Source organism: Ranitomeya imitator, chromosome 1, assembly GCF_032444005.1.
Source record: "Ranitomeya imitator isolate aRanImi1 chromosome 1, aRanImi1.pri, whole genome shotgun sequence".
Taxonomy (NCBI): domain Eukaryota; kingdom Metazoa; phylum Chordata; class Amphibia; order Anura; family Dendrobatidae; genus Ranitomeya; species Ranitomeya imitator.
Window position 1 is genome coordinate 744,429,267 of NC_091282.1, and position 72,089 is coordinate 744,501,355.

A 72,089-nucleotide genomic window follows, 5' to 3' on the forward strand; every position below is an offset into this window, starting at 1 on the left:
GCAGGATCCAGAGGTCCGGAGCCCAGACTGGGCTCCTAGCGGAGAGCAGGCCACAGCGGAGGTGGGTGCAGAGCAGATCCGGAGAAGTAGAGACTTTCAGATGGGAAGCAGACCGGTAGCACATGGGGTATACCGATGAACAGAAGAGACAGGCGAGATACAAGTCCTTCTAGCTTGGCAGCAGGTGAAGTATGAGATACACAAGCAAGGTATAGTGTGCAGAGTCCCTTCATACATGCAGCAGACAGAAAACAAGGAATATCAGACAGGAAACAAAAACAAGAAAATCACATTGTATAAATTATATAAATTTATTTGCATTTTGCTGTGACAAATAAGTATTTGATCCCTGTGGCAAACAAGACTTAATACTTAGTGGCAAAATTCTTGTTGGCAAGCACAGCAGTAAGACTTTTTTGTAGCTGATGTTGAGGTTTGCGCACATGTCTGGAGAAATTTAGGTCCACTCCTCTTTGCAGATCATCTCTAAATCATTAAGATTTTGAGGCTGTCGCTTGGCAACTCGGAGCTTCAACTCCCTCCATATGTTTTCTATGGGATTAAGGTCTGGAGACTGGCTAGGCCACTCCATGACCTTAATGTACTTCTTTTTGAGCCACTCTGTTATGAACAGGTGATTCAGAACCACAATGGACCTAGTGGTTAAGAGCACACAAAGTGACCTGATAGTTACTAACATAGGACGAGCTCTGAGACGTGGGAACTCTGCTGACCGCAATCCCTAATCCTATCATACCACACTAAAGGTAGCCGTGGAGTGCTCCTGACCAGACCTAGGCGCCTCGGGCACAGCCTGAGAAACTAGCTAGCCCTGAAGATAGAAACATAAGCCTACCTTGCCTCAGAGAAATTTCCCAAAGGAAAAGGCAGCCCCCCACATATAATGACTGTGAGTAAAGATGAAAATACAAACACAGAGATGAAATAGATTTTAGCAAAGTGAGGCCCGACTTACTGAATAGACCGAGGATAGGAAAGATAGCTTTGCGGTCAGCACAAAAACCTACAAACAACCACGCAGAGGGGGCAAAAAGACCCTTCGCACCGACTAACGGTACGGAGGTACTCCCTCTGCGTCTCAGAGCTTCCAGCAAGCAAGAAAAACCAATATAGCAAGCTGGACAGAAAATATAGCAAACAAAAGTAACACAAGCAAAACTTAGCTTATGCAGGGCAGACAGGCCACAAGAACAATCCAGGAGAGAGCAAGACCAATACTGGAACATTGCCTGGAGGCCAGGAACAAAGAACTAGGTGGAGTTAAACAGAGCAGCACCTAACGACTTAACCTCGTCACCTGAGGAAGGAAACTCAGAAGCCGCAGCCCCACTCACATCCACCAGAGGAAGCTCATAGACAGAACCAGCCGAAGTACCACTCATGACCACAGGAGGGAGCTTGACCACAGAATTCACAACAGTACCCCCCCCTTGAGGAGGGGTCACCGAACCCTCACCAGAGCCCCCAGGCCGACCAGGATGAGCCAAATGAAAGGCACGAACCAGATCGGCAGCATGAACATCAGAGGCAAAGACCCAGGAATTATCTTCCTGACCATAACCCTTCCACTTAACCAGGTACTGGAGTTTCCGTCTCGAAATGCGAGAATCCAAAATCTTCTCCACTATATACTCCAACTCCCCCTCAACCAAAACCGGGGCAGGAGGATCAACGGATGAAACCACAGGTGCCACGTATCTCCGCAACAATGACCTATGGAATACGTTATGGATGGAAAAAGAAGCTGGAAGGGTCAAACGAAAAGACACAGGATTAAGAACCTCAGAAATCCTATACGGACCAATAAAACGAGGCTTAAACTTAGGAGAGGAAACTTTCATAGGAATATAACGAGATGATAACCAAACCAAATCCCCAACACGAAGTCGGGGACCCACACGGCGCCTGCGGTTAGCGAAACGTTGAGCCTTCTCCTGGGACAATGTCAAATTGTCCACTACATGAGTCCAAATCTGCTGCAACCTATCCACCACAGTATCCACACCAGGACAGTCTGAAGATTCAACCTGCCCTGAAGAAAAACGAGGATGGAAACCAGAATTGCAGAAAAATGGCGAAACCAAAGTAGCCGAGCTGGCCCGATTATTAAGGGCGAACTCAGCCAAAGGCAAAAAGGATACCCAATCATCCTGATCAGCAGAAACAAAACATCTCAGATATGTTTCCAAGGTCTGATTGGTTCGTTCAGTCTGGCCATTTGTCTGAGGATGGAAAGCCGAGGAAAAAGACAAATCAATGCCCATCCTAGCACAAAAGGCTCGCCAAAACCTCGAAACAAACTGGGAACCTCTGTCAGAAACGATGTTCTCCGGAATGCCATGTAAACGAACCACATGCTGGAAGAACAATGGCACCAAATCAGAGGAGGAAGGCAATTTAGACAAGGGTGCCAAATGGACCATCTTAGGCTGGTTTCACATTGGCGTTTTTTGGGGTGCGCTTTTGCGGTAAAAAACGCAAAAAACCGCATGGCGAAAAAACGCATGTAAACGCGTGTAAACGCTGCGTTTTTTTGACGCATGCGTTTTTGCATGTGGTGAAAAAAACGCGGCGTTTTGACGCGTTTACATGCGTTTTTACATGCGTTTGCGTTTTTTAAATGCATGCTTAGAAATGTGTGACAGCTGCCAATCAACAAAAAAAAGTAAAAAACCCACTATAAACAGAAACAGTTAGGGGTAGGGGTAGGGGTAGGGATCATAACCCTAACCCTAACCCTAAAGGGATCCTACCCCTAACCCTACCCCTAACCCTAACCCTAAGGGATCCTAACCCTAACTCTACCCCTAACCCTAACCCTAAGGGATCCTAACCCTAACCCTACCCCTAACCCTAACCCTAAGGGATCCTAACCCTACCCCTAACCCTACCCCTACCCCTAACCCTAACCATAAAGGGATTAGGGTTAGGGTTAGGGTTAGGATCCCTTAGGGTTAGAGGTAGGCTTAGGGGTAGGGTTAGGGTTAGGGTTAGGGGTAGGGTTAGGGTTAGGATCCCTTAGGGTTAGGGGTAGGGTTAGGGTTAGGGGTAGGGTTAGGATCCCTTAGGGTTAGGGTTAGGGGTAGGGGTAGGGGTAGGGTTAGGTTCCCTTTATCACCTTTATGTTGGGGGGTGGCATATCAGTGTGTTTTCTGGTTTTTTAATAAAAAAATGCATGCGTTTTTTACCGCAAAAAACGCATGCACCAAAAAACGCATGCGTCCCCATTGACTCCAATGTATTTTTTGACCCAAAAAAAACGCATGAAAACGCATGCGTTTTTTTTTGGTCCAAAAAACGCTTCTAAAAATACTACAAGTAGCATTTCAGAAAATGAACGCATGCAGTAAAAAAACGCATGCGTCAAAAAACGCGACCAAACGCGTACACAAAAAAACGCATGCGTTTTCAATGTTAAAGATAGGAAAAAAAAACGCATGCGTTTTTTTGAAAAAAAACGCTGCAGACAAAAACGCAAGTGTGAAACCACCCTTAGAAAAGCGATCACAAACCACCCAAATGACCAACATTTTTTGAGAGACGGGGAGATCCGAAATAAAATCCATAGAGATATGTGTCCAGGGCCTCTTCGGGACTGGCAAGGGCAAAAGCAACCCACTGGCATGAGAACAGCAGGGCTTAGCCCGAGCTCAAATCCCACAGGACTGCACAAACGAATGCACATCCCGCGACAGAGACGGCGACCAAAAGGATCTAGCCACCAAATCTCTGGTACCAAAGATTCCAGGATGACCAGCCAACACAGAACAATGAACCTCAGAGATAACTCTACTCGTCCATTTATCAGGGACAAACAGTTTCTCCGCTGGGCAACGGTCAGGTCTACTAGCCTGAAATTTTTGCAGCACCCGCCGCAAATCAGGGGAGATGGCAGACAAAATTACCCCCTCTTTGAGAATACCCGCCGGCTCAGGCAAACCCGGAGAGTCGGGCACAAAACTCCTAGACAGGGCATCCGCCTTCACATTTTTAGAGCCCGGAAGGTACGAAACCACAAAGTCAAAACGGGAGAAAAACAGCGACCAACGAGCCTGTCTAGGATTCAACCGTTTGGCAGACTCGAGATAAGTCAAGTTCTTGTGATCAGTCAAGACCACCACGCGATGCTTAGCTCCTTCAAGCCAATGACGCCACTCCTCGAATGCCCACTTCATGGCCAGCAACTCTCGATTTCCAACATCATAATTACGCTCAGCAGGTGAAAACTTCCTGGAAAAGAAGGTGCATGGTTTCATCACTGAGCCATCAGAACTTCTTTGCGACAAAACAGCCCCTGCTCCAATCTCAGAAGCATCAACCTCGACCTGGAACGGGAGCGAAACATCTGGCTGGCACAACACAGGGGCAGAAGAAAAACGGCGCTTCAACTCTTGAAAAGCTTCCACAGCAGCAGAAGACCAATTGACCACATCAGCACCCTTCTTGGTTAAATCAGTCAACGGTTTAGCAATACTAGAAAAATTATTGATGAAGCGACGATAAAAATTAGTAAAGCCCAGGAACTTTTGCAGACTCTTCAGAGATGTCGGCTGAGTCCAATCATAAATGGCCTGAACTTTAACAGGGTCCATCTCGATAGTAGAAGGGGAAAAAATGAAACCCAAAAATGAAACCTTCTGAACACCAAAGAGACACTTTGACCCCTTCACAAACAAAGAATTCGCACGCAGGACCTGGAACACCATTCTAACCTGCTTCACGTGAGACTCCCAATCATCCGAGAAGACCAAAATATCATCCAAGTATACAATCAGGAATTTATCCAGGTACTCTCGGAAGATGTCATGCATAAAGGACAGAAACACTGATGGAGCATTAGAAAGCCCGAATGGCATAACCAGGTACTCAAAATGGCCCTCGGGCGTATTAAATGCTGTTTTCCATTCATCGCCCTGTTTAATACGCACAAGATTAGACGCACCACGAAGATCTATCTTGGTGAACCAACTAGCTCCCTTAATCCGAGCAAACAAATCAGACAGCAGCGGCAAGGGGTACTGAAATTTGACCGTGATTTTATTTAGAAGGCGGTAATCAATACAAGGTCTCAGCGAACCATCCTTCTTGGCCACAAAAAAGAACCCTGCCCCCAATGGCGACGACGAGGGGCGAATATGACCCTTCTCCAAGGATTCCTTTACGTAACTCCGCATAGCGGCGTGCTCAGGTACAGACAAATTAAACAGTCGACCTTTAGGAAACTTACTACCAGGAATCAAATCGATAGCACAATCGCAATCCCTATGCGGAGGTAGGGCACTGGACTTGGGCTCATCAAATACATCCCGGTAATCTGACAAGAACTCTGGGACCTCAGAAGGGGTGGATGATGAAATAGACAGAAATGGAACATTACCATGTACCCCCTGACAACCCCAGCTGGACACAGACATTGATTTCCAATCCAATACTGGGTTATGGACTTGTAGCCATGGCAACCCCAACACGACCACATCATGCAGATTCTGCAACACCAAAAAGCGAATATCCTCCTGATGCGCAGGAGCCATGCACATGGTCAGTTGGGTCCAATACTGAGGCTTATTCTTGGCCAAAGGCGTAGCATCAATTCCTCTCAATGGAATAGGATGCTGCAAGGGCTCCAAGAAAAACCCACAGCGCCTAGCAAACTCCAAGTCCATCAAATTCAGGGCAGCGCCTGAATCCACAAATGCCATGACAGAAAAGGATGACAAAGAGCAGATCAAAGTAACGGACAAAAGAAATTTCGACTGTACCATACCAATGGTGGCAGACCTAGCGAAACGCTTAATGCGCTTAGGACAATCGGAGATAGCATGAGTGGAATCACCACAGTAAAAACACAGCCCATTCCGTCGTCTGTGTTCTTGCCGTTCAGCTCTGGTCAAAGTCCTATTACATTGCATAGGCTCAGATTTATGCTCAGATAATACCGCCAAATGGTGCACAGTTTTACGCTCACATAAGCGTCGATCGATCTGAATGGCCAAAGACATAGACTCATTCAGACCAGCAGGCATAGGAAATCCCACCATGACATCCTTAAGGGCTTCAGAGAGACCCTTTCTGAAAATTACTGCCAGAGCACATTCATTCCATTGAGTGAGCACAGACCACTTCCTAAATTTCTGACAATATATCTCTACCTCATCCTGACCCTGACACAGAGCCAGCAAGATTTTCTCTGCCTGATCCACTGAATTAGGTTCATCATAAAGCAACCCGAGCGCCAGAAAAAACGCATCAATATCACATAATGCAGGATCTCCTGGCGCAAGGGAAAATGCCCAGTCTTGAGGGTCGCCACGTAATAAAGAAATAATGATCTTTACTTGTTGAACTGGGTCACCAGAGGAGCGGGGTTTCAAAGCTAGAAATAGTTTACAATTATTTTTGAAATTCAGAAACTTAGCTCTATCTCCAGAAAACAACTCAGGAATAGGAATTTTAGGTTCTAACATAGGATTCTGAACCACTAAATCTTGAATGTTCTGTACACTTATAGCGAGATTATCCATCAAAGAGGACAGACTTTGAATGTCCATGTCTACACCTGTGTTCTGAACCACCCTGATGTAAAGGGGAAAAGAAAGACAAAACACAATGCAAAGAAAAAAAATTGTCTCAGAACTTCTCTTTTCCCTCTATTGAGAAGCATTAGTACTTTGGGCCTCCAGTACTGTTATGAACAGGTGATTCAGAACCACAATGGACCTAGTGGTTAGGAGCACACAAAGTGACCTGATAGTTACTAACATAGGACGAGCTCTGAGACGTGGGAACTCTGCTGACCGCAATCCCTAATCCTATCATACCACACTAAATGTAGCCGTGGAGCGCTCCTAACCAGACCTAGGCGCCTTGGGCACAGCCTGAGAAACTAGCTAGCCCTGAAGATAGAAACATAAGCCTACCTTGCCTCAGAGAAATTCCCCAAAGGAAAAGGCAGCCCCCCACATATAATGACTGTGAGTAAAGATGAAAATACAAACACAGAGATGAAATAGATTTTAGCAAAGTGAGGCCCGACTTACTGAATAGACCGAGGATAGGAAAGATAGCTTTGCGGTCAGCACAAAAACCTACAAACAACCACGCAGAGGGGGCAAAAAGACCCTCCGCACCGACTAACGGTACGGAGGTGCTCCCTCTGCGTCTCAGAGCTTCCAGCAAGCAAAAAAAACCAACATAGCAAGCTGGACAGAAAATATAGCAAACAAAAGTAACACAAGCAAAACTGAGCTTATGCAGGGCAGACAGGCCACAAGAACAATCCAGGAGAGAGCAAGACCAATACTGGAACATTGCCTGGAGGCCAGGAACAAAGAACTAGGTGGAGTTAAATAGAGCAGCACCTAACGACTTAACCTCGTCACCTGAGGAAGGAAACTCAGAAGCCGCAGCCCCACTCACATCCACCAGAGGAAGCTCATAGACAGAACCAGCCGAAGTACCACTCATGTCCACAGGAGGGAGCTTGACCACAGAATTCACATCACCACTCCTTTGTTGCCCTGACTGTATGTTTTGGGTCATTGTCTTGTTGGAAGACCCATCCATGACCCATTTTTAATGTCCTGGCAGAGGGAAGGAGGTTGTCACTCAGGATTTTACGGTACATGGCTCCAGCAATTCTCCCAGTAAGGCTACTTTCACACTTCCATTTTTTTTAATCCGTCACAATGCGTCGGCGCGACGTATCGACGAATGCGTCAAAAATAGTGAAAAACGTATGGAACACATCCAGTATTTCGACGGATCCGCCAGATGGTTCCGTCGAAAAACTGGATCTGTTGCATCCATTTTGTCCGTTTTTACCATCCGTTTAGTCCGTTTTTTTGATGGATCCGTTTTCCATGCCTAAAAATGGGAGTCTCCCAAATGTAATTGGCTACTGGAAAATAGGGAAACCAATATATTGACTGGCTGGCTGTCTTCAGGCTGGCAGGAGTCTTGCTGGCACATTTGGGCGTGATGCCCCAGGCCAGTTTTATATAGATTTGGGGCCTGTCTGGCCAATTGGCTACAAATTCCTAATTCTGAGCATGCTCAGTGTAAAAAAACGGATTCCAGCGCTGGATTCCATCATACGACGTGTCACGACGAATCCTGCGTCCATAGGCTTCTATTCTAGTCAACGACGTATGCCGCAGGATCCGTCGCGACACGTTTTCCCAAGCAGACAAAAAACGTTGCATTGAACATTTTTTCCAGACGACGGTCCGCCAAAACATGACGGATCCGTTGCACGACGGATGCAACGTGTGGCCATCTGTCGCGATCTGTCGCTAATACAAGTCTATGGGAAAAAACGGATCCTGTGGGCACATTTGCAGGATCATTTTCTTTCCCAAAACGACGCAGTGCAACGGATCTGAAAAGACGGAAGTGTGAAAGAGGCCTTATGCAGTGAAGTAGTCCTGTGCCCTTAGCAGAGAAACACCCCCAAACATAACATTTCCACCTCCATGCTTGACAGTGGGGATGGTGTTCTTTGGGTCATAGACAGCATTTCTCTTCCTCCAATCACGACAAGTTGAGTTAATGCCAAAGACCTCAATTTTTGTGCTGACCACAGCACCTTCTCCTAATCACTCACATAATCTTCCAGGTGTTCATTGGCAAACTTCAGTCGGGCCTGCACATGTGCCTTCTTGAGCAGGGGGGACCTTGTGGGCACTGCAGGATTTTAAACCTTTATGGCATAATGTGTTACCAAAGGTTTTCTTGGTGACTATAGTCCCAGCTGCCTTGAGATCATTAACAAGTTTCCCCGTGTAGTTTTAGGCTGATCTCCCACCTTCCTTATGATCAAGGATACCCCACGAGGTGAGATTTTGCATGGTGCCCCAGATCGATGTGGATTGAATAATTTTGTATTTCTTCCATTTTCTTACTATTGCACCAACAGTTGTCTCCTTCTCATCCAGCATCTTACTTATGGTTTTGTAGCCCATTCCAGCTTTGTGCAGATCTATGATCTTGTCCCTGACATCCTTTTAAAGCTCTTTGGTCTGAACCATGTTGTAGAGGTTAGAGTCTGACTGATTAATTGAGTCTGTGGACAGGAGTCTTTTATAAAGGTGACTATGTAAGACAGCCGTCTTTAAAGTAGGTTAGGAGGACTCATACTCACTTGCGTGAAATACAGCTGAGTCTCCCATGGTAACACCCGGCTCTGCCGCCGGCACTTGGGAGTGAGCGTGCAGCTCCATGTATTGCTGTGCGGCCGCACGCTCCGCTCTGGAGTGCCGGCGGCAGAGCCGGGTTTTAACCTGCGAGACTCGGCCGTATTTCACGCAAGTGAGTATGAGCCCTAAGGAGTTGATTAGGAGCATCTAACTGGTCTGTAGGAACCAGAACTCTTAATGGTTGGTAGGGGATCAAATACTTATTTCTCACTGAAAAATGCAAATAAATTTATATAATTTATACAATGTGATTTTCTGGACTTTATTTCTGATATTCTATCTATCAATGTTAAAATTAACCTACCCTTAAAATTATAGACTGTTCATGTCTTTGACAGTGGGCAAACTTTCATAATCAGCAAGGGATCAAATACTTATTTCCCCTACTATATGATGCTCCAGTGTATGATGGGCCCCATATATGATGCTTCAGTGTATGATGGGCACCATATATGATGCTCCAGTGTATGATGGGCCCCATATATCGTGCTGCAGTGTATGATGGGCTCATGTATGATGCTCCAGTGTATAATGGGCCTCATATATGATGTACCAATATATAATGGGCCCTATGTATGGTACGCCAGTGTATGATGGGCCCCAAATATGATTCTCCAGTGTATGATGGGCCCCATATATTGCTCCAAACATGAAAAAAAAGAAATACTCACCTATCCTCGCTAGCCCCTGCTTTGCTCTGGACTCCTCAGTGTTAGCGTCTTCCAGCTCTCTGAACTGTGACTGCTCAGGCAGAGGGAATACAGACATGACTTCATCGCTCCCTCTGACCTGAATGTCACAGTCAGGAGACACCAAAGACACCCCAGTAGAGGAACAGGGAGAGGTAAGTATCCCAAGTGCCAGGGGCCTGAGCAAGCAAGCGGGGGGCCCACTCGCGGGCGCCAGCACAGGTACTGAGCCTCAATAGCGTGCAGGTGTCCCTGACAGCATGTGGGCTCCCCCTCCTGCTCAGGGCCCCGACACTTGCCCAGGTGCTGATGCCGGCCCTGGCTGGATCTTCCTGTATGACAATGACACAAAACACACAGCCAGGGCAACTAGGGAGTGGCTCCATAAGAAGCATTTAGAGGTACTGGAGAGGCCTAGTCAGTTTCCAGACCTTCAGCCAATAGAAAATCTTTGGAGGGAACTGAAACTTATTGTTGCCCAGCGACAGCCCCAAAACTTAAAAGATCTGGAGGAGGAGTGGGCCGAAATCCCTGCTGCAGTGTTTTCAAATGGTCAAGAACTACAGGAAACGTCTCACCTCTAAATGCAAACAAAGGTTTTTGTGCCAAATATTAAGTTCTGTTTTTCTATTGTATCAAATACTTATTTCATGCAACAAAAATGCAAATTAATTATGTAAAAATCATGCAATTTGATTTTCTTTTTCTTTTTTTCTTAAACAGTTTTTATTGAATATTTTTATATATAACATACAAAAAGTAAAAAGTATCCATGCAAGGACAAGGAAAAGCAAAAAAATAGCATAATCGCCTTACATGAGTCGGATTCACTCAATAACCATTAATTGATTGTCCAGAGTGTTGCCATAATGCTATCTTAGGTATCATATTCCTTATCGTCATAAACATCCGATAAACAAAATAGAATTAAAAGAAGAAAAGAGTGTAGAGTAGGTAACAGAAAGTACAGAAAAAAAGAGAAAGGAGGAAGTAGGGGGAGTCTGATTAAGAGGAAGGAAGAAAGTGCGGATAGGGAGGAAGAGATGGGAACTGAGGGGTGAAGTATGTGAGTCGCCCACCATTGCAATGGGGATACTCGATACTGGGTCTTGTCGCACTTAAATGGGATGTCACGGTGGTTGCGACCCAGTTCATGGCCCTGGGCACTCAATTAAAGGGGAAAGGTCTTTAAGGGGTATTTTGGAATAAAGTCTATTTGTGACGCCACCTGTGGTTCTCTGTCAGAGGGGACCGACGCTGCTTATATGGGTCCTCTGGGGTGATGTAGTTGCAGCAAGATGGTGGCGCTTTCCACAGGTGAAGCGGGGTCACCAGGGTTCCCAAGGTGTATGGCAAGGATGGTGGGTTGCTGGTAAATAACGGAGGACACAGGGTTGCAGTCTTTACCTGGTTTACTGAAGTAGTAGTCAGCCTTAGTCCAGGGTATCGGCAACAGGCGCAGAAGGAGTCCAGGCAGTCGAAATTCCCTTGGCAGGTCAGGTTGGGAGCCTTCCACTATGAGCTGGTTTTCTGGTCCCTTGCTACCTGTAGCTTGCTGGCAAGGTACCCATTTCTCTCTCCTGTCCTGGGACAGTACCTGCACGGTAGGCAACTTGAGCTGTTCTCATGGGGTCTCTGACACGGTGACTCAAGGCTCTAATTTGTCTCCAAGAGTGTTAGGAATTCTGGCGATTCGCGAAACATAATCCATTCCTGCCATGTTTTGTAAAATGTATCCTCATAGCCTCTCCATCCTACATAGGAAATCCATTTCAATTATCCAATCCCAGATACTTGGGGCTCTCTTAGAACACCACTTCTATATATATTAGGAGTCCCACCTTGATGCTCCTGAAGGATCATTGACAGTAGGTCCAGCTATGGGTTACTTTAAACGATGTCACCCGAAAGCTTTGAATACATTTCAAAGACCTTATTCCAAAGTCTTTGAATTGGTGGACAATCCCACCAGATGTGGAGCATGGTACCCATAGATGCCTCACATCTCCAGCAAAGGTCAGATACCAGTGGATATATCTTATGAAGGTGGACTAAATAACGGAGGACACAGGGTTGCAGTCTTTACCTGGTTTACTGAAGTAGTAGTCAGCCTTAGTCCAGGGTACCGGCAACAGGCGCAGAAGGAGTCCAGGCAGCCTGAAAACAAGTCGAAATTCCCTTGGCAGGTCAGGTTGGGAGCCTTCCACTATGAGCTGGTTTTCTGGTCCCTTGCTACCTGTAGCTTGCTGGCAAGGTACCCATTTCTCTCTCCTGTCCTGGGACAGTACCTGCACGGTAGGCAACTTGAGCTGTTCTCATGGGGTCTCTGACAAGGTGACTCAAGGCTCTAACTGCTGCTGTATCTCAGGTTTAGTATGGGCAATTTACGTATAGTCCTATGCCCTCTGGTTCTACTGTGGACCTTGCAGTTATCCACAATCTCGGACTCCCGGTGCCCGGTTTCTGCGCTCTGGCTCACAGGAGGCCCAATCGCAGCCTCCCTGAGCTCTTAATCACTCCTCTGAGCGCCTTTTCTGTCTCTTGTCTCACACAGACTGAACTGACTCCTCCTCTAGACCAGGATCTTTATTGAGGGTAGTTCCCCTAAAACCAGGTTTTGAGCTCCCCCTTCTGGCCTGCATTCAGAATGTGTTGTGTGTAAGAATACCTGCCAAAGGGATCCCACTTGTCTCTAGGCATGTCACTACCGCCCCCAAGAGGGAGGTAGCACCACTGTGGTACCCGAACTCCTGGGGTGCCACATATGAGGAGAGTTGAATCTCTCTCGTTTGTGTTAACTGCCTCTCTGTTCTACCCTACTCCGCTAATTTGTCTCCAAGAGTGTTAGGAATTCTGGCGATTCGCGAAACATAATCCATTCCTGCCATGTTTTGTAAAATGTATCCTCATAGCCTCTCCATCCTACATAGGAAATCCATTTCAACTATCCAATCCCCGATACTTGGGGCTCTCTTAGAACGCCACTTCTATATATTAGGAGTCCCACCTTGATGCTCCTGAAGGATCATTGAGAGTAGGTCCAGCTGTGGGTTACTTTAAACGATGTCACCCGAAAGCTTTGAATACATTTCAAAGACCTTATTCCAAAGTCTTTGAATTGGTGGACAATCCCACCAGATGTGGAGCATGGTACCCATAGATGCCTCACATCTCCAGCAAAGGTCAGATACCAGTGGATATATCTTATGAAGGTGGACTAAATAATGGAGGACACAGGGTTGCAGTCTTTACCTGGTTTACTGAAGTAGTAGTCAGCCTTAGTCCAGGGTACCGGCAACAGGCGCAGAAGGAGTCCAGGCAGCCTGAAAACAAGTCGAAATTCCCTTGGCAGGTCAGGTTGGGAGCCTTCCACTATGAGCTGGTTTTCTGGTCCCTTGCTACCTGTAGCTTGCTGGCAAGGTACCCATTTCTCTCTCCTGTCCTGGGACAGTACCTGCACGGTAGGCAACTTGAGCTGTTCTCATGGGGTCTCTGACAAGGTGACTCAAGGCTCTAACTGGTGCTGTATCTCAGGTTTAGTATGGGCAATTTACGTATAGTCCTATGCCCTCTGGTTCTACTGTGGACCTTGCAGTTATCCACAATCTCGGACTCCCGGTGCCCGGTTTCTGCGCTCTGGCTCACAGGAGGCCCAATCGCAGCCTCCCTGAGCTCTTAATCACTCCTCTGAGCGCCTTTTCTGTCTCTTGTCTCACACAAACTGAACTGACTCCTCCTCTAGACCAGGATCTTTATTGAGGGTAGTTCCCCTAAAACCAGGTTTTGAGCTCCCCCTTCTGGCCTGCATTCAGAATGTGTTGTGTGTAAGAATACCTGCCAAAGGGATCCCACTTGTCTCTAGGCATGTCACTACTGCCCCCAAGAGGGAGGTAGCACCACTGTGGTACCCGAACTCCTGGGGTGCCACATATGAGGAGAGTTGAATCTCTCTCGTTTGTGTTAACTGCCTCTCTGTTCTACCCTACTCCGCTAATTTGTCTCCAAGAGTGTTAGGAATTCTGGCGATTCGCGAAACATAATCCATTCCTGCCATGTTTTGTAAAATGTATCCTCATAGCCTCTCCATCCTACATAGGAAATCCATTTCAACTATCCAATCCCCGATACTTGGGGCTCTCTTAGAACGCCACTTCTATATATTAGGAGTCCCACCTTGATGCTCCTGAAGGATCATTGACAGTAGGTCCAGCTGTGGGTTACTTTAAACGATGTCACCCGAAAGCTTTGAATACATTTCAAAGACCTTATTCCAAAGTCTTTTAATTGGTGGACAATCCCACCAGATGTGGAGCATGGTACCCATAGATGCCTCACATCTCCAGCAAAGGTCAGATACCAGTGGATATATCTTATGAAGGTGGACTGGACATCTGTTCCACCTAGTTAAAAGTTTAAAGTTTGTTTTCTGAGCCCTAAAAGCCAAAGGGAGCCTGTGTGCACAAAAGAAAGCTTTTTCCATTGCTCAAAATAAAACTCTAGCCCAATCTCCCGTTCCCAATCCAAGGCAAACCATGACTTATTCTCAGCTGTCTCTGACATAAGAACTGAGTATAATTTTGAGTATGCAGGGCTCGTCTCTTGCATCATCAGTGATTCCAGTGTTGTCAGATCTGTCTCGTTTACAGGAACAGGCTGGAGGGACAACACGAAGGAACGTAGTTGCAAATATGCAAACCATGAGACGTGGAGATCTGGAAATTCATCCTTCAGTTCTGCCAGTGATTGCCATCTCTCTAAAGTTCTAGAGATTTGCATCACTCGGTTCTTAGGTGTGTTGGACCACAAGAAAAACGACCCTACTCCAACACCCGGGGGAAACTCGGGATTGTCAAACACTGGGGTCATGGGACCGGGGCTGTTTGAGAAACTCTGTGCCAAAGTAGAGAAGTCCCATATTTTAAGTAGATCACGTGTCAGAAAAGCTAGGGAGTTAGTCCAGTTACGATGTATCTTAAGGGGTCTAAAGTAGCGAAGTTTCATTGGTGAAAGAGACCTTTCTTTCAAGACCCATTGTTTTCATTCCTGATCATGAAACCAGTCCAGGGCCCGTATCAATATAGCTGCCCGATCGTAGTTTCTCAAGTTCAGTATGCCCGTACCACCCTCTGATTTGTGTTTGTTAAGCAGTGAGGGATCAGGTCGAGGTCGCTTCAGTCCCCATATGAACTTACAACAGACTGTGTCTAGATGCTTCAAAAATGTATCTGTGAGTATCACTGGGACTGCCTGGAACAGGTACAACAGTCTGAGGAGAATATGCATTTTGTTGACATTTATTCTACCAAACCAGGACAACCAAGCTCTCCCATATCTTTGAAGATCAGCTGTAATACTTTTTAAAAGAGGTGCGAAATTGGCCTGATATAATTGGGAAGTCTCTGATGTCAACTGTACCCCCAGATATTGCATTGATGTGGAACATTACCGAAAGGGAAATGAGTTTTGTAGCACCACCCTCTCCCAACCCGTCACCGTAATATTAAGTATCTCAGAATTAGATGGATTGATTTTAAAGTTACTTACCCTGCTATACCTATCATTCTGCATTTCTTTTAAGATTTGGTCTCTCACAGTTGAAGTATACCTACAATAAAAAGTACAAACCTCTCGATTCTTTGTAGGTGACAAAACTTGTAAAATCATCAGTGTATCAAATACTTATTTTCTCCAATGCATGTGCAGTTCTCAATGCAGGGTCGTCTGGCCACCTTACCACATATCCTAAAAAAAAAATCTATGAAGCACAATTTTGTTATGTGAAGAAAAGACATCGCTATAAGGTTGCTGTAATACTGATTAAATTGATACCTTTGGTGAAGAAATCCACTTTATAGTTCTTCTCTAATGAAGTTTTTCTATAGTCACCATTTTACATTTTCTGCTAATTATATTTCAGTGCACAGGGTTGGGTCTGTGCACTCGGTCTCCTCCTCCCTGTCGATGATTCCCCAGCCCCTATGCCAGCCTCCTGTCTTTGAACGACAGGCCACTGCTTTTTCTGTGGCCTGCCTCCTCTGTTTGAAATCTTGCATCAGCATTTCCATAGGCGGCGCGCACCCAGATTGAGTTATCGCCTCAATGTCTGTTAGACATGACTGTGCGTGCACCGCCAAGGGCAATAACGACGCCCATTCAAGATTTCAAGAGGAGGAGTCAGGTCACTGAAAAAGCAATGACCTGTCATTCAAAGATTGGAGGCAGCAGAGGAGCTGTGGAACCACAGACAGGGACGAGAAGACCCGGTGCACAGTCCGACCCTGTGCACCAAAATCTAACTAGCAGCAAACTTTAGACAGTGATTAAAGAAGAACAAAAAATGTATTTCTTCACCAAAAGTATCCATGTAATCAGCATTACAGCGCCATTACAGCAATGTCTTTACATTGCAAAATTGAGCTGACAGGTTCTTTTTACGTAAGATCCACCAACTTTCTGCAGCTTCTCTCCTAGCTGCATCCCTCATATACTGTATGTACACACTGCCACTTAATATTCAAACTTTTCATCAGTGATGTATATGTATATATATTTCAAAACCTAATCATTTTTTTTAAACCCATAAATATGCTGTACTATTGGAAACAGTGGCATTCTGCAATTCTGTACTGTACAGTCAGTATAAGTAACAATACAAGGAATTTTGTTCACCACAGGGTTGGACATATCATTGGTGCAAGCTGTACAGCAGCACAGGGGTCCGAGAGCTAAGTGGGCCCATATTCAGCTCCAAAGCAGGGGGAATTGTGCATTATCCAGTCTTGGATTCCAGAGGGCCCAGATATTGTTCTTGCACAGGGGCCCTTTTTTGTCTGTATCCACCAATGGTTCACCATCCACAGGAATACAGATAAATAATAGTTTTGTTTCTATAATTAATGAATAAAAAAACAACATCTCTGATTTCTGCTACACTAATTTCAGTAACTGTAGCCAATTTCTGAAGATGCATAAACAAGGATGCACAATGTCAGCGCTTCAAAAGGAATAATGAGGCCTCAGGAGTGCAATGTACTGTACTTTTAAAAACATATCTGGCACAGGTGACGGGATCTGTGATAAATAGTGCATTTACATAACGCACTAGGCTGTACCCCATCCCCCACCTCGTGCGCTCTACTAATAAATACAAGTACTGTGCCAACAATATTTTTTTAGGTCTTTGACGGGATGAGGCAATTTGTCAACAAAAAGAGTTTCTTGAGCAATATATTTGTATAATTGTTGATTCTACAGTTTGGCAAACAAAGAAAAAGATTTTTGAAAATAATGTATATGGAAAGTAGGTGTCGTGACTTCACAAGCATCTATACAGAAAGGACGCACGCCCAAAATCAACAAACAGCCCTGCATAGAAATATGGTCATGTTCTGTGAGTGCACAAGGTCAGGCTGGGGGGTAAAAGCTACAGGCTCCAAATGGGTTAATGAGGATCGGATAGAAACAACTTGAATTCTTTATATCTGCATATTGCCATACATAGAAAGTTTGCAATTTATCGAAATTAAAAAAAAAGCCATTGTGTCTAAACTCTGGATGTTATTGGCCTACATGAATCATAACATTAAAATAGAAGAAACAAGTATTGACAGTAGATCACATTTCTGCCATTCTTATTTTGTGACTTTCTACAGTTTGTGCTATCTCCATCCACTTTATCCCCTTTACCTCCGAGGATGGTTTGCACGTTAATGACCAGGACAATTTTTACAATTCTGAGCACTGTCCCTTTATGAGGTAATAACTCTGGAATACTTCAACGGATCCTAGTGATTCTGCGACTATTTTTTCGTGACATATTGTACTTGACGTTAGTGGTACAATTTCTTGGATATATCTTGCGTTTATTTCTGTAAAAAATGGAAATTTGGGGAAAATGTAGCAAATTTAGCAATTTTCAAACTTTGAATTTTTATGACTTTAAATCAGAGAAATATATCACACAAAATAGTTAATAAGTAACATTTCCCACATGTCATCGGCACAATTTTTGAAACAAAATTTATTTTTGTTAGGAAGTTATAAAGGTTAAAAGCTGACCAGCGATTTCTCATTTTTACAACAAAATTTGCAAAAAAAAACATTTTTTTAGGGACCACCTCACATTTGAAGTCACTTTAAGGGGTCTATATGGCATAAAATACCCAAAAGAGACACCATTCTAAAAATTGAACCCCACAAGCTAATCAAAACCACAATCAACAAGTTTATTAACTCTTCAGGTGCTCACAGGAATTAATGAAATGTGAAAAGGAAAAAATGAACATTTAACTTTTTTCACTAAAATGTAACTTTAGACTATTTTTTATATTTCCACAAGGGTTTAGGCGCACGGCAGAGCTCGAAAGAGAAGGAGCGCATTTGACTTTTTCAACGCAAAATTGGCTGGAACTGAGATTGGATGCCATGTCACGTTTGGAGAGACCCTGATGTGCCAAAACAGTGGAAACCCCCCATAAGTGACCCCATTTTAGAAACTAGACCCTCCAAGGAACTTATCTAGATGTGTGGGGAGGACTTCTATCCCCCAAGTATTTCACTAAAGTTTATAACGTAAAGCTGTGAAAATAAAAAATCATTTTTTTCCACAAAAATGATGTTTCAGCCTCCAATTTTTATTTTCATAAGGGTAACAGGAGAAATTGTACCCAAAAAGTTGTTGTGCAATTTGTCCTGAGTACGCTACTATAAGCATCAAGGAAAATCATTGCATTTCAAACAGCGTGGTCTGTGGATGTGGCCAAACTGTGAATGTAGCAGTTCTGCAATTCTATACTGTACAGTCAGTATAAGTAACAATACAAGGAATATTGTTCATCACAGGGTTGGACATATCATTGGTGCAAGCTGTACAGCAGCACAGGGGTCCGAGAGCTAAGTGGGCCCATATTCAGCTCCAAAGCAGGGGGAATTGTGCAACAACATCTCTGATTTCTGCCACAGTAATTTCAGTAACTGTAGCCAATTTCCGAAGATGCATAAACAAGGATGCACAATGTCAGCGCTTCAAAAGGAATAATGAGGCCTCAGGAGTACAATGTACTGTACTTTTAAAAACATATCTGGCACAGGTGACGGGATCTGTGTTAAATAGTGCATTTGCATAATGCACTAGGCTGTACCCCATCCCCAACCTCATGCGCTCTCCTAATAAATACAAGTACTCTGCCAACAATATTTTATAGGTCTTTGACAGGATGAGGCAATTTGTCAAGAAAAGAGCGCGTCATCGCATACGCCAGTTGGTCTTTGCATGACTCGGAAAGGAATCCAGAAAACTACAGTTCATTTAAGCTGGAGTTGTTGGCGCTGGTGTGGGCAATGACTGAGAAGTTCGCGGAATATCTGGCTGGCTCAGAAGTTCATGTCCGCACATCCGCTGGCCCATCTCGAGACTGCCAAGTTAGGGGCCCTAGAACAACGTTGGGTAGCTCGAATAGCCAAGTTTCGATACAGAATTTCATATAAAAGAGGAGCCGAGAATGTTCATGCAGATGCCATCTCTCGAGTGAACTATCGCAAACCAACACCCAGCCAGGATGAAAAACTGGAGGATGTGGAAGTTCCAGGTTTTGGAGACACTGCCAGGAAGGTGGCAGTGGCACGGGAAAATGAACAGGAAGAGGCCAATGTGAGTTTGTTGGAGCAGCCCCACGATGAGTGGGTCTGAGTGCAGCAAGAAGATCAGGAACTAGCTCAGTTGAGGCTGTGGGTCGTGTCTGAACAAATGCCCAATCGTCACCAGAGGAGGTGCATGTCATCTGTAGTGCTGAAGATGTTACGCCAGTGGGAGAGGCTCCACTTGCGGGATGGTATCCTGTATCGGAAAGTATTCCTGCAAACAGAACTCGGTCCTGTATGGCAGACGGTTATTCCCTAATCCCTGATAGATCAGGTGGCTAAGGAAGCGCATGAGAAAGGAGCACACTTTGGGCCAGAAAAACTTTCCAGTGGTTGCAGCGCCTATTTCATCATCCCCACCTGAGGAACATTGTGGAGAAAGTATACCAGCAATGCAGGAGTTGTGAGCTGGTCAAACCACCAGAACAACAAGGTCCCACAGAGACGGTGAGGTCTTCAGGCCCCATGGACCTCCTGGCCATAGATTACTTGACAATTGGACCAGCGCACCAAGGCTATGAGCATTGTTTGGTGATGATAGACCACTTTACTAAATTTGCAGTAGTGACGCCCACACGGGACCAGACTGCCGAGTCTGCTGCTCACGCAACCTGCAAGCACTTCATACAGGTGTACGGGTGTCCTAAGCGCATCCATTCTGATCAGGGGGCCTGTTTCCTCGGGAGAGTGATGGAGGAGTTGCATCAGCTGTACAAGATCGATAAGTCATGGACCTCACCTTACCATCCACAGGGGAACGGGGCTTGTGAAAGATTTAACCGCACTCTGATTCAAATGCTGAGGACACTGGAAGAGGACCAGAAGGCGAGGTGGACTGAGTCCGTCCCTGAATTGGTGTGGGCGTATAACAATCAGAAACACAGCACCTCCAGATTCACTCCCTACTCTTTGTTCTTTGGCCGACCTGGGAAGGGGCTGGCAGAGCTGGAGCTGGAGCCTGAGGAGGACTACCCATGGACTGGGGTGTACTCCTGGGTTCAAGAACACCGTTGTCAGCTGCAGACCATTCAATGGCTAATGCTGAACCGTCTTCAAGAATTGGAACATCCCCAGGTAGCTCCTCAAAGGGGGACAGCCCTGCAGCATGGAGACCGAGTCTTAGTAAGGGAAAAGCGCCCACACAACAAATTGGGGTACCGGTGGGAGAAGAGGCCATACCGAGTGAAGCAGCGGCTCGGCAACGGGAGTCCCGTTTATGAGGTTCAGCCCGAAATGGAAGAGGGTACCCCCACTTGCACACTGCACAGGAATATGCTGCGTCCATGTTTGCCTCAAGATCCTGAATCAGTTCAATTGGCCCCAGAGCCCTCTCCAGCTGCGCCAGTGATCAATGTTGATGTGGAAGATGAGGAAGATTCCCAATTTCTCCCAGGGAACCCGGAAATAGCTCTGGTTCCTGGATTTACCAACGTATCAGAGGAGACCTCGACCCCCACTCCTCCTACAGCAGTTGACATCACCACCCCTGTTGATTTGAGACGCTCTGAACGTTCAACGGCTGGTGTACCCCCGTTTGCAACAATTAGGAAGAGTTCATCTGGCAGCAGATTGTGCAAGGACTGGAAGATTGCCAACAGGAACTTCGGGAACTCTCGCCAATGGAATGGCGAGGAAAAAGAGGGGGAGAATCTAAGGGGGCTACCTTCTCTGCTCCGTGCCTGGAACCACTTAGCTGTTCAGCAGGTTTCCCTGGGGGCAGACTTAGAGACCGGGACAGGAAGAAAGCCGAGCTTAGAGAGGAAAAAGGCATGCGTTCCAGGGCTAGAGCAGCGTGTACTGGAGAGAGAGCAGCATGTGCAACGGAGAGAGCAGCGGGCGCAGCGAGGAGAGTAGCGGATACAGCGGACAGAACAGCACGCAGCTGCGCTCCGGGGAAGAGAGAGAGAGAGCTCCCAGTTGGAGGACTGAGACAGGGAGATTGTCCAGAAAGACTGCATCTTGTGAGTACGTGAAAGCGGACACTGCTGTGACTAGAGAGGTGTGCCCTGACGCCTGTATAGAGACAGTGACCCGTGCAGAGACAGGGACCCATGCAGAGACAGTGACCCATGCAGAGACAGTGGCCCCTAATACCCACGGTATTAGGGCAGAGCCCCTGATTCCTGTTGGGAGACCCAATAATAGACTGAGCATCATTCTCCCGGGATAGGCTGCACTGTTGCAGCAAAAGACTCAGAGCACAGGGGACCCCGTTTGCCTAGCATCCGATCTGCTCACCACAGTAACACCTTAAGCCCCAAGTTGCGGGTTCCTAGAGACTCATCAGCCTACGGATAACAGAGGGATGACAAGTGCCGCTGTTTCTCGGTGCATACGTTGGAGAAGATTACCCTACAAGCAAGTCCTCATCAGACTGATAAGTGTTTTCCCAAGAAATTCAGTTTACTACTGTTATACTATTTGACTGTCTGGGAACTTATACTGCTTCCCATATATTTTGCATCGTTATTTTATCAGTTTATATTCTACTGTTTTCTCCCTGCGAGGAGAATATTGCCCCTGTTAATAAACCCCCCTCAACAGTTGGTCTGTCTGTTCCTTGGTGACTAAAGTTGAGCGAAACGGATCGGACAAATTAAAAAATCGCCGACTTTCGGCAAAGTCGGGTTTCATGAAACCCGACCCAATCCTAGTGTGGGATCGGCCGTGAGGTTGGCTATCTTCGCGCCAAAGTCGCGTTTCGTATGACTCTTTCAGCGCCATTTTTCAGCCAATGAAGAAGGACGCAGAGTGTGGGCAGCGTGATGACATTGGTCTCGGTCCCCACCATCTTAGAGAAGAGCATGACAGTGATTGGCTTGCCTTCTGCGGCGTCACAGGGGCTATAAAGGGGCGTGCACGCCGACCGCCATCTTACTTCTGCTGATCGTAGCATAGGGAGAGGTTGCCGCAGCTTCATCAGAAGAAGGGATGTAGTTAGGGAGGGAAGATTAAGCCCCCAAACTGCTTGTGCTGTAGCGATTTCCACTGTCCAACACCACCATTTGTTTGCAGGGACAGTGGAGGCTATATTTTTGTGCATCAGCTCTGTAGCTTATTAGGCTGCCTTATAAGGCTCCCTGATAGCTGCATTGCTGTTTGTACGCCACTGTGCAAACCAACTGCTTTTTTAAAAGCAAAATCCTGTTGCTCCTTTCTGCACAGTTATCTTGTTTATTTATCCACACTTTTGTGTGCAGCAGTCCATTTTATTGCTGCCATGCTTTTCCTGAGATCATTGTAGGGAGATTGAAATTGTACTATAGTCCTTGTGTTTTTTCATATATCTTCCAGCCACTTTCTGCCACTGCATCGATTCAAAGGGACAGGAGACAGCATTTGTCCAGTATGGTTACGAACTTCTTTTCCTCCCTTATCGATGTTCTCCCTCACAGGTCATTCCCCTTTGATTACTGGGCATCTAGAATAGACACCTGGCCTGAATTGGCAGAATATGCATTACAGGAGCTCGCTTGCCCTGCTTCTAGTGTGCTATCAGAAAGAGTCTTCAGTGCTGCTGGTTCAATACTGACCGAAAAAAGGACACCTCTGGCTACCCAGAATGTTGATGATCTAACCTTCATTAAAATAAACCAATCATGGATTTCAAATTATTTTGCCCCACCTTCTCTTGCTGACACGTAGCTTGCCTGAAAAATGTCTTGCTTTTGGCCTCCTCTTACTGACTTCTCTGATTCCGCCATTTGCAGCTGCTGAATGTCCACCAAAGGCCATTTTTATACCTCCCTAAATGGGCTGACTCCGCCCACAGGGCCGTGGTCACCACCTGGCGCAAACACTCGTGCAAGTGCCGTTTGCCTGGACAGGTGGGTGCGCCCACTCTTGAGAGATGGCACTGGCACAGGGTCCCTCATAGTAAAATGAAGTGTCTCTGACGGTGGTGGTGCACAACCAATGTCAGACACACCGTCGTAATATGAGGGGCCCTGTGCCAGTACCGCCTCCCACGAGAGAGTGTTCCCCCCAGCTCGAACAGTGCTCTACCACTTGCAATACTTACCTCTCCCTGCTCCACCACTGTGTAGTCTGTGCTGTTAAATCCTTTAATGGCACTGCCAATACAAATTTGAAATGATAGATGATAGTTAAAATATACAAGGGCCCTGGCCTCCATTTAGACCAGTTAATACTTTGCGCCTACTACCACTGTCTGCTAGTCAGCAGAGGAGCCCACCCCAGTACCTAGCTATGCCGCCTGTTTAGTCCTGTTATCAATTTTGAACTGCTTTTAGCCTACTTTTGTATTTGGGCCTACTAACCGTGTCTGCGCCACTCATTACAGTTGTCCTCCACTGAACAAAGCTGGGCTGCCTGTTTAGTCCTGTTACCAATTTTGAACTGCATTTAGCCTACTTTTTTATTTTGGGCCTACTAACTGTGTCTGCGCCACTCATTACAGTTTTCCTCCACTGAACAAAGCTATGCCGCCTGTTTAGTCCTGTTACCAATTTTGAACTGCATTTAGCCTACATTTTTATTGTGGGCCTACAAACTGTGTCTGTGCCACTCATTACAGTTGTCCCCCACTGAACAAAGCTAGGCCGTATGTTTAGTCCTGTTACCAATTTTGACCTGCATTTAGCCTACTTTATTATTTGGGCCTATATCTGTGTTTCCTCCTCATCCTGCCCATTGCCCAGCCACTGCTAGATGAGTCTGCTGGTACATTGACCCAGACCACTACATTCTCCTTGCACTCTACACAGCCTGAATCTGACCCTGCTGAAAGTTAGGTTCCCCTTCCCGCATACTATACCACCTTACACGGGGACAAAGAGGAAGGTGCAGATGAAAGTGCAGGTTCCTTCATCAGGTGGGGGGGCATACTCGTTGGTGACGTCAATGGCACAGGGCCCCTCATAGTACGCAAAAGTGTCTCTGGCAGTGGGAGGCGCCACCCGCCGTTAAACACACCGCCGTACTATGAGGGGCCCTGTGCCAGTGCCAAGTGCCAATGAGTGGGCCCCCCTGCTTGCTCAGGATCACAGCACTTGAAATACTTACCTCTCCATGCTCCACCGCCGTGACGTATTCCTCGTTCCCTGGGCTCACGAAAATCTTGAGCCAGCCCTACCCCCCCACAACTTTAGCGAAATGACCCCCTGTTTTCAATGCCTAACTATGATTATAAAGTAAATTAAGATTGACAAGCTTAAGAAATAAGAATTGATGTTTTTGGCATTAAAATGGGCACTGTAGGTGTTTTCCTGTCCTCCACTCACTGCCGACTTTGATTCCCCATTGACTTGCATTGGGTCTCGTGTTTCAGTCGGCCCCCGACTTTTTGAAATAATCGGCCGATTTCACCCAACCCGACTTCTGACAAAGTCGGGTTTCGCGAAACCCGACTCCATCCTAAAAAAGTAAAAGTCGCTCAACTCTAGTGGTGACATACTCTACCCTGCACTCTATTAGGCTACGTTCACATTTGCATCTTGCGACGCAGCGTCGTCGACGCATAACGACGCATGCGTCATGCGCCCCTATCTTTAACATTGGGGGCACATGGACATGCGTTGTCATGCGTTTTGGTGCGTTGCACGACGCATGCGTCGTTTGGCCGCACCTGGCGGGGCGCGGTCGACGCTACATGTTGCAGTTTTGTAGCGTCGTATAAAAACGCGTGCGTCGCACTTGCATCGCCCGTGCGTCGTAATTGCGTTACAATGCCCATTGAAACCAATTGACAACGCACGGGACGCAAGTGCGTGCGTCATGCATGCGTTGTGCGACGCATGCGTCGTTAAATAAAATTACACAAAAAGTGTCTAGACTGTGTCTAGACAGTGAAAAAACATCCCCCATATATAAACAAAATGTTTGCATTGTTTGTCACTTGTCCTGCAGCATACGAAAGAGACCAAACCTCATCATCTGCTTTCAAGAGATGTAAGTATAGAATGATTCTGCGCATTTTCTACATGTTTTATTTTTAAATTGTTTTATTGCCAGTTGTGTATGTTCTGCACTGTGGTTGTGTAAAGACATTGGTGTATTTTTATTCTGGTTGTGATGTATGGCGTTGAATATGATGGCGTTTCATTGTCTCCGGCCTTGTTGATTATTGTAAAGTATAGTATGGTGGTCTTTCCAGGATTGACTTTTCTTTTCCATTTTTTTTGGGGGGATGTTTTTTTATTCTGGTTGTGATGTATATTTCTGGCGTTATATGGTGGCGTTTCATTGTCTCCGGCCATGTTGGTTTTATTGTAAAGTATGGTGGTGTATCCAGGATTGACTTTTCTTTCCTTTTTTTGGGGGGGTTGTTATTTTTTTTTCCTGAAATCTATTGTGCTGTTTGGGTTGTTTCCGTGCATGCGGTTGTTCCACTGTGTTTTTTTTTAAATAGAAATGTTTTCTTTTTTAATCAGGTTCTGATGAATTTCAGGGCTTCCTATGCAGCCGTACTCTTTTATTTATTTATTTATTTTCTATTGTAACGTATGGCGTTATGGTTTGCCTTTTCTTGTGCCTTTTGGAAATCAATGTTGTCAAAATTTTGTTCAAAAAAATCTGTGTCTTTTTGGATTAGTACATAGGGTCTGTTGTTTATTTGTTTTGTTATCTTTCCTGGGACTGGTATTATGCTTTTGTTATACCCTGGCATTGTGTCGTCTCTGCCATTGTTTTTTATTTCAATGTATGGCGGTGTTGTTTGCTCAGCGCTAGTTCAGTTGGCATTGTACTATGAGTGCACTGTTCGTTGTGGTCGTAATGTTAATGTATGGATTTTTTGATATTTTCCTATATGTTCCTCTGTATTATGCATAGTAAAATAATTAAATTTTTTTCGTTTCAGAATTTAATCTATTTATTACAATGGCCAGCGACTCGAGCCACACCAGACTGCTGGGGAGTCAGGTTAGTACATGATCTACTGTTGCTTACTATTCGGTGTCATTTGTAGACGTGTCACTCAATTTTTTTAAACTATTTTCCAGGCTTCTGCAAGTGAGGTGGAACAGAGCCAGCAGGAGCAGCGACTACGGGGCCAAGCTGTGGTGGCAAGACGGCGAGTAAGTTTTTTTTCAAACAACCTAGTAAATTTTTTTTTTTTTTTAAGTTTTTTTTTGGGGGGTTGGGGGAGGAGGGAGGGAGACCAATTTTTATTTATATTGCAAACATTAATGTTTTCCAATTATTCTAGGTTTCACAACGGGACCAAGATGACATAGACATAGACATCATGGTCGCGTCTATCCAGGAGCGAGGCCCGTTGTGAGACAGCCGTGACCCCCGGCACGCGGACCAGGTGGTTTTGAGACGTATGTGGGCTGAGTTGGCCAAATCGCTGTGGGATGGCTTTGACAGCGCTTCACCCGCGGACAAAGATAAATTTGGTAAGTATTGCCGAAATGCCGCTGTGACCCATCAGGCCAGGATACACAACTGTCTGTGATGTGTAAACCAGGGATTCAAGCTTCAGGAGGCTAATTTGCATATTCCAGGTGCCTTCTGGGAGAAGCGAAGTCTCCCTAAGCTAGAAGATCGTTGGGTACAGCCGGGACCAGCTGCTTCGAAAGCATCACCAAACCAGGGATTCAAGCTTCAGGAGGCTAATTTGCATATTCCAGGTGCCTTCTGGGAGAAGCGAAGTCTCCCTAAGCTAGAAGATCGTCGAATTTTTGCCTGTAGGACATTATTGCAAGAGAGCTTGGCTGAGTAGATTACACAAGAAGGAAAACACACAGCAAGTCAGCAGGATCTAGGAGCAACATGGCAGATGTGACAACCTACATGGTGAGCTGCAGCATGTGCTACATGTTCACAGATCGACCAGAAGAAGAATCCAATTTCACCTGTCAGAAGTGTAGACTAGTGGCCCTTTTAGAAGAAAAGGTGCGGGGTCTGGAAGAAAGAATAGCAACTTTGAAACTCATCAAAGAGAATGAAGACTTTCTAGACAGAACAGAAGCATCTCTACTGGTCACAGAAGGTGCAAAAAGTGTCAGAGAACCTCCAAAAGCAGATGAGTGGAAGCATGTGACCAAAAGAAGCAAGAAGACCATGGAGAAATCACCAACCACACAACTGAAGAACCGATATCAAATCTTTGTAGAGGATGAAGATGGCACACATAAGAATGAAGCAATACCAGCAAGCAAAAAAGAAAAGGGCACACAGCAACAAGTGACAGCAAAAAGTACAGCCAAGAAGCAACGAAGAGTGGTGGTGGTGGGAGACTCACTACTGAGAGGCACCGAAGCAGCCATCTGCAGACCGGACATAACTGCAAGAGAAGTATGCTGCCTTCCAGGTGCGATGATCAAGGATGTGACCGATAGGATACCAAAGCTCTTCAGCTCCAAGGACGTCCACCCATTTCTTCTGATACATGTTGGCACCAATGACACGGCAAGGAAGGACCTACCGACAATCTGCAAGGACTTTGAAGAGTTGGGGAAGAAAGTAAAGGAACTGGATGCACAGGTAGTTTTTTCTTCTATCCTTCCAGTAGACGGGCATGGCACCAGGAGATGGAACAGGATCCTTGATGCAAACAACTGGCTAAGACGATGGTGCAGACAACAAGGATTTGGATTCCTGGACCACGGTGTGAATTACTGGTATGATGGACTCCTCGCCAGAGACGGACTACACCTCAACAAACCTGGGAAACACACATTCGCCAGAAGACTCGCTACACTCATCAGGAGGGCGTTAAACTAGAAGAAGAGGGGACGGGAAGAAAAACATTAGACTCGAACAAAGACGACCCAGGAAAACATACTCAGAAGGGAGGTAAGAACATTTCTAAAACAATCCACAGTGAGGAGATTGGAACAAAACAAAATCCTCTAAACTGCATGCTCGCAAACGCCAGAAGCCTGACAAACAAGATGGAAGAACTAGAAGCAGAAATATCTACAGGTAACTTTGACATAGTGGGAATAACCGAGACATGGTTAGATGAAAGCTATGACTGGGCAGTTAACTTACAGGGTTACAGTCTGTTTAGAAAGGATCGTAAAAATCGGAGAGGAGGAGGGGTTTGTCTCTATGTAAAGTCTTGTCTAAAGTCCACTTTAAGGGAGGATATTAGCGAAGGGAATGAGGATGTCGAGTCCATATGGGTTGAAATTCATGGAGGGAAAAATGGTAACAAAATTCTCATTGGGGTCTGTTACAAACCCCCAAATATAACAGAAAGCATGGAAAGTCTACTTCTAAAGCAGATAGATGAAGCTGCAACCCATAATGAGGTCCTGGTTATGGGGGACTTTAACTACCCGGATATTAACTGGGAAACAGAAACCTGTGAAACCCATAAAGGCAACAGGTTTCTGCTAATAACCAAGAAAAATTATCTTTCACAATTGGTGCAGAATCCAACCAGAGGAGCAGCACTTTTAGACCTAATACTATCTAATAGACCTGACAGAATAACAAATCTGCAGGTGGTTGGGCATTTAGGAAATAGCGACCACAATATTGTGCAGTTTCACCTGTCTTTCACTAGGGGGACTTGTCAGGGAGTCACAAAAACATTGAACTTTAGGAAGGCAAAGTTTGAACAGCTTAGAGATGCCCTTAATCTGGTAGACTGGGACAATATCCTCAGAAATGAGAATACAGATAATAAATGGGAAATGTTTAAGAACATCCTAAATAGGCAGTGTAAGCGGTTTATACCTTGTGGGAATAAAAGGACTAGAAATAGGAAAAACCCAATGTGGCTAAACAAAGAAGTAAGACAGGCAATTAACAGTAAAAAGAAAGCATTTGCACTACTAAAGCAGGATGGCACCATTGAAGCTCTAAAAAACTATAGGGAGAAAAATACTTTATCTAAAAAACTAATTAAAGCTGCCAAAAAGGAAACAGAGAAGCACATTGCTAAGGAGAGTAAAACTAATCCCAAACTGTTCTTCAACTATATCAATAGTAAAAGAATAAAAACTGAAAATGTAGGCCCCTTAAAAAATAGTGAGGAAAGAATGGTTGTAGATGACGAGGAAAAAGCTAACATATTAAACACCTTCTTCTCCACGGTATTCACGGTGGAAAATGAAATGCTAGGTGAAATCCCAAGAAACAATGAAAACCCTATATTAAGGGTCACCAATCTAACCCAAGAAGAGGTGCGAAACCGGCTAAATAAGATTAAAATAGATAAATCTCCGGGTCCGGATGGCATACACCCACGAGTACTAAGAGAACTAAGTAATGTAATAGATAAACCATTATTTCTTATTTTTAGTGACTCTATAGCGACAGGGTCTGTTCCGCAGGACTGGCGCATAGCAAATGTGGTGCCAATATTCAAAAAGGGCTCTAAAAGTGAACCTGGAAATTATAGGCCAGTAAGTCTAACCTCTATTGTTGGTAAAATATTTGAAGGGTTTCTGAGGGATGTTATTCTGGATTATCTCAATGAGAATAACTGTTTAACTCCATATCAGCATGGGTTTATGAGAAATCGCTCCTGTCAAACCAATCTAATCAGTTTTTATGAAGAGGTAAGCTATAGACTGGACCACGGTGAGTCATTGGACGTGGTATATCTCGATTTTTCCAAAGCGTTTGATACCGTGCCGCACAAGAGGTTGGTACACAAAATGAGAATGCTTGGTCTGGGGGAAAATGTGTGTAAATGGGTTAGTAACTGGCTTAGTGATAGAAAGCAGAGGGTGGTTATAAATGGTATAGTCTCTAACTGGGTCGCTGTGACCAGTGGGGTACCGCAGGGGTCAGTATTGGGACCTGTTCTCTTCAACATATTCATTAATGATCTGGTAGAAGGTTTACACAGTAAAATATCGATATTTGCAGATGATACAAAACTATGTAAAGCAGTTAATACAAGAGAAGATAGTATTCTGCTACAGATGGATCTGGATAAGTTGGAAACTTGGGCTGAAAGGTGGCAGATGAGGTTTAACAATGATAAATGTAAGGTTATACACATGGGAAGAAGGAATCAATGTCACCATTACACACTGAACGGGAAACCACTGGGTAAATCTGACAGGGAGAAGGACTTGGGGATCCTAGTTAATGATAAACTTACCTGGAGCAGCCAGTGCCAGGCAGCAGCTGCCAAGGCAAACAGGATCATGGGGTGCATTAAAAGAGGTCTGGATACACATGATGAGAGCATTATACTGCCTCTGTACAAATCCCTAGTTAGACCGCACATGGAGTACTGTGTCCAGTTTTGGGCACCGGTGCTCAGGAAGGATATAATGGAACTAGAGAGAGTACAAAGGAGGGCAACAAAATTAATAAAGGGGATGGGAGAACTACAATACCCAGATAGATTAGCGAAATTAGGATTATTTAGTCTAGAAAAAAGACGACTGAGGGGCGATCTAATAACCATGTATAAGTATATAAGGGGACAATACAAATATCTCGCTGAGGATCTGTTTATACCAAGGAAGGTGACGGGCACAAGGGGGCATTCTTTGCGTCTGGAGGAGAGAAGGTTTTTCCACCAACATAGAAGAGGATTCTTTACTGTTAGGGCAGTGAGAATCTGGAATTGCTTGCCTGAGGAGGTGGTGATGGCGAACTCAGTCGAGGGGTTCAAGAGAGGCCTGGATGTCTTCCTGGAGCAGAACAATATTGTATCATACAATTATTAGGTTCTGTAGAAGGACATAGATCTGGGTATTTATTATGATGGAATATAGGCTGAACTGGATGGACAAATGTCTTTTTTCGGCCTTACTTACTAACTATGTTACTATGTTACTATGTGTTCTACTTTTGTGGCATCGCACACGGTTGCGTTATCAATTAAAAAAGTTTCTCTTAACCTTTATTTTTTTGTTTGACTTTTTCACAGTCAAAAAATTGAAGACCAGATGACGCTCCATGAAGGACCGTTTCAATCGGGGCCTGAAAAGGAGGGACAGACTTGTAGTGGTGCTGCTGCGGCAAGGACATCAACATACAAGTACAGCAGAATTCTTCAGTTCCTGAGACCGGTCCTTGCCCGCCGACAGTAAGTATTTAGTACCTATTCCCACACATCGGGTATTGAACAACATGCATATACACGTAGTATATTCCCCAGCTACGTAGTTTATTGCCCAGCCATTTATTATATTGCCCAGTTACGTAGTATACAGCACACAGACACATAGTAGATTGGCCAGCCACGTGCAATATTTCATAGTGGCGTAGTATATTGCCCATCCAGGTTTATCACAGTTTCCAATAAAACGTTAAAATAATAGACACGGGAGACCTTCTAGTCCACAGCAGGTTCTGTTCCCAGGGTTGGTCTGATCGCAGGACCTTTGATGACGTCTCGGTCACATGACCGGGACGTCATGGCAGTTCCAACGTTAAGCGTAAACCATGGCGGCCGCTACAAACGCCAACCATGGGTGAGTATAGCATGGTAATTTTTAAAAACAAAATGTTTTCAATTTTTAATACTGATGCGGCATAGGCAGTGTCAATAGTAAAAATTTGGTTACGTCTTAACGGCGGCAACGGTTACCGCCGGTAAGTGTTTATCGATGACAGAGGGGAGTATGCGGGCGACAGCCATTCACTGTGGGGAGTAAGGAGCGGCCATTTTATTCAGGACTGTGCCCGGCGCTGATTGGTCGCGTCAGCCATGACAGGCAGCTGGCCGTAACAATCAGCGAATTAATACCGTTAGGACTGACAGACGGAACTGACCCTTTACAATTATGTAAAATTATAATTTTATAGTGTGTGATGCAATGTTAACTTTATATTATACACAGGAGGTGGCGAATGTGAAATGTTATATTTTGTATACTAATGTTTTCCTTATGTTTTCACAGAACACACAGCAGCACCCTCAAGCCTGTTCGGCCCTCTGGAGCGGTCCTTCGTGAATCGCCATCTGACCCGTCACAGCCATCCCACAGCGAGAGTAGGCTTGCACCACCATCTGGAGAACCGGCAGACGGTCCATCAGATGTTCCCCTGGCCGAGGCCACTGGCGCTCCTTCCTTCGGGTATTCCCGACAGCGTCAGTGGGCCTCGGACAGGCCGCTACTGCCCAAATTTTTGCATTTGAGCACGGTCTTCCAGAATTGTTTCAAGGCGCTGGGCGATAAAATGGACACAGCTCTGTCCAATATCGACCGGCGCCTTCAAACTATGGAATCCGAGCTCTCGAGGCCGGCAAAACATTTCTTTAGTGCCATTGCGAAGGGCATGTTGGAACATCTTACGCCGGAACTCCAGATTTCGGTGATGCAGGCCTGCAACAATGCCTACGTGACTGCTCTGCAGCAGGCTCGGGTCATGCAGTCAGCGACTACAATGCCCGTAGTACCATCGCTGGCTAGCATGACTCTGACTCCTGCTGCAGAGAACCCACACAGAGCTCCGCGTGCCGAGGGCCACCGCTGCCGCCACCGACACCATAGAACCGAGCCGCAAAGTCCTGCTCCTGCCAGGCCTTCAAGGACACAAAGACGCCACGCAGAACAACACCCAGAGGGAGAGAGGAGAAAACGGCCAAAAACAAGAACATCTACGGCGGCTCTGGCTGCTCCAATAACAACACCAAGCTCTCGGCCGGGGTCTAGCCGGAGCAGGAGTAGCCAGAGCCAGTCCACAGTGCCAAGGACACTGGTCGTGCCTCCTCCCTCACCTCCTGCGCTGGGATTCTCGCCACCATCGACCACAGGGTGGTCAGACGTCGGCATACCTTCCAGTATTTTGCAGTATGGTGGTTCCTGCTCCACCTCCTCCTTCTCTTTCTCCTCCACCCACTCCCAAACTGGTGGATATCAATCCCCCTTAATCGCCGAAGTTCCTACCCCTTAGAACCTTTACCCATTTTTCTTTTTGTGTCACCCTTAATAAAATTGTTATTTTGATAACAAAATCGGAGTTTCTTGGTCTAAAATAAAGTTTGCACCAACTCACACCGTGCGCCGTATACACAAATCTTGTGTTTTTAACACCTCATATCTGCAATGTCTGACACAATGTTATCCAGTTTGTTGTAAATTTTTTTGGGCTGTCTCTCATTGTACTATGAGATGTTACAAACACAAAGAGGATTAAAAAATATATCAATTTCCAAACCTACTGTAAAGGTACCGTCACACATAACGATTTCGTTAACGATATTGTTGCTTTTTGTGACGCAGCAACGATATCGTTAACAAAATCGTTATGCGTGACAGCGACCAACGATTAGGCCCCTGCTGGGAGATCGTAGGTCGCTGCGAATGATCAGGACCTTTTTTTGGTCGCTGATCACCCGCTGTCATCGCTGGATCGGCGTGTGTGACACCGATCCAGCGATGTCTTCACTGGTAACCAGGGTAAACACCGGGTTACTAAAGCGCAGGGCCGCTTAGTAACCCGATGTTTACCCTGGTTACCATTGTAAAAGTAAAAAAAAACAAACAGTACATACTTACATTCCGGGGTCTGCCACGTTCCTCGCCGTCATCTTCCCGCACTGACTGACACTGTGAGTCCCAGCCGTAAAGTAAAAGCAGAGCACACCGTTGACGTCAACGCTGTGCTGTGCTTTAGGGCTGGCACAGTGCGGGAAGCTGACGGTGATGGACGTGGCAGACACCGGAATGTAATTATGTACTTTATTTTTTATTTTTTCATTTACAATGGTAAACAGGGTAAACATCGGGTTACTAAGGGCCCTGCGCTTAGTAACCCGATGTTTACCCTGGTTACACGGGGACTTCGTCATTGTTGGTCGCTGGAGAGCTGTCTGTGTGACAGCTCTCCAGCAACCACACAACGACTTAACAACGATCACGGTCAGGTCGTATCGCTGGTCGTGATCGTTGGTTAATCGTTTAGTGTAACGGTACCTTAAGGTTATTGGTCAGGTGAGGTGGTAGCAATGTTCACGTGGCCAAGTGTCGCCACTATTTGACTCTGGACGTATTCCAGCATCCTGAGTTCTATAGTGTTAACTCACTAGAGTTGAGCGAACATGATCGTCTCCCTCCTTGTCAAGCAAAACACATGCAGACTAGTAGCATATGGGCCCCGGCTTCATGGAGTGCGGATTATGATCTGCAGCCACATGTTCAGAGGCTGTGTGACAGGCAGAACACATGCACATCCAAGGCCTATTTGTTGGCCTCGCCATGCATGTGTAGTGCCTGTCACACAGCCGCGGCACATGCAGCGGCAGAAAACCTGCTTCAGCCATCACGCTCCATGATGCCAGGTTCCATATGCAAATAGTCTGCAAGATTAATTGCTTGACAAGGTGGGAGCCGATCATGTTCGCTTTTAAAACTATGGAACACACGGCTATGTGAACAATTTGGTTGTTTTGTCAGAGTCAATTTGGGAACTGGTGCTCACATTACTTTATTTTGTGGTACACACATTTGGTTCTAGAACATTGGATTTGTTTAAACTTTTTTTTTATTGGCAACAACATTGTAACATAGGGGAGCATTTTTTTTTAAAACGGAAAGGCACAATAAAGAACTTTATTTCAAAACACAACACAGTAGAAAATCACGGTACATTACAACATTTAAAGAACATTACATAAGGCTGGTAAAATGTCATGGACTCAATAGTGTTTAATTCTTTAAATGACAGTGTTTAGATTTTTATTAATCACAATAAATTTAGTTACAGTTACAGCAGGATGAAATACTGTTTCTACATTAAACCATTTGATCTTGCCATGACACACGGCCAACATCTGAAACAAAATATGAAGCAAATCGATCCCTCATCTGAGCAATTTCCAAAGTTGTCCTCAGAGGATGATCTTGGTAATCGGGCAATGGGTTTAGTATGGGTTCATCTAGTTCCACGTTGACTCTCTCTTTAGCAATAATATAATTGTGGAGAACCACACAAGCCTTCACCACCTGATCAACTGTCTCAATTTTCAGATTTATAGCGGATCCTAAAATCCGCCATTTGGAGACAAGGATTCCAAAGGCGCACTCCACAGTTCTTCTGGCCCTGGACAGTCTATAATTAAAAATTCTTTTTGTGTGGTCCAAGCCCCGACTGGAGTACGGTTTCAGTAGGTTGGCACACATTTGAAAAGCCTCGTCCCCAACCACAACAAATGGCATGGCCGGGCCTTCGGTGTTGGGAAGAGGTCGTGGCTAGGGGAAATTAAAATTGTTCTCATATAATCTTCGGCCCATATCAGACTCCTTAAATGTCCGTGAATCATTTGCACGGCCAAACGCTCCAATGTCCACCGCGAGAAACCTGCAGTCCGCACCTGCAATTGCCATGAGCACGGTGGAAAAGTATTTTTTGTAATTGAAAAAAAGAGATCCACTTCTTGCAGGATTTGTAATCCTAATGTGCTTCCCATCCACTGCTCCAATACAGTTAGGGAAAGAACACAGTTGGTCAAATTTTTGGGCGTTGGCCTCCCATAACGCTGTTGTTGGGATTGGTAAAAATTCCTCCCGGAGATTGTCCCACAATGCGCGGCATGTGTCGGCAATAATACCCGAAATTGTGGAGACTCCAATCCGAAACTGGAAATTCAGGGATCTCAAGGTCTCTCCAGTAGCCAGGAAACTGACAAGAAGAAAAATAAATACATTTAATTAAAGTACATTGTTATAAAATAAAATTACATTTTCCATCCCCCCCCCCAAAAAAAAAAAAAAGGTTATTTAAAAAAAGGGCAGAACATATAAAGTTCTTCAAATAGCTACATTACGTACTGTAGAGTCACCAGCAGACGTTCCTCGGCGGAAATTGATCTCCGGAGCTGCGTGTCCTGCCTGGTAATGGCTCCTTCCACCAGACGCAGCAGATAGCCGAAGCTGTTTTGAGACATCCTGGTATACTCAAAATATTTTTCTAGGTTGTCATTTAGCTCGCCAAACAAACAATGGTAGGCTCTACGGCTCTCTCGGACTTCCACTATAGGGTGTAGCAACAAAGCGCCGATGACTCCTTCTCCGTTGTTTATCTCTTTTCCTTTGTTCATGAAAGGCGATAGCGTAAGCATTAGCCATGGCAAAATCCAGCTCCATATTGAGGTAGATACTCTCCATGGGACGCTCCATCTTGATGCTGTAAAAACACGCATAATGGGAGGAATTTATCTATGCCGGGGTATATATACTAAAATTCCATTATACCCACCCTCTTCTATCCATTGGTGGTCTTTATCTAGTGTCTAGACGCTAATGGGGCTTTTCGTCATGCTATTGGGTGGAAAAATGACATCATTGTTTGACAACGCATGCGTCGAAAAACGCTGCGTTTTTCACAAAAACGCAGCAAAAATGCACCAAAAACGCTGCGTTTTACGACGCATGCGTTAAACGCATGCGTCGAAAACGGTGCGTTCTAGTGTGCGTTTCTAATGCGTCATGCGTTGCGTCGACGACGCTGCGTCGCAAGACGCAAATGTGAACGTAGCCTTACAACCACTTTAACTTAGGATGATGCCTAACCTTTGTGACTCACTTTTCTCTATACTTAGTCGGGTTTTAACTGAACTGTATAAGAGAAAGGAACCATGCATTTTCACTCAGAAATACAGCTAAAATCTTTCTCTGTTAAAACAAGATGGACGGCCAACTGAGAGATCATATTACTGCAGCATGTTGATGTCTATGAAGAGGAGAGGGGAGGAAGAGAGATAGAATCATAGAATCATAGAATGGTAGCGTTGGAAGGGACCTTCTGGGTCATTTGGTCCAACCTCCTACTCAAAGCAGTATTCACTAAATCATCCCAGACAGATGTCTGTCCAGAATCTGTGTGAAGACTTCCATGGAAGGAGAACTCACCACTTCTCGTGGTAGCCTGTTCCACTCATTGATTACCCTAAGGCTGCTGTCACACTAGCAGTATTTGTTCAGTATTTTGCATCAGTATTTGTAAGCCAAAACCAGGAGGGAACAAATAGAGGAAAAGTGTAATAGAAACATATGCACCACTTCTGCATTTATCACCCACTCCTGGTTTTGGCTTACAAATACTGATATAAATTACTGACCAAATACTGCTAGTGTGACGGCAGCCTAATTGTCAAATTTCTAATATCTAATCTGTCTCCTCCCATTCAGTTTCATACCATTGCTTTTACTCTTTCCTTGTGCAAATGAGAATAAAGATGATCCTTCTAAAATGTGACAGCCCTTGAGATATTTGTAGACAGCTATTAAGTCTCCTCTCAGTCTTCTCTTTTGCAGGCTAAACATTCCCAAATCCTGTAACCATTCCTCATAGAACATTGTATGCAGACCGGTAACCATTCTGGTCGCTCTCCTCTGAACTTGCTCGAGTTTGCTGATGTCTTTTTTAAAATGTGGTGCCCAAGATACAACAGTGAAAGAGACACACCCAGTTGCTGCTTTATACTATTTGTTTTTCTTACCCTAGTGCTGGATTGACAGCTACACTGCTCAGTACTGTTGTATAATCTCCTCCATGCTGCTGCTGCTTCTCAAGATGCGCTATATAGAGACAGGGGAGCAGGAATTCATCATGTCTGTGTTTGATATGAATAGGAGACATCATAGCAGCTAGTCCACATAAAACTGGTGAAAATGCAGGATACACGTTATATAATGGTTGATGTTATTAGTAGTACTCCTCACGCAGATACATTCAGCCAAAAAACTACTGTATGTTATTAAACTTCTCTCGCATGTTTTCAGAAATTCCTATTAAAATCAAGTCAGTTTCATTGTACCACACTTGTCTCCAGAGCTCATATTGGAACGATTTTCTTATGCTAATACTGTAGCCTGTGTGGTCAGCCATCTACTGGTGCACCGAGCATCATCAGACACGTTCAGGTCTTTCAAACTGATGACTTCCATTGCATTAGCTGAGGATGAAATCCAGGCCCACATTGTTAAACCTCCTTCACAGACCTTGAAAATCCGTATAAGTTTGATCAATGTTGGAATCTCACACATGGGGATGGAAAATTCTTTTAAATCTTTCCAGACCCCCAATAAACGTTGTAGCAGACATGAAAATATAGTCTGAGGAGTCCCATGAGTCGTACAATTATTGTTTTTTTATTTTCTACATTTAGTTGGGAGATTCACATCAATCCTTCATTTCCTCCTAATGTTCTGCTTGACAAGAATTTGTCCTGGAAGAAATCCTATATAAAAGATACAATGAAATGTGATCTCGTATAAAAGCTGTAAAACTATATGTTCCAAGAGAAGGTTTTATTTGAGAAGGAATCTCATTATCTGGAGCCTTGTCAGGGCCATTCTCCTGATCATATTCTGAAATGCAAACTTAGCGATGCTTGTGAGAACCAATTTAAGAACATTTTTTATATACCCAAATACGTGGTTGATATAGTATAAAGAAAATAGCTAGATCATTAGAACCAAATAGATATATATCTATTTTCTCATGAACCATTATGGAAAACCACATACAGAAAGCCATAACTAAAGTTAATTTAAGGAGTTATTTGGAAACATAAAATATAATTAAGCAAATCCCACTTGTATTCCTAGAGAGGTAATCAATATAGAATTAAAATTGCCATCTTTTCTGGTGCGGTGACCCATGTTGCAGCTAGGGGGCGCTGTGTGTGTGCTTCAGGATGCGCTTTGAGGCATAATTATGGTTATGATGAGACAAAGTCTCAAAGGATTGTAAATGGCCGGTATGTGTTGCAGAGGTGCTCTGCGCTGTAAGCCCAAAATGATATGGTTATGCTGGGACTTATAGTTCCACAAGAGTTTGCTGTGTTTACTTATAAGGGCGGGCTTATATGGTTAGCTGGTGAGCTGGGTGGGACTGGCTAACCACACATACTCCCATCTAGGGGAGTGGTTACAACCATATAATGTGACAGAGGTCTGGTCACAAGGTCAGAGTGTATGTTGGTGTGGTCCATGTGCAAGGCCGTGGACGGTCGGTGTTGGAAGCTCCTGTGAGTGGAGTCTTCCTGGAAGCACCTGAGAGACTGTGGACCTGGACAGTCAGTGTTGGAAGCTCCTGTAAGTGGAGGCTTTCTGGAAGCACCTAGAGAGACTGTGGACCTGAATGCTCAGGGTGTTGGATTGTCCTGGGATGGACTGGAGTCCTGCAAGCACCTGGTGAGACCATGGACTGATGGGCTGTGTGTTGGAAGTGCCTGTGGACATTGGAGCTCGGATATTTGCCGACGTGTGTATGGCAAAAATTTTAATTTTAATTTTTTAATTTTAATTTAAATTTAAATTTTCCACTGACACTACTTCTCCCCAACACTCAAGGCCCACTGATGCCATTTGTTATGGTTGGGGATGAGGCCTCTCAGATGGGTGAAAACCTACTGAAGCCATATTCCAGTCGGGACTTGAACCACACTAAAAGGATTTATAACTACAGACTGACCAGGGCCCGAAGAACAGTGGAGTGTACCTTTGGGATTCTAGTCTCAAAATGGCGCATTCTTGGGACAACCATTAATCTAAAACTGGAGACAGTCGATGAGGTGGTCAAAGCCTGTGTGGTTCTCCACAATTACATAATGACTAAGGAGCGACTCAACATTTAACTGGATGAACCAGTTGCAAACCCATTGCCAGATTACCAGCATCACCCGCTGCGGTCAAATGTTGAAGTTGGCCACATACGGGACCAATTTGCTGCCTGTTTTGATTCTGATATTGGACGTGTGGCATGGTAAGACAATATTGTGTAAAATGTCCTGTTGGTTTGGGTCTGTACCAGTTATGTTTTAAATGTTACTAATATTTTTTGTTAATAAACTTCGTGTTTTGATATCTTGACCGAGTCTCCTATGTATTTCCTCTAAAAACCACTTATGTTGTTAGTGGTAAGGTTGTTGACATCATTATGTCCTGATTCTGTTCTGCAGTATCTATTGGACGCAGACTGAAGAGACGATGGAGGTATAATACAAAGCAGATCTACACTCATCAAGTCAGGTGTCATAAATAATGAATTCATGATGCACAAATAACAGCCTCATGAATTCACTATTTCTGACACATGTTCAGGTGAGTATAGATATGCCTTGTATGACCTCCATCATCTCTTCGGTTTGTGTGAAATAGATTACGTACACTGAAGAAAAAATGGAGGTTATACAAGGCAGTTCTCTACTCACCAGGTCAGGTGTCACAAATAATGAGTTCAAGACGCAGAGTTTTGTGCATCATGAACTCACTATTTATGACACATGACCTGTTGAGTATAGTTCTGCTTTGTATTACCGCCATTTTCTCTTCAGTCTTCGACACAGATTAATCAGACTGAAGAGATTATGGAGAAAATACAAGTTATATTTATTTTTTTGCCACCTCATAGCTCTATACCAAACACACAAAGCTGCAGTCTTGTACTTAATAACTACTGGAGTTATGAGTTGGCAAAAAAATATAGTGTGCGGCGCAGTGTTTTATTAGGCGCATGGTGTGTGTTGCCGGAGGCAAAATACACAAATAACCAAACATTATTGGGGGCAAAAAACACTATTATTTATTTCTTTAACAAAAAAAAATGTAACTGCGCCTGCTTGGGGTAGAGTGATGGAACGGGTAGGGGGGTGTAGCTGTGAGGCCTGGCTAAGTGTGGATGATGCAGGGGTGACAGGAGAAGGGGCAATTAAAGTAGTGGGGTCTGGGAGTTCGGGGATGGGGCTTGACGCATGAGAGGGCTGAGAAACACTGGAAGGGTGAGACAAACCTGACATTACAGACACATTGGGAGGTGAGGGGGAAGGAATACAGAAACTCCGCTGCTTTTTATTTTTTTCCCCTTTTTGGGATCTATGTGTAAGTCTGGGGAGCCTCGGTGGGCTCGTTTGTTGCGGCCTGGTCATGGTGGGCGACCTGTCAGGGTACGGCTGCTGCATTGTGCTCGTACAGCGGACAGCCATGCCAGGGTCCTGCTGCTGCATGGTGGTGGGGAAGGCCATGCCTGGGTCCTGCTGCATCGTGGTGGTGGTAGAGTGGAAGGCCATGCCAGGGTTCTGCTGCTGCATGGTGGTGGGGAAGGCCATGCCAGGGTCCTGCTGCATCGTGGTGGTGGTGGAGCGGAAGGCCATGCCAGGGTCCTGCTGCATCGTGGTGGTGGAGCGGAAGGCCATGCCAGGGTCCTGCTGCATCGTGGTGGTGGAGCAGAAGGCCATGCCTGGGTCCTGCTGCTGCATGGTGGAGGCAGTGGAGGAGGTCCAATCAGGAGCAGCATTTGTCATGGTGGTGGCGGTGGGCTGTCCAAAAGCACTCGGCATGGTGGTGGTGCTGTAGTGGTGTCCGGCAGTGCTTGGAATGGAGTAGGCCGTGCAGTGGTATGCAGCGAAGCTCGGCTTTGAGGTCAAGCGTGACAGTCTTGGCACAGGTTGATATGCCGCCACTGTCTGCTGAAAATACCGACTCTGCTGCATAGCCTGCACGTAAGCAGCATTGCAGGCCTGCATGACACTAAGCTGGAGATCAGGAGTAAGGTGTTCCGACATGCCCTGTTCAATTTGATTTAAAAAATGATGTGCTGACCTCTGGAGGTCGGTTTTCACTTGGTCATGGCTTTTGGTGACGTCCTGGATAAGCGTATTCATATGGTTTATGGCACTATCCAGTCGGTCACCCATCGCCTTGAATCCATCATGAAAGCCCGAGTTCAAGTGCCAAAACTCGGGCATGAGTGACCTGTCCGAGGCCCTCTGCTGCTGCCGGGAAGAGCCCAAAAAATAAAAGGCAGAGGACTGGGACAGGGGAACACCTGATGGACCAACTTCCTGGTCTCCAGTCTGTGTGGCAGGCCAACTTGCTGCAGCGCTGCTGGAAGGCTGGGACGGGTCTGTGGCTGTTTGATTAAGGACCACTCCAGAACCAGGGTCAAGAGTGCTGCTCCATGTGCTGTGAAAAAAGAAGAAAAAAAAACACATTACTACCAAACATTTACAATAGTACAGCGCCAACTAGTGTAGAATAGAAAAATACAGATTAGGCAATTCAACACAACCCATTACACCACAAAAAATACTTACGTTCTCTGGAAAAGGACTGGTCTCAAAAATGCAAGAATGCGGTGATACTTGTATTTGCAGATCCTTGCTACAGAACCACTAGGAACCCAGCTCTCTTGACGAAGGTCCTTGTTGAAGCGATCCTTCATCGAACGTCAATGTGTTTTAACATTGAGCACTGTTGAAAAATATAAATAATGGTTAGACAATGCACTTTTGACCTTGATCACACAACTGTGTGTGATGAGAGAAACTCCTAATCACACACAGTTGTGTGATCCCGGCCAAGGTCACTGCTGCAGCACACCGCATTGCAATACTTACAAAATGCATTTCGGACCCGAGTCGGGCATTGTCCCAGCCATCCCACATCGCTTTGGCCACCTCATTCCATGGCCGCCGGATCGTCACGTTGTCCGAATGCTGTGGAACCACGGGTGTCCCACAACTGGACTCGCTCATGGCCCAGGGAGATTAGGAGGTCATTTTTAATGAGGTCCTCATCCCGTTCTGGAACCTAAAAAATAAATAAAGACATTAATGTTGGAGAGATTAACATATGGAAAAGAAAGAAGACAGAGAGAGAGAAAACTGGTATGAATATTGAAAGTAAAAAAAAAAAGGAGTCAAGAAGAAACAGGAAAAGAAAGAGGAAAGTAAAGAAATGAACATTCAAGAATAGTAAAGTCAGGATACAATAAACAGTCAGCCAGGTATACAGGTCCTTCTCAAAAAATTAGCATATAGTGTTAAATTTCATTATTTACCATAATGTAATGATTACAATTAAACTTTCATATATTATAGATTCATTATCCACCAACTGAAATTTGTCAGGTCTATTATTGTTTAAATACTGATGATTTTGGCATACAACTCCTGATAACCCAAAAAACCTGTCTCAATAAATTAGCATATTTCACCCATCCAATCAAATAAAAGTGTTTTTTAATAACAAACAAAAAAAACATCAAATAATAATGTTCAGTTATGCACTCAATACTTGGTCGGGAATCCTTTGGCAGAAATGACTGCTTCAATGCGGCGTGGCATGGAGGCAATCAGCCTGTGACACTGCTGAGATGTTATGGAGGCCCAGGATGCTTCAATAGCGGCCTTAAGCTCATCCAGAGTGTTGGGTCTTGCGTCTCTCAACTTTCTCTTCACAATATCCCACAGATTCTCTATGGGGTTCAGGTCAGGAGAGTTGGCAGGCCAATTGAGCACAGTAATACCATGGTCAGTAAACCATTTACCAGTGGTTTTGGCACTGTGAGCAGGTGCCAGGTGGTGCTGAAAAATGAAATCTTCATCTCCATAAAGCATTTCAGCCGATGGAAGCATGAAGTGCTCCAAAATCTCCTGATAACTAGCTGCATTGACCCTGCCCTTGATGAAACACAGTGGACCAACACCAGCAGCTGACATGGCACCCCACACCATCACTGACTGTGGGTACTTGACACTGGACTTCAGGCATTTTGGCATTTCCTTCTCCCCAGTCTTCCTCCAGACTCTGGCACCTTGATTTCCGAATGACATGCAAAATTTGCTTTCATCAGAAAAAAGTACTTGGGACCACTTAGCAACAGTCCAGTGCTGCATCTCTGTAGCCCAGGTCAGTCGCCTCTGCCGCTGTTTATGGTTCAAAAGTGGCTTTACCTGGGGAATGCGGCACCTGTAGCCCATTTCCTGCACACGCCTGTGCACGGTGGCTCTGGATGTTTCCACACCAGACTCAGTCCACTGCTTCCTCAGGTTCCCCAAGGTCTGGAATCGGTCCTTCTCCACAATCTTCCTCAGGGTCCGGTCTCCTCTTCTCGTTGTACAGCTTTTTCTGCCACATTGTTTCCTTCCAACAGACTTACCATTGAGGTGCCTTGATACAGCACTCTGGGAACAGCCTATTTGTTGAGAAATTTCTTTCTGGGTCTTACCCTCTTGCTTGAGGGTGTCAATGATGGCCTTCTTGACATCTGTCAGGTCGCTAGTCTTACCCATGATGGGGGTTTTGAGTAATGAACCAGGCAGGGAGTTTATAAAAGCCTCAGGTATCTTTTGCATGTGTTTAGAGTTAATTAGTTGATTCAGAAGATTAGGGTGATAGGTCGTTTAGAGAACCTTTTCTTGATATGCTAATTTATTGAGACAGGTTTTTTGGGTTATCAGGAGTTGTATGCCAAAATCATCAGTATTAAAACAATAAAAGACCTGACAAATTTCAGTTGGTGGATAATGAATCTATAATATATGAAAGTTTAATTGTAATCATTACATTATGGTAAATAATGAAATTTAACACTATATGCTAATTTTTTGAGAAGGACCTGTACATACACGCTGCCACCTTGCCACCTGAGCATCTCCACGCTGCTCCTACTCAGCCTCTCCCACAGTGGAAAAACTGCTCTAAAAAAGGAAAAAAAAAATTGACACGTGTAGATATGACAGTGAATACTTACCAATCTGAAGAGTTGACTACTCATTTCGCTGACATTTTCCCCTTGTGCAGGCCCAGGCCGTTGCCCCTCAGAAGAAGATGACATTCTGATGCATGCAGAAAGAAAAAAATGACAGAAATTAGGACATATAGAGACAGAAAACAGAAAATAAAGGCATTGGCTTTGATATACTCACATTGTTCAGAGTCTTGTTTCCTCCAAGGTGCTTTCCTCTGTCTGGTCTGCTTCCCAGTCTGCTGTATAGTGACCTGCCAATGTCCACTCCCTCCATTTATCACTTTGTATGTGGGGGGTGGCTAATCAGTGTTTAGACATGTTTTCCTGTGGTGCAACACGTGTTCACAAACGCAAGCAAATGCAAGTGCTTGCAAACACATGCGTTCACATAGACCGTAATGCATTTTTTTGCCGCATTCCTTCCGCTAACAACCGCATACGTTTCTAGGCAGCAAATTGACGTCTCTAAATTTACTACATGTAGCGTTTACTGCGCCAAACCGCAGACGAAACTACGCATGCATCATCAAATGAGGCAAAACGCAACCAATCGCAGACACATGCGTCTCTAATGTTAAAGATCGAAATACATGACGCATGCGGAAAATTGCGGCACAAACATTGCGGACACAACCGCAAATATGAAACCAGCCTTATCTAATACCTTAGATACCCGGAGTACTTAGGTAAGAAAAAGTCTAATTGCTCAGTCATCCTAGGAGAGCAATCTAAACTTTCTGCTAATGTTGGTAACTATGGTAAAATATGAAACTATGGCCAGAACTAGTTCTGTTTTATTCCTGAATGAAATGTTGCTGTTCATTATGCTGACTTTTCTGATTCATTACAATACTAGTGGAATGGTATGACTTTGCATCTTTGGCTAAATTGCTGAAAATGCATTGGATGCATCCTACCAAGGCAGGTGGCACTTGGCGGATGACCTTTGTGACAAACACTCATATTATTTATATTGTGCACCCACCACAAGTAATGATTTAAGCAAGTGTAAAAAAACAGCCACCAAAAGGGCATTCCCAGCAGCCGTCAACAGTCCTGACAGCACACAGGTTGAGATACCAGCTGTATCCATTATATTTGTATTCCAAACACTTTGCATTTCATTTGCATTCTTGGGCTGCCATATTGTTTCCACCTGCATAGCTGACAAGTGGCAAAGAAATGTGTGTATCCCGCAGCACATGAGTCACAATACACTATGGATAAGTATAGGTGATGCTAAAAATTGGTTCAATATTACCCTTATGTATTAAAGATATCTTAGAAGAGGTCTCAGCACTGTAGAAATGAAGGACAAGTAGTCCTTTGCAATTTATCCATGAGCACCATCTTGTTTTGCTCCTACGAAATACCGTAGGTAAAAAGAAATGCAAAGAAAGTTTAACATACATTTTATGCTCCTGAGCGCTGATCCATCAAATAGTTTTCTGACAGAATTCTGGCATAAAATTGAGTTTTGCTGGTGGGGTGTAGTTGAGCATGGCTAACAAATTCATTACAATTTATGCCACAAGAGAGGTGTAAATTAAGACAGAAATGCACCACCTTTGCAGACTGCAGTACATTTCATGCTCTGTTTTCCTGGCAGCTGAAACATGTGCCAAAATCATTAAGAGGCACACACTAGAAATGAACGGATCGGATCGTGGTACTCCATTCCAACGTCCAGATCAGTGGTACCTTGTGGCCAGATGGGAGGCCCGCGAGTCTCTTACTTTCCAGTGTCACCAGCATGGCATTTTGTTTGTCAGGGCTGACATAACATCATCTGTGGAGCTTGTTGCACAGATGGCATCGTGCCAGATCTGGTTAACTAAAAGCCACGCCATAGACATTGGAAGGTAAGAGATCTGCTGGTCTCCCATCTAGCTGGACGCTGCTCCGTAGTCCCATGAGTCGATCTGCTCATCTCTTGATGACTTGAGCCAATGCCAATCATGATAAATCGGGACCTTGGAGTCCCCTTTAAATGTGTTCCAGTGTATCCTGAGACTCGTGTAATAACCAGTACAGGTTTGCTTTCATGAACTCCTGGATGAACATGCTTTAATTCCTATATTATTTTTTTTAACTAACTTGAGATCATCTTTTATTCTAAAGTCTCAAGTTTATTTGGTAATTGTTCAACTGTGGGAAAGAAATCTGATGTTTGACTTTGATGTCAGAACCCTTCACACATGAGTCCTTTGGCAGACAATGTTTGAAACTGGTTTTGTTGGCCACCGAGCCTGGGTTTGACTTACTTTTCTTTTTTTTTTTAAAGATATCTTTGTTCGGACAGGTGGGCAAAATCTGATCTAACAATAGTCTCAGGTTTTTTTTTAAACCCCCCAAAAATCCTTTCTGGAGCCAGCCAATTTTGAACATGCCAGCTGCTGGCTCGAACGAGAATTTGGAATGTGGCCAGAGCATAAAGATTCTCAATGAGTCAGAAGGACGGGGTGAGATGAATGTGTTATATGCGCGAAAGGCGCTCTTCTTAAAAAGGCTCTGTCACCTTTATGCTTTTTGCGTTCTTGGCAAGAGCTCGGTTTTATAACAAATATTATTTTGCATGTGTCTTACAAAGTAGAAACCCAACCATTAAATAGAGAAGGTGCAAACATGATTTTTCAGTTCTTTTTTATGCAAACCTGCTCCAAAACCCTTAAAAAAAACTCCATAAAAATGCCTAAAAGACTCCTAATAATAATTTTTATTAACAAATTACTTTGCTGTTCACAGAATCTTTCTTTTGAGAGTTTTTTTTCCAGTTTAGGTTTTGAAAAAATACCTGGTAGAAATGTAACAAGGGCGACCGGGGTGGTAGTCCTTACCGAGCTCACCGACTAAGCACAGTTTGAAGACTCCCCGGCCCCTTGTACATGCAATACATGGCTGACACAGCCTTTTTCCCCAGAAGTCACCTTCTTTTCTCTGGTTACCGTAGTCCAGGCAATGAGAGTCCAAGAATGCAACTATTTTCCAACAGGGAAGTAACTTTTATTGAACTATGAGGAGATGTAGACAAAAGAGACAATTCCAACACTGGATTCCTGTTCTTTACCTGACACTTGCTACGGTCGTACCCACAACGGCCGCAGTAACCAAAGTTCACAGAAGTCCACTCGCTGGGATCTGGGTGCTTAAAACCCCTTCAGCAGGGGCCCTTCCAAAGTCTTGGAGACCCTCTGTTGCAGTCCTTAAATCCTTGAGTCCTTTTTAGTCCTTTTGAGCCTGGGGCAACAGATCTCTTCCATCCTGGAGTCTGGAAGTGCCCTGTCTCTTCAGCACGTCCAAGGGCAACTCAGTAGTGTGGTTAGTGTTTGATAGGTTTTTGAAGCAAGCCCACTTTATGCCATTACCTGCGTTGCCTTCTGCTGAAACCTTGGATTGCTTGTTCATTCAGCACATAGTTTGGTTGCATGAGGTACCTGTGAATGTGGTGTCTCACAGGGGTGTGCAATTTGTGGCCAGGTTTTTGAGGGCTTTTTGTAAGAAGTTGCGGGTTACGTTGTCATTCTCCTCTGCTTAATACCTGGAATCTAAAGGACAGACTGAAAGCACCAAACATTCGTTGGAACACATTTTGAGATGCATGGCCTCTTCCAGGCAGGAGAACTGGTGTGAGGAATTACCCATGGCAGAATTTGCGCTCAATTGTTGTATAAATCAGTCTATTGGCAAATCCCCCTTTCAGGTCAATTATGGGTTTGTTCCGCAGTTTGGAGAATTTTTCCACATGGATTCTGGTTGCCCTGGTGCTGAGGGTTTGGTGCAACAGTTAAGAACCCTTTGGAGTCAGGTTCAGGGGAACATCTCCAAAGCCCCGAAGAGGTACAAACATTTTGCGGACAGGAGGAGGGGTCAGCTCCTGCGTTGGCTGTGGGGGAGAAGGTGTGGTTGTCTACCTGTAACATCAAACTTAAGATACCTTCTATGAAGTTGGGCCCTAGGTTTATAGGTCCATACCAGATTATAGAGGTGATCAACCCAGTGGCCTATAGATTACAGTTGCCCAGATCTTTCAAAATATCTAATGTCTTCCACAGGTCCCTATTAAAACCTGTGGGGACGGTTAGAGAAGATTCCTCATCCAATGTTCCACCAGTGGTAGGGGGTCAGCTGGAGTACGAGGTGGAGTTCTCAGGTACCCTGAGAAGCCTGGGGGTCCAGTGGCCCTCTGTTAAGAGGGGGTACTGTCATGGTTAGAACATGGTTAATGTCCTCTTCTCTCAGGGTTGATTTTGCTGGCCTCCCTTTCGATGTGGGAGCGGTATTTATACTCACTCCAGACTAGGATTCACTGTCAGCTATACTTTCTGTTCTAGTCTGTGTGCCTGACCCTTGGAGTGTGTGCCTGGTTTGCAATTGTTTTCCTTGCTCTCCGTGGGTTACTCTGTTGTTTGTTCTTCTGGATTTCTGACCTCTAGTTTCACTTCTGACAATCCCCTGTCTCACCCCTTTGGTACATCGTGATCTCCTGGCGCCAATCTTAGCTTGTTTGACTACTCTTTTGTGTTTATCCCTTCTCTGCACCCCGGTGTCTGGCTCTGCCCCGGACCACCTCCTACTCTGTCACATGGTTCAGGTCCTGGTTGTTACCTGGTTAGTAACATGGCACTTTGCTCAGCTCCCTTGCTGCTGTGTGCAGCGTTTCCCTCAGCAGTATTAACCGGGAGTCATGACAGGTGGTGTCTGAGATCTGTTTGACTACATCATGGGTAAGCACTGAGCTGTTATTAGGTTTAAATGGGTGGTCCCAGTGATCGATCTTTTTATTTGGAGAAAGTTCTTGAAATGGTTGTACTATTATAGAATGATTTACTGATTTATACTGGGGGGTCATTGTGGACTCATTACCCTATATGATTTCTTCTTTTTCTCTTTTTTGACTTACCACCACTGATCTATTTTTGCTTGGCACATCCTCTTTATGAATACCTCATGGGTATGTGCTTTTTTTGTGATATATGTCTTTTAATTATATGCTCAATAAACTTTTGTAATTTTAGTTTGGATTAATAGTGGTTTATGGATACTCTGTATCCATCTTTAAGTGTTATATCTATTGAGATGGGTTAGTGAAAACAATGTCATATTCGTCTAGCTATTCCGAGAGGCACTCATGGTTGTCACCACCTAGGAGTCCTGCAGAAGGCCCTTGCATATGGAGAACTTAGTAGCATGGTTTTTGAGGCTAAAAAAGACAAAAAATAATCTACAGCTCCTCCACATGTGGTTCCCCTGATAAGAAGTCAGTTGGACTTCGAAAACATGAAGAGGTTAAACTGCATTTCTGATTCTTAATCCCTTTCTAGACATTCTCATTCTTTGAGACACCAGCAGTGCAGCATAATCACTTCTCCACATCTACTGGAAAATTATTCTAGTGCAGCTTCTCATCCTGTAATATTGTTCCACATGAAGGCAAAAACTGCAATGATTGCAATCTACAGAAGAGCAACCTTAAAAAAAAAAGGGAAAATACTTGACATTGGTATTGTCAACCACCGTGAATAAGTGTCTCCCCAAGGGTTTCCGACCCCTTTCCTTCCCATCAGCCAAATAATGACATGAGTCTCACGTTGGATATAATTGGCCACAGCGGCCTTTTATAAACAGACAAACATTTAACCGTAACATGATCCGGGAAATGGTCCTTGAAGCTAAAAGTCTCGTGTTAACCATAGTATAAATAAGTGGACAAGAGACCAACCGTAGATTACTCTCAGCCGTTACCCCACAGGCTCGAGAGCACCAAAATACCCCAAAGGGTTACCCTTGTTCACTTCCAACTTAGGAATCACCGTTACCAAGATTCCCCCAAATCACAAGACCCGCAACCAAAACTTATACCAACTGGAGAATCCGTATCCCGACGGACCCCCCAGGCCAATTTAGCACCAACTCCAAGGACCCCTCCCCCCGCCTACAGCCACTATGACCCGAGAACAAAAAGCCAACTAAAATTGTTGAATACACAACATAAAGGGCGGGTGGGCGTAACTGCTCACAGGTCCTCAGAGCGGGAAGTGACCGGCTCCCCCCCCCCACTCACCCCATACCCTCTCTAGGCCAGCATTAACCCTCCCCTAAGAGCGAGACTCCACGCCCCCTTTTTCCCTGGTCCAAACCCCCTGTCATGTCGGCTTTCACGTATGCCGCAGGGGGGAGGGGGTGGGGTGGCTCGCTCCAGCCTGGTCTATAGCCAGTAACAATGAGTTCAAAGTAAGAAAGATGGGGGACTCCTCCAGTGTTTAGTTAGTGCATTCTGCACCAGTAGCAGACTAAAGCCAAAAGGTGACCGAGAATGGGAGCAAAACTGCTGAGTTGACAGAGACCATCAGTCTACCCTCTGCTGAAGAAAGTTGCCAGCAAGAGGGATCCACTACAACAACTCCAATACAGCTAGAATCCTGTATTGGTTTTTGAGGGTTTGGGCTAATTAAATCCAAATGAGACTATGGTAGTTATGCCAGCACAGATGAGCAACAGAAGAATAATCTGGCAGCATTGAGAGGGCACCTGGTGTACCGACAACATGACCAAGGTCGGGGTCCCATTAGCATATGAAATCCAATGATTCCCTCATGCGAGAGCATGGGATGCGATATGCTAATGACACTCGGCTGCTAATGACACCGAGAGGATGAGGCAAGTGTCAGTGCCCTGTGCTGCGATCCTCTCGCAACAGAGAGTCAGAGCACAGATGCAGAAGAAATGGAATTTGCTGTCTACTCCATCTATCAGGTCCAAAGGGATGCTATCCTTCACCCTTTGACCTTTATATAAGGATCTGGACTTACTCAGGAGCCCAGGGTTAAGCTCATGGAGTTGTAGCTGGCCAATGGAGTAGATGGCAGTGAATGGTCAAACAAGTGTTTTAGAACCAAAAGATACAGATAAGGGGCAAATACGACAGGCAGAAGAATGTTCAGGAAATGAGCAGAGGTCAAAAACAGGAATCAGCAATAGCACAACAGGAGCAGAGAACAAGGGTGTGAACCAAGTAAAGCATAATTTATAACTGACAATAAGATACAGGGATTCAGGAATTTATATAGAGACATACCCCGGCCATGCCAGAAGGGGGCTAACACTAAACCAAAAACAACAAAATAATCCACAATCTCCCTGTCTGGACAGCAACATAGTTCCCAGAGAATGAAACGAGACTGTCACACTTTTACCCTGCGGCGCCTGCAACAATGCTTAGGAATAAGATTTAATTAGTTCTCTTTCACAATGCCAACACTGTAAAATGTAACAGATTTTTAATAAGCAAATCTGCTGCATTTACGCTATGTTAGAGCATATTGTAAAGGTAAAATAAATAAAGTGGTAGGCACTGGGATTATTAGAATTATTTTCTGACTACCAGTGCTGGGTTTATCAGAAGAAGCAGCCAGGCCGATAGTAGTGGAGACACTTACAGACAAAGGTGTAAGATCAAACTGTGCAGCAGCGTGTAGAGGGATGAAATGTAGTGCGATGCTTCAGATAATGCACAGTGGAAATAAGATCACATTCACTTACAGACATCACACTACACCAGATCATGAGTACTAGGCTGATAATGAGAAGGGAAACGCTCTTAGACAAAGTGATATTTTACATTTAATGGGTGAACTATGACGAGACTAAGTCAATCAAGTCTATGCCAGCTAATAATAGCCATGGAACGGCCTCAAGATTAACAATTTCTTAGAGAAGCAAAATTTCAAAATAATAATAATAATAATTTTTATTTATATAGCGCCAACATATTCCGCAGCGCTTTACAAATTATAGAGGGGACTTGTACAGATAATAGACATTACAGCATAACAGAAATACAGTTCAAAACAGATACCAGGAGGAATGAGGGCCCTGCTCGCAAGCTTACAAACTATGAGGAAAAGGGGAGACACGAGAGGTGGATGGTAACAATTGCTTTAGTTATTCGGACCAGCCATAGTGTAAAGCTCGGGTGTTCATGTAAAGCTGCATGAACCAGTTAACTGCCTAAGTATGTAGCAGTACAGACACAGAGGGCTATTAACTGCATAAAGTGAATGAGAACATGATGCGAGGAACCTGTTTTTTTTTTTGTTTTTGTTTTTTTATATAAATAGGCCACACAGGGATCGTTAGGTTAATGCATTGAGGCGGTAGGCCAGTCTGAACAAAAGACAATAAAACATGAGTAGCATCACTAGCACTGAAGATCTGGGGGTGTATAAATGCCCCAGACTTCTGGCCTGGTGCGCCACTTAGAACTGTATCACAGTCAACATAACACCGATACTGTTGTATCTTGTGGTAGAGCAGGGAGCCATGGGATCACTGCTCCACCACCCTCCATACTGTAGGACGTAGGCTGCTGTAGGTCTATAGCCTACAAGCAGGAACACTGATGTCACTGAATTGTGCCAGGTTACCCTGGGTGTATGACAGGAGAGGCCATGGATTGGGGGTATAAACTTTATTGTTTTTGGACAGCACAAAGGTGACACTATTACTTTTGGAGAGGCCCTCAGGGTACATAATTACTCTTTAAGGAGGTAATAAGTGAGCTTAAATACTTCATAAAGTGGTGCTCAGAGGGCATAATTTGCTTAAAGGGGGCACTATTTGGTCTAAGGGGGCATTATTTGTTTCAAGAAGGCACTATTCCTAGGCTAGGGGGCACAATGCTTGTCTTTCCCTGGAAATCCACATTATGACACTGGAAAGATTAGGAAATAGGTCTAAGGCCGGGGTCACCCTTGCAAGTGCAAAGCGAGAAACTCGCGTGAGTCTCTTGCATCAATACCCAGCATTAACGCCGGCACTCGCGACCAGAGTGTGTTGGAAGGTAAACCTTTGGTCAAGTCTGAGGTCCGGATCACTCTGGAAGAGGTTTTCATTCAGAATATCTCTGTACTTGTCCGCATTTATGTTTCCTTCAATGACAACCAGTCATCCTGTCCCTGCAGCTGAAAAACACCCCCATCACATGATGCTGCAACCACCATGTTTCACTATTGGTATTGTATTGGGCAGGTGATGAGTAGTGCCTGGATTTTTCCACACATACGGCTTAGAATTATCACCAAAAAGGTCTATCTTTGTCTTATCAGACCAGAGAATCTTATTTCTCATAGTCTGGGAGTCCTTCATGTGTTTTTATCAAACTCTATGCGGGTTTTCATATGTCTTGCACTGAGGAGAGGCTTCCATCAGGCCACTCTGCCATAAAGACCTGACTGGTGGAGTGCTACAGTGATAGTTGACTTTGTGGAACTTTCTCCCATTTCTCTACTGCATCTCTGGAGCTCAGGTACAGTGATCTTGGGGTTCTTCTTTACATCTCTCACCAAGGCTCTTCTCTGACAGCTAAGCTTGGCTGGACGGCCAGGTCTAGAAAGACTTCTGGCGGTCCCAAACTTCTTGCATTTAAGGATTATGGAGTACTATCAGTTTAAATTAACACGGCTGGACCTTAATGAAGGAGTAGAACCATCTCAAGGAGGACCACAAGTAAATGGACAGCATGCGACTTAAATATGAGTGTCTGAGCAAAGGGTCTGAATACTTATGACCATGTGATATTTCAGTTTTTCTTTTTTATTAAATTTGCAAAAATTTCTACATTTCTGTTTTTTTCAGTCAAAATGGGGTGCAGAGTGTACATTAATGAGAAAAAAATTAACTTTTTTTAATTTACCAAATGGCTGCAATGAAACAAAGAGTGAAAAAATTAAAGAAGTCTGCATTCTTTCCGTACCCACTGTATCAATGGTGCAACTTATGCAGCTGCACAGGTACCCAAAAGGTAAGGGGGGCCATTCTACCTCAAAATCAGGGGAAATGTAGCATTTTTAGGAGCTATTGCAATGGGCCCATATATTGCTCTTGCACAGGGGCCCTCTTCTGTCTGTGTCCAACAGTGATGACACGCAGTGTCGGACTGGCCCAATGGAGAACCGGAGGATTCTTCGGTGGGCCCAGGCACTAACACCTGCTAGCATATGGCCAGCAGCTGCCTAGGGCCCCCACTGCTCCAGGGGCCGCCCAGCCAGTGGAGTGTTGCTAATAGCGGCATACCCAGCTGCTATGGGACCCCTGAGTCAAGGGGCGCCCTCCTGGTGCTAGAAAGCAGCAGATGGACAGGAGCCTGTCCCCGCTGCTAAAGAGAAATGAATATTCAGGCTTCCCCATGCCCCCATGGGCGTGGAGAGGCGTGAATACCATTTCACTTTAATGGCAGGCAGTGTTAGCCGCAGGCTGAGGCTAACACTGCCCGCCACTGCTGCTGAATGGGGGGCCCTGGAGGTGGGCCCCTAAAGGGCGGCGATCCTTGATTGCAATCCCTGCAGCTTTGGACCAGAGTGGAGCTGCAGGGATCCACGCCATCTTCCTTCCTGCCCGGCATTTCCTGTCTGAATCAGCACGGCTGGATGACGTCATCATTCAGCGCGGCTGTTTCAGAGAGAAAGTTGCCGGGATGTGCTGCGGCTGCTGGGAACGTGCAGAGAGGTGAGTGGGTGCTGTGTGTGTGTGCGGCTGTGTGTGTGTGTCATTGTGTGTATGCCTGCGTGTGTGCGGCTGTGTGTGTCTGTGTGTCTCTGCCTGCCTGCGTATGTGTCCCTGCCTCCGTGTGTGCAGCTGTGAGTGTGTGTGGGGGCAATGATGATGATGGTGCTGGAGGCAATGATGATGGTGGTGGGGGTAATGATGACGGTGGTGGGGCGATGTTGATTATGGTGGTGGGGGAAGCAATGATGATGATGGTGCTGGAGGCAATGATGATAGTAGTAGGGGCAATGATGATGATGGTGCTGGAGGCAATGATGATGGTGGTGGGGGCAATGATGATGATGGTGCTGGAGGCAATGATGATGGTGGTGGGGGCAATGATGGTGGTGGGGCAATGATGATGGTGCTGGGGGCAATGATGATGGTGCTGGAGGCAATGATGATGGTGGTGGGGGCAATGATGATGATGATGGTGGTGGTGGGGGAAGTGATGATGGTGGTGGGGGAAGTGATGATGGTGGTGGGGGAAGTGATGATGGTGGTGGGGGAGGCAATGATGATGATGGTGGTGGGGGAGGCAATGATTGTGGTGGTGGGGGAGGCAGTGATGATCGTGGTGGGGAGGCAATGATGATGGTGGGGGTGGGGGAGGCAATGATGTTGGTGGGGAAGAAAGCAATGATGGTTGTGGTATAAAGGACAAAGATGGTATTGGTGGAAAGGACAATAGTGGTGGGGAAGGAGGCAATGATGGAGGTGGTAATGAGTACAATGGTGAAGGGGGAGAACAATGATGATGGTGGAGGGGGCTGCATTAAACCCTTTCAGGGGGGCTGCATTATACCCTATGAGGGGCTACATTATAATTCTAAGGGGGGCTACATTATGAGGGGTTTGCATTATACTCTGAGGGGGCTACACTATATTCTGTGGAGGGGCTGCATTAGATTATATGTTAAGGCTGCATTATTCTCTCAGGTGGCTACATCATACTATATGAGGGGAGCTGCATTATGCCCTATGAGGGGCTACAGTATATTCTATGGGGGGCTGCCTTATGAGGGGTTGGCATTATAATCTAAGGGGGCTACATTATTTTCTGTGGAGGGGCTGCATTATATTATATGTGGGGGCTGCATTATTCTCTCAGGTGGCTACAACATACTATATGAGGGGTGCTGCATTATGCCCTATGAGGGGGCTACAGTATATTCTATGGGGGGCTGCCTCATGAGGGGGTTGCATTATACTCTGAGGGGCTACATTATATTTTGTGGAGGGGCTGCATTATGCCATATGAGGGAGCTACATTATATTCTATGGGGGGGGGCTGCATTATACTTTATAAGGGGGTTGCATTATATTTTGTGGGGTGCTGTATTATACCCTATGAGGGGGGCTGCATTATATTCCATGAGGGAGGCTACATTATATTCTATGAGGGAGCTGCATTATATTCTATGAGGGAGCTGCATTATATTCTATGGGGGGCTGCATTATATTCTGTGGGAGGGTACATTATATTCTATGAGGGGGGCTACTTTATATTCTATGAGGGGCTACCCCAACAGTTGCTACATAATTAAAATGTGTACTACCTTATATTATGCCCTGATATTAGCGTGTTTTACTACACAATTGATGGTCTTGAATTTATTTCTATGTAGCTACATAGTGGGCCCCAAGAATGATTTTCTCTGGTGGGCCCAAGGTGCTCCAGTCCGACGCTGATGACACGGTTATTATAAGATCCTCCAACTCCCTGAAAAGTAGGGACAGTATACCTCAAGTAGTTATTTTTAATTATGAAAAGTACAGGTTTTTATGGACACGGTGTATCTTACCTACAATGTGCCATTTTTAATAAAGGTGACTTTTTTATATGGCAAGGGGCCCATTAGACTTTCCAGACAGGGTCATGCATCTTCTACCTAGTCAACACCTATAGCCGCACCCCTGAAAATGACAGATATAGTGAAAGATCGTCAAATATATACTGTATACTGTAGTAACCTTGCTTCTGACTTAATAGGTGTATATGATTGATGCCACTGGGTGGTCATATTGAGGCAGACGGCAAGCTGTGATATCATGGGTGCAAAATACTTTTAGAAAAATAAAGCATTTGACGCACAGGGTTAATGATACAAACACAATTGTCAACAGGTCACTCAGGGGAATGACACATGTAGACCTATGAATACCTTTGAGCAGTCCAGTGGGGGAAACATTTTTATCCCATCCAAACTTTGAGAGCTGGCATTCTGCTGTGTCTCAGTAACGGGTCATATTCCAAGTGCATTACTTAAGTGCTATTTCATGTGGCTGATGGCTCATTTTTTTCCCGGCTCAGTTTGCTTCGGTGCCATCTCATTTACAGTATCAGTGAAGAGTGCAGTCCTGCAGTCCCCTTATAGTAGCCGTAATGACTCTCAAAAGTATGTCTGCCGGGTATTTCAGGTAAAGTGCCAAACATACACCTACACTTGCATAAAAATATTTTTGATGAAATTTTAAAAATAGCACATAAAAAAATTAAATCACCACTTAATATTAGCCCTAAAACAGGATCTCTCATTTACAAATATACAGGGCCTGCTAAGTTGGTAGCGGATGGTTCCTAAATCAAAACGCTATTAGAAACATAGTTTCACCCTTTCTTTATGTGGGCGTCATGTATTACCTATTTTTTCCTGTGGAGGCACTTTAGGGAAATTGAACACTTGCTCATTGGATCTTCAAAAGACTACAGGTCATATCAGGAATCTCAGCAGTGAGACATAATCTGGTGGGACCATACAGAGTAGGCAACCCTTTAAAGTGGACTGATCATTTTGAAAAAAATGTGATACAATTGTGCTACCCTATATAGTACACAATACCTATGCTGTTCTTCTATCAGTTGTTTTTAGGCTTCTCCAGCCTCCTGATGTACTAGAGAAGGGGTGGGCAATTAATTTTCCTAAGGGGCTACATGAGAGACTGTGATGGTTGTGGAGGCAAAACCAATAGGCTGAAATTAATCTTGCTCAATATTATATTTTAAGATATTATAATAATTTTATATTAATATTGTATTACTTAATATTGAGCTGAATTAAAGGGGTATTTGCAGCGCCCCAGAGTCCTGGTCGTTGCAGTAATGTCGCTCTTCCACCAGGGGGAGTGATGTTACGTCTGATGGCACCAAAGGAGTTCACCTTACCAGGTATCACAGCCACACACACACTTCACACTCCAGTCCACCAGGGGGAGCTAAGGGTTCTATCCATTAGGCCACTCCTCACATAGGGTAAAACTGGTGGGTTGGTTAGGACGTTAGTCAGTTCAGTGGAGGAGAGGAGAGTTCCTGGCTGGGGACAGACAAGGAAAGGTCTCCAGGTCGAGCTGGCTGGGTGATCCCTGGTCAGATCCAGACTGACGGAGCTGCGCCTGCAACCCATGCAGCAGCATCCTAAGAAAGGACAAGAAAGGAATTGTACTGTAGTGAGTGAGACAAGAAGTCAAAGCAACAGGAGTGAAACATCAGTGGGAGGCCAGCTAGAAGCAGGCTGCCTCCTTCCGAAGGGCAGACCCGGTGGCCGGAACACCGAGGGAGTAATAGACTCTATGCTTTACTTCAGAGACCGGCAGGGCAGTGATTACCAAGTTGGCTGTCCAACCTAAACACCTAAGCAGACACGGTGGCAAATGTGGAGGAGGGACGTTACTAGGGTCAGCCTCAGGCCAGCACTGTCATACGGGTTTGTCCTATCCATCTGGGGGATAGAGAGAGAGAAGAACAGTGAGGACCTTATGGTAGCTAATGCAAGTAGGGACCTACTACATTACTGTGCGCAAGGGGAAGGCTACTGATTTCCACCTGGATAAGGGGACTCTGGAATTGCTATCAGACCGGCCGGACCCTGCCTACCTTCATCTGGCACTCAGGACTGTGGATGCTGAAGCCTTCAGTAAAGGTAAAGAGACTGCACCCATTGTGTCCTCATTATTTGCCGCACTTTACATCATCCACCATCATCATCTACACTTCTGGGAAGCCCTGGGGAAATACTGCACCTGTGGGAAGGTATACCATCTAGCTGCCATAACACCACCCCAGCGGACCCCTAAGCAGCATCGGTCACTCTGACCGAATACCACAGATGGCATCACGAACACTACCGTTATCTAAGAACTCTGCCTTTTATTTGGGCACCCCTCATAGGGCCACGGTCCAGGTCGGACCTCCATGACATCCTCGCCGAGGGAACTGAAGGACCCGGTACCGGGTACCCCATTGCCCTTATGTGGGGGCGATCCAAACTCCCATCTCATAGATCCTATCCCAATATGTAGTACGTGTAATAATAATATTAACATTAGCAAATATCTCCATTTAGAAATTAAGTATAATACTGATTCAAGATGTCACTTATGCCATGTGCAGTGCATTGCAGTAATTTATATCCATGGCTATGACCACTCATATAGTGAGTCAGTTAGTTGTTAGTGGTCGTAGCCATAGATACCTAGGTACTGCACATGGGGTAAGCGACAAAGCTTATCACAATAATTATACTACATTTTTAATTAGAGATATTTGCTAATTAGTGATGAGCGAATATACTCGGTACTAGAGATTTCTCGAGCACGCTCGGGTGGTCTCCGAGTATTTTTTTAGTGCTCGGAGATTTAGTTTTCATCACCTCAGCTGAATGATTTACATCTGTTAGCCAGCTAGATTACATGTGGGGATTCCCTAGCAACCAGGCAACCCCCACATGTACTTAGCCTGGCTAATATCTGTAAATCATTCAGCTGAGGCGATGAAAACTAAAACTCTGAGCATTAAAAAATACTCGGAGACACCCGAGCGTGCTCGGGAAATCTCGAGTAACGAGTATATTCGTTCATCACTATTGCTAATGTTATAATTATTATTAAAGGTGTTAGACATATAGTATAATTCTTCTGATACGCTATGTCGCTTACCCCATGTACAGGGCATTGCAGTAGCTAGGTGTCCATGGTAATGATCACTAACAACTAACTAACTCACTACAAAAGTGGCCATAGCCATGGATATAAGTTACTGCAATACCCTGCACATTGGGTAAGGGACATCGTGAAGCAGAAGAACTATACTACATTTCTAATTGGAAGTATTTACTAATAGAGAAAGGCGGACCCCTGGATGTTCGGGTTCGGCCGAACAGTTACAAAAAGTTCAGGTTCGAGTACCAAAACAGTACTCAGACCCGAACCTCATTCACTTGAATAGCACAGCAAGCACTGCTTCTGATCATCAGTAAAATTATCACAGCTGGTCAGACAGCTGCGGTTGCCACGCTGTCACTTGACAGCGCGCAGCTCTCATTGGAATAATAAAGTTTACCTCTGGTCATTGGTGTTGGCTGATGGGAAAACTGCTCCCATCAGCCTACGCCTGTTGCCACGAATAATAGTGAGAGCAGGAGCAGCTGATGGGAGTAGTCATCAGCCAGCTCCTGCGCTGTAAATAAATAATAATGAAAAATGGAGTGGGTTCCCATGTATTTTTGGTAACCAGCCAGCCAAAACTCACAGTAGTTCTCAGCCTGGACGGTCACATCTTGGCACCGTCCAGGTTGAAAACTATTTAATCTCCAGACATAGATTACTGTGTGGGACAGAACGACTGATAGGTGAGGGATATTGTTGTTTTTTTACTTTTGTTTTATTACAGGAGACAAGAGATTCAGTGGAATTAGGCGTTAGGTGAGTATAGCTGTGTTTGTTATTTTCTAATAAAAAAGGAAAAGTGTGTTTTGTTTTATTTCAAATTAGACTTTATTCAAGCTTTGTCTTCATTTACCATATAACTATAGGATTAATAATGGATAGGTGTCTTATAGATGCCTCACCATTACTAATCTGTGGGCTTGATGTCACCTGACAATAACAAGGTGACATCAACCCCACAAATATGGACTCCACTTGCTACCGCTACAGGGCAAGTGGGAAAAGCCGAGCAAAGCACTATAATTTCTGCATCTAATAGATTTTCTGGGTGGCTGTGGGCTGCTATTTTTAGGCGGGGGGGGGGGAATATCCATGGCCCCTTACCATCTGAGAATACCAGCCACAGATGTCTGCTTGAGCTTGGCTGGTTGTCAAAAAGGGGGGACCCCACACCGTTTTTTTAATTATTTATTTAAGTTTAAAAAAACAGTGTGGGGACTGTTATGAATAGGTAATTCAGAACCACAATGGACCTTGAAGTTCAGAGCACACAAGTAACCTGACAAAAACCACAAAACATAGGACGAGCTCTGAGACGTGGAAACTCTGCTGACCGCAATCCCTAAACCTATCAAACCACACTAGAGGTAGCCGTGGATTGCGCCTAACGCTCCCTATGCAACTCGGCACAGCCTGAGAAACTAGCTATACCTGAAGATAGAAAAATAAGCCTACCTTGCATCAGAGAAATTCCCCAAAGGAAAAGGCAGCCCCCCACATATAATGACTGTGAGTAAGATGAAAATACAAACACAGAGATGAAATAGATTTAGCAAAGTGAGGCCCGACTTACTGAATAGATCGAGGATAGGAAAGATAGCTTTGCGGTCAACACAAAAACCTACAAACAACCACGCAGAGGGGCAAAAAGACCCTCCGCACCGACTAACGGTACGGAGGTGCTCCCTCTGCGTCTCAGAGCTTCCAGCAAGCAAGCAAAACCAAAAAAGCAAGCTGGACAGAAAATATAGCAAAAAGTAACACAAGCAGAACTTAGCTTATGCTGAGCAGACAGGCCACAGGAACGATCCAGGAGGAAGCAAGACCAATACTAGAACATTGACTGGAGGCCAGGATCAAAGCACTAGGTGGAGTTAAATAGAGCAGCACCTAACGACTTAACCTCATCACCTGAGGAAGGAAACTCAGAAGCCGCAGTACCACTCGTGACCACAGGAGGGAGCTTGATCACAGAATTCACAACAGTACCCCCCCTTGAGGAGGGGTCACCGAACCCTCACCAGAGCCCCCAGGCCGACCAGGATGAGCCACATGGAAGGCACGAACAAGATCGGCAGCATGGACATCAGAGGCAAAGACCCAGGAATTATCTTCCTGACCATAACCCTTCCACTTAACCAGATACTGGAGTTTCCGTCTCGAAACACGAGAATCCAAAATCTTCTCCACTATATACTCCAACTCCCCCTCCACCAAAACCGGGGCAGGAGGATCAACAGATGGAACCACAGGCGCCACGTATCTCCGCAACAATGACCTATGGAATACGTTATGGATGGAAAAAGAATCTGGAAGGGTCAAATGAAAAGACACAGGATTAAGAACCTCAGAAATCCTATATGGACCAATGAAACGAGGCTTAAACTTAGGAGAGGAAACCTTCATAGGAATATAACGAGATGACAACCAAACCAAATCCCCAACACGAAGTCGGGGACCCACACAGCGCCTGCGGTTAGCGAAACGTTGAGCCTTCTCCTGGGACAAGGTCAAATTGTCCACTACATGAGTCCAAATCCGCTGCAACCTGTCCACCACAGTATCCACACCAGGACAGTCCGAAGACTCAACCTGCCCTGAAGAGAAACGAGGATGGAACCCCAAAGAAAACCTTCTGAACACCTAAGAGACACTTTGATCCCTTCACAAACAAAGAATTAGCACACAGGACCTGGAACACCATTCTGACCTGCTTCACATGAGACTCCCAATCATCCGAGAAGACCAAAATATCATCCAAGTATACAATCAGGAATTTATCCAGGTACTCTCGGAAGATGTCATGCATAAAGGACTGAAATACTGATGGAGCATTGGCAAGTCCGAATGGCATAACTAGGTACTCAAAATGGCCCTCGGGCGTATTAAATGCAGTTTTCCATTCATCGCCCCGTTTAATACGCACAAGATTATATGCACCACGAAGATCTATCTTGGTGAACCAACTAGCCCCCTTAATCCGAGCAAACAAATCAGATAGCAGCGGCAAGGGGTACTGAAATTTGACCGTGATTTTATTTAGAAAGCGGTAATCAATACAAGGTCTCAGCGAACCATCCTTCTTGGCCACAAAAAAGAACCCTGCTCCCAATGGCGACGACGACGGCCGACTATGACCCTTCTCCAAGGATTCCTTTACGTAACTCCGCATAGCGGCATGCTCAGGTACAGATAAATTAAACAGTCGACCCTTAGGAAACTTACTACCAGGAATCAACTCGATAGCACAATCACAATCCCTATGCGGAGGTAGGGCATTGGACTTGGGCTCATCGAATACATCCCGGTAATCAGACAAGAACTCTGGGACCTCAGAAGGGGTGGATGATGAGATAGACAGAAATGGAACATCACCATGTACCCCCTGACAACCCCAGCTGGACACAGACATTGATTTCCAATCTAATACTGGGTTATGGGCTAGTAGCCATGGCAACCCCAACACGACCACACCATGCAGATTTTGCAACACCAGAAAGCGAATATCCTCCTGGTGCGCAGGAGCCATGCACATGGTCAGCTGGGTCCAATACTGAGGCTTATTCTTGGCCAAAGGCGTAGCATCAATTCCTCTCAATGGAATAAGACACTGCAAGGGCTCCAAGACAAACCCACAGCGCCTAGCAAACTCCAAGTCCATCAAATTCAGGGCAGCGCCTGAATCCACAAATGCCATGACAGAATAGGAAGACAAAGAGCAGATCAAAGTAACGGCCAAAAGAAATTTCGACTGTACCGTACCAATGGTGGCAGACTTAGCGAACCGTTTAGTGCGCTTAGGACAATCGGAGATAGCATGAGTGGAATCACCACAGTAGAAATACAGCCCATTCTGACGTCTGTGTTCTTGCCTTTCAGCTCTGGTCAAAGTCCTATCGCACTGCATAGGCTCAGGTTTATGCTCAGATAATACCGCCAAATGGTGCACAGATTTACGCTCACGCAAGCGTCGACCGATCTGAATGGCCAAATACATAGACTCATTCAGACCAGCAGGCATAGGAAATCCCACCATGACATCCTTAAGGGCTTCAGAGAGACCCTTTCTGAAGATTGCTGCCAAAGCACATTCATTCCATTGAGTGAGCACAGACCACTTTCTAAACTTCTGACAATAAATCTCTATCTCATCCTGACCCTGACACAGAGCCAGCAAATTTTTCTCTGCCTGATCCACTGAATTAGGTTCATCGTACAGTAATCCAAGCGCCAGAAAAAACGCATCAATATTACATAATGCAGGATCTCCTGGCGCAAGGGAAAATGCCCAGTCTTGAGGGTCGCCACGTAATAAAGAAATAATGATCTTAACTTGTTGAACTGGGTCACCAGAGGAGCGAGGTTTCAACGCCAGAAACAGTTTGCAATTATTTTTGAAACTCAGAAATTTAGCTCTATCTCCAGAAAACAAATCAGGAATAGGAATTCTTGGTTCTAACATAGAATTCTGAGCCACAAAGTCTTGAATATTTTGTACTCTTGCAGTGAGAAGATCCACACATGAAGACAGACCTTTAATGTCCATCACCACACCTGTGTCCTGAACCACCCAAATGTCTAGGGGAAAAAAAAGGCAAAACACAGTGCAAAGAAAAAAAAATGGTCTCAGAACTTCTTTTTTCCCTCTATTGAGAAGCATAGTACTTTGGGCCTCCAGTACTGTTATGAATAGGTAATTCAGAACCACAATGGACCTTGAAGTTCAGAGCACACAAGTAACCTGACAAAAACCACAAAACATAGGACGAGCTCTGAGACGTGGAAACTCTGCTGACCGCAATCCCTAAACCTATCAAACCACACTAGAGGTAGCCGTGGATTGCGCCTAACGCTCCCTATGCAACTCGGCACAGCCTGAGAAACTAGCTAGACCTGAAGATAGAAAAATAAGCCTACCTTGCCTCAGAGAAATTCCCCAAAGGAAAAGGCAGCCCCCCACATATAATGACTGTGAGTAAGATGAAAATACAAACACAGAGATGAAATAGATTTAGCAAAGTGAGGCCCGACTTACTGAATAGACCGAGGATAGGAAAGATAGCTTTGCGGTCAACACAAAAACCTACAAACAACCACGCAGAGGGGCAAAAAGACCCTCCGCACCGACTAACGGTACGGAGGTGCTCCCTCTGCGTCTCAGAGCTTCCAGCAAGCAAGCAAAACCAAAAAAGCAAGCTGGACAGAAAATATAGCAAAAAGTAACACAAGCAGAACTTAGCTTATGCTGAGCAGACAGGCCACAGGAACGATCCAGGAGGAAGCAAGACCAATACTAGAACATTGACTGGAGGCCAGGATCAAAGCACTAGGTGGAGTTAAATAGAGCAGCACCTAACGACTTAACCTCATCACCTGAGGAAGGAAACTCAGAAGCCGCAGTACCACTCGTGACCACAGGAGGGAGCTTGATCACAGAATTCACAACAGGGGACACCCTCTATTGTTGATAAGCAGGCGTGCTGAAGCTGACAGCAGACGTTTGACAGCATAGGAACCTCGACTGCCTGACCAGTGTTGATGATTTGACTACCGATCAGAAGCGGAGTTTGCCGCGCTGTCATGTACATGACAGTATGACAAAGACCTGGTGTTTGGGGGTCGAACCCGAACAGTAACAAAACTTTTCCTGATGAAGACCATGTTCGGTGTACGTGCCTGAAAAGTAGATGTTCAGTACGGAAGCCGAACGTTACTGTTCAGGTTCACCCATCTCTATTTACTAATACTGTTATCATGATGGGAATACCCTTTTAATTATGCGGACATCACCTATATATCGTACATGCCCAACACAGCCCCCTTATATAACGTATGCACCCACACACAAACCCCTAAATACCGTAAGAGACCCCACATAGCCTCCTGTATACAGTATGAGCCCCACATAGCCTCCTATATACAGTATGAGCCCCTACATAACCTTTATATACAGTATGAGCCTCTACAAGCCTCCCTATATACAGTATGAGCCACACATTGCCTCCTATATACAGCATGAGCCCCCAAAAAGCCTCCTTATATTAAACATGAGCACCACATAGCCTCCCTTCATACAGTATTAGCTGTTATGACCTGGTGGTCAGGACAATAATGGACCTGGTGGTTAAGAGCACACGGAATGACCTGATAGTTACTGATAATATAGGACGAGCTCTGAGATGTGGGAAGTCTGCTGACTGCAATCCCTAAACCTATCACACACACTAGAAATAGCCGTGGAGCGCTCCTGACGCTCCCTAGGTGCCTCGTCACAGCCTAAGGAACTAGCTAGCCCTAAAGATAGAAAAATAAAGCCTACCTTGCCTCAGAGAAATTCCCCAAAGGAAAAGGCAGCCCCCCACATATAATGACTGTGAGTAAAGATGAAAATTACAAACACAGAGATGAAATAGATTTAGCAAAGTGAGGCCCGACTTACCGAACAGACAGAGGATAGGAAAGGTAGCTTTGCGGTCAGCACAAAAAACTACAAAAAGACCACGCAGAGGGCGCAAAAAGACCCTCCGCACCGACTCACGGTGTGGAGGCGCTCCCTCTGCGTCCCAGAGCTTCCAGCAAGCAAAACAACAATCAAAATAGCAAGCTGGACAGAAAAATAGCAAACCAGAGAAAAACAAGCAGGAACTTAGCTTCTGCTGGGAAGACAGGTCACAAGAACGATCCAGGAGTGAACAGACCAATACTGGAACATTGACAGGTGGCATGGAGCAAAGATCTAGGTGGAGTTAAATAGAGCAGCCAGCTAACGAATTAACTTCGTCACCTGTGGAAGGAACCTCAGAAGCCGCAGCCCCACTCACCACCACCAGAGGAAGCCCATGGACAGAACCAGCCGAAGTACCATTCATGACCACAGGAGGGAGCTTGACAACAGAATTCACAACAGTACCCCCCCTTGAGGAGGGGTCACCGAACCCTCACCAGAGCCCCTAAGGGCCGACCAGGACGAGCCAAACGAAAGGCACGAACCAGATCGGCAGCATGAACATCGGAGGCAAAGACCCAGGAATTATCTTCCTGACCATAACCCTTCCATTTGACCAGGTACTGGAGTTTCCGTCTTGAAATATGAGAATCCAAAATCTTCTCCACCACATACTCCAACTCCCCCTCAACCAACACCGGGGCAGGAGGATCAACGGATGGAAACACAGGCGCCACGTATCTCCGCAACAATGACCTATGGAATACATTATGGATGGCAAAAGAAGCTGGAAGGGTCAAACGAAACGACACAGGATTGAGAACCTCAGAAATCTTATACGGACCAATGAAACGAGGCTTAAACTTAGGAGAGGAAACCTTCATAGGAACATAACGAGACGACAACCAAACCAAATCCCCAACACGAAGTCGGGGACCCACACAGCGCCGGCGGTTAGCGAAACGTTGAGCCTTCTCCTGGGACAATGTCAAATTGTCCACCACATGAGTCCAAATCTGCTGCAACCTATCCACCACAGTATCCACACCAGGAAGGTCCGAAGACTCAACATGCCCTGAAGAGAAACGAGGATGGAAACCAGAATTGCAGAAAAAAGGCGAAACCAAAGTAGCCGAGCTGGCCCGATTATTAAGGGCGAACTCAGCCAAAGGCAAAAAGGACACCCAATCATCCTGATCAGCAGAAACAAAGCATCTCAGATATGTTTCCAAAGTCTGATTACTTCGTTCGGTTTGGCCATTTGTGTGAGGATGGAAAGCCGAGGAAAAAGACAATCAATGCCCATCCTAGCACAAAAGGCTCGCCAAAACCTCGAAACAAACTGGGAACCTCTGTCAGAAACGATGTTCTCCGGAATGCCATCTAAAAGAACCACATGCTGGAAAAACAATGGCACCAAATCAGAGGAGGAAGGCAATTTAGACAAGGGTACCAAATGGACCATCTTAGAGAAGCGATCACAAACCACCCAAATGACCGACATCTTTTGAGAGACAGGGAGATCCGAAATAAAATCCATAGAGATATGCATCCAGGGCCTCTTCGGGACCGGCAAGGGCAAAAGCAATCCACTGGCATGAGAACAGCAGGGCTTAGCCCGAGCACAAGTCCCACAGGACTGCACAAAAGAACGCACATCCCGCGACAAAGACGGCCACCAAAAGGATCTAGCCACCAAATCTCTGGTACCAAAGATTCCCGGATGACCAGCCAACACCGAACAATGAACCTCAGAGATAACTCTACTAGTCCATTTATCCGGGACAAACAGTTTCTCTGCTGGGCAACGGTCAGGTCTATCAGCCTGAAATTTTTGCAGCACCCACCGCAAATCAGGGGAGATGGCAGACAAAATTACCCCCTCTTTGAGAATACCCGCCGGCTCAGGAACACCTGGAGAGTCGGGCACAAAACTCCTTGACAGGGCATCAGCCTTCACATTCTTAGAGCCTGGAAGGTACGAAACCACAAAATCAAAACGGGAGAAAAATAGCGACCAACGAGCCTGTCTAGGATTCAACCGTTTGGCAGACTCGAGATAAGTCAAATTCTTGTGATCCGTCAAGACCACCACGCGATGCTTGGCTCCTTCAAGCCAATGACGCCACCCTTCGAATGCCCACTTCATGGCCAACAACTCTCGATTGCCAACATCATAATTGCGCTCAGCAGGCGAAAACTTTCTAGAAAAGAAGGCACATGGTTTCATCACCGAGCCATCAGAACTTCTTTGCGACAAAACAGCCCCTGCTCCAATCTCAGAAGCATCAACCTCGACCTGAAACGGAAGCGAAACATCTGGCTGGCACAACAAAGGGGCAGAAGAAAAACGACGCTTCAACTCCTGAAAAGCTTCCACAGCCGCAGAAGACCAATTGACCACATCAGCACCCTTCTTGGTCAAATCAGTCAACGGTTTAGCAACACTAGAAAAATTACTGATGAAGCGACGATAAAAATTAGCAAAGCCCAGGAACTTTTGCAGACTTTTCACAGATGTCGGCTGAGTCCAATCATAAATGGCCTGGACTTTAACAGGGTCCATCTCGATAGTAGAAGGGGAAAAAATGAAACCACAAAATGAAACCTTCTGAACTCCAAAGAGACACTTTGACCCCTTCACAAACAAAGAATTCGCATGAAGGACCTGGATCACCATTCTGACCTGCTTCACGTGAGACTCCCAATCATCCGAGAAGACCAAAATATCATCCAAATATACAATCAGGAATTTATCCAGGTACTCTCGGAAGATGTCATGCATAAAGGACTGAAATACTGATGGAGCATTGGAAAGCCCGAATGGCATAACCAGGTACTCAAAATGGCCCTCGGGCGTATTAAATGCTGTTTTCCATTCATCGCCCTGTTTAATACGCACAAGATTCTACATACCACGAAGATCTATCTTGGTGAACCAACTAGCCCCCTTAATCCGAGCAAATAAATCAGACAGCAGCGGCAAAGGGTACTGGAATTTGACTGTGATCTTATTAAGAAGGCGGTAATCAATACAAGGTCTCAAAGAACCATCCTTCTTGGCCACAAAAAAGAATCCTGCTCCCAATGGTGATGACGACGGGCGAATATGACCCTTCTCCAAGGATTCCTTTACATAACTCCGCATAGCGGCGTGCTCTGGCACAGATAAATTGAACAGTTGGCCCTTAGGAAACTTACTACCAGGAATCAAATTGATAGCACAATCGCAATCCCTATGAGGAGGTAGGGCACTGGATTTGGGCTCATCAAATACATCTCGGTAATCCGACAAAAACTCCGGGACTTCAGAAGGGGTGGATGACGAAATAGACAAAAATGGAACATCACCATGTACTCCCTGACAACCCCAGCTGGACACAGACATAGATTTCCAATCCAATACTGGATTATGGACCTGTAGCCATGGCAACCCCAAAACGACCACATCATGCAGATTATGCAACACCAAAAAGCGAATATCCTCCTGATGTGCAGGAGCCATGCACATGGTCAATTGGGTCCAGTACTGAGGTTTATTCTTGGCCAAAGGCGTAGCATCAATTCCTCTCAATGGAATAGGATACTGCAAGGGCTCCAAGAAAAAACCACAGCGCCTAGCAAACTCCAAGTCCATCAAATTCAGGGCAGCGCCTGAATCCACAAATGCCATAACAGAATAGGATGACAAAGAGCAGATCAGAGTAACGGACAAAAGAAATTTCGACTGTACCGTACCAATGGTGGCAGACCTAGCGAAACGCTTAGTGCGCTTAGGACAATCGGAGATAGCATGAGTGGAATCACCACAGTAAAAGCACAGCCCATTCAGACGTCTGTGTTCTTGCCGTTCAGCTCTGGTCAAAGTCCTATCACATTGCATAGGCTCTGGTCTATGCTCAGATAATACCGCCAAATGGTGCACAGCTTTACGCTCACGTAAGCGTCGATCGATCTGAATGGCCAAAGACATAGACTCATTCAGACCAGCAGGCATGGGAAATCCCACCATGACATCCTTAAGGGCTTCAGAGAGACCCTTTCTGAAAATTGCTGCCAGGGCACATTCATTCCACTGAGTGAGTACAGACCACTTCCTAAACTTCTGACAATATATCTCTACCTCATCCTGACCCTGACACAGAGCCAGCAAGATTTTCTCTGCCTGATCCACTGAATTAGGTTCATCATAAAGCAATCCGAGCGCCAGAAAAAACGCATCAACATCACGCAATGCCGGATCTCCTGGCGCAAAGGAAAATGCCCAGTCTTGAGGGTCACCATGCATTAAAGAAATAATGATTTTCACTTGTTGAACAGGGTCACCTGAGAAGCGAGGTTTCAAAGCAAGAAACAATTTACAATTATTTTTGAAATTCAGAAACTTAGATCTAGCCCCAAAAAGCAAATCAGGAATAGGAATCCTAGGCTCCAACATTTGATTCTGAACCACAAAATCTTGAATGTTTTGTACCCTTGCAGTGAGATTATCCATACAAGAGGACAGACCTTGAATGTCCATATCTACACCTGTATCCTGAACCACCCAGAGGTAAAGGGGAAAAAAGAGACAAAACACACTGCAAAGAAAAAAAAATGGTCTCAGAACTTCTCTTATCCCCCTATTGAGATGCAATAGTACTTTGGGCCACCTGTACTGTTATGACCTGGTGGTCAGTACAATAATGGACCTGGTGGTTAAGAGCACACGGAATGACCTGATAGTTACTGATAATATAGGACGAGCTCTGAGACGTGGGAACTCTGCTGACTGCAATCCCTAAACCTATCACACACACTAGAAATAGCCGTGGAGCGCTCCTGACGCTCCCTAGGCGCCTCGTCACAGCCTAAGGAACTAGCTAGCCCTAAAGATAGAAAAATAAAGCCTACCTTGCCTCAGAGAAATTCCCCAAAGGAAAAGGCAGCCCCCCACATATAATGACTGTGAGTAAAGATGAAAATTACAAACACAGAGATGAAATAGATTTAGCAAAGTGAGGCCCGACTTACTGAACAGACAGAGGATAGGAAAGGTAGCTTTGCGGTCAGCACAAAAAACTACAAAAAGACCACGCAGAGGGCGCAAGAAGACCCTCCGCACCGACTCACGGTGCAGAGGCGCTCCCTCTGCGTCCCAGAGCTTCCAGCAAGCAAAACAACAATCAAAATAGCAAGCTGGACAGAAAAATAGCAAACCAGAGAAAAACAAGCAGGAACTTAGCTTCTGCTGGGAAGACAGGTCAC